Below are 72,089 nucleotides of genomic sequence, written 5' to 3'. Positions count from 1 at the left end.
GCTATCGATAACAGCAACATAATATGGGTAATAATATAAGTTATATTTTGAATAGCAAAAGTAATGGGCATAGTAGTTATAGCTCTATCGATAACAGCAACATAAAATGTGTAATAACCTAAGTTATATTGAAAATAATAAGATTAATAGAAATATTATAGTACTATCGATAACAGCGACATAATATGTGCAATAACCTCAGTTATATTGAAAATAACAGGAGTAATAGAAATATTAATTATAGTGCTATCTATAACAGCAACATAATATGGGTAATAATATGAGTTATATTTTGAATAACAAGAGTAATGGGCATAGTAATTATAGTTCTATCGATAACAGCAACATAAAATGTGTAATAACCTAAGTTATATTGAAAATGATAAGAGTAATAGAAATATTAATTATAGTGCTATCGATAACAGCAACATAATATGGGTAATAATATAAGTTATATTTTGAATAACGAGAGTAATAGAAACATTAATTATAGTGCTATCGATAACACCAACATAAAATGTGTAATAACGTAATTTATATTGAAGGTAATAAGAGTAATAGAAATATTAATTATAGTGCTATCTATAACAGCAACATAATATGGGTAATAATATAAGTCATATTCTGAATACCAAGAGTAATGGGCATAGTAATTATAGTTCTATCGATAACAGCAACATAAAATGTGTAATAACCTAAGTTATATTGAAAATGATAAGAGTAATAGAAATATTAATTATAATGCTATCGATAACAGCAACATAATATGAGTAATAATATAAGTTCTATTTTGAATAACAAGAGTAATAGGCATAGTAATTATAGTTCTATTTCTATCATAGTTGTATTCAAATTAATAGAAATATTAATTATACTGCTATCGATAACAGCAACATAATATGGGTAATAATATAAGTTATATTTTGAATAACGAGAGTATTAGAAACATTAATTATAGTGCTATCGAAAACAGCAACATAATATGGGTAATAATTTAAGTTATATTTTGAATAACAAGAGTAATAGAAACATCAATTATAGTGCTATCGATAACACCAACATAATATGGGTAATAATATAAGTTATGTTTTGAATAGCAAGAGTAATGGGCATAGTAATTATAGTTCTATCGATAACAGCAACATAAAATGTGTAATAACCTAAGTTATATTGAAAATGATAAGAGTAATAGAAATATTAATTATAGTGCTATCGATAACAGCAACATAATATGGGTAATAATATAAGTTATATTTTGAATAACGAGAGTAATAGAAACATTAATTATAGTGCTATCGATAACACCAACATAAAATGTGTAATAACGTAATTTATATTGAAAATAAGAGTAATAGAAATATTAATTATAGTACTATCGATAACAGCGACATAATATGGGAAATAATATAAGTTATATTTTGAATAACAAGATTAATAGAAGTATTAATTATATTGCTATCAATAATACAAACATAATATGGGTAATATTATAAGTTATATTTTGAATAACAAGAGTAATAGAAACATTAATTACAGTGCTATCGATAACAGCAACATAATATGTGCAATAACCTCAGTTATATAGAAAATAACAAGAGTAATAGAAACATTAATTATAGTGCTATGGATAACACCAACATAATATGGGAAATAATATAAGTTATGTTTTGAATAACAAGAGTAATGGGCATAGTAATTATAGTTCTATCGATAAAAGCAACATAAAATGTGCAATAACCTAAGTTATATTGAAGATAATAAGAGTAATAGAAATATTAATTATAGTGCTATCGATAACAGCAACATAATATGGGTAATAATATAAGTTATGTTTTGTATAACAAGAGTAATGGTCATAGTAATTATAGTTCTATCGATAACAGCAACATGAAATGTGTAATAACCTAAGTTATATGGAAAATGATAAGAGTAATAGAAATATTAATTATAATGCTATCGATAACAGCAACATAATATGAGTAATAATATAAGTTCTATTTTGAATAACAAGAGTAATAGGCATAGTAATTATAGTTCTATTTCTATTATAGTTCTATTCTAATTAATAGAATTACTCATTATACAGCTATCGATAACAGCAACATAATATGGGTAATAATATAAGTTATATTTTGAATAACAAGAGTAATAGAAACATTAATAATAGTGCTATCGATAACAGCAACATAATATGGGTAATAATATAAGTTATATTTTGAATAACAAGATTAATAGAAACATCAATTATAGTGCTATCGATAACAGCAACATAATATGGGTAATAATATAAGTTATAGTTTGAATAGCAAAAGTAATGGTCATAGTAATTATAGTTCTATCGATAACAGCAACATAAAATGTGTAATAACCTAAGTTATATTGAAAATAATAAGAGTAATAGAAATATTATAGTACTATCGATAACAGCGACATAATTTGGGTAATAATATAAGTTATATTTTGAATAACAAGATTAATAGAAGTATTAATTATATTGCTATCAATAATACAAACATAATATGGGTAATAATATAAGTTATATTTTGAATAGCAAGATTAATAGAAACATCAATTATAGTGCTATCGATAACAGCAACATAATATGGGTAATAATATAAGTTATATTTTGAATAGCAAAAGTAATGGGCATAGTAGTTATAGCTCTATCGATAACAGCAACATAAAATGTGTAATAACCTAAGTTATATTGAAAATGATAAGAGTAATAGAAATATTAATTATAATGCTATCGATAATAGCAACATAATATGAGTAATAATATAAGTTCTATTTTGAATAACAAGAGTAATAGGCATAGTAATTATAGTTCTATTTCTATTATAGTTGTATTCAAATTAATAGAAATATTAATTATACTGCTATCGATAACAGCAACATAATATGGGTAATAATATAAGTTATATTTTGAATAACGAGAGTATTAGAAACATTAATTATAGTGCTATCGAAAACAGCAACATAATATGGGTAATAATTTAAGTTATATTTTGAATAACAAGATTAATAGAAACATCAATTATAGTGCTATCGATAACACCAACATAATATGGGTAATAATATAAGTTATGTTTTGAATAACAAGAGTAATGGGCGTAGTAATTATAGTTCTATCGATAACAGCAACATAAAATGTGTAATAACTTAAGTTATATTGAAAATAATAAGAGTAATAGAATTATTAATTATAGTACTATCGATAACAGCGACATAATATGGGTAATAATATAAGTTATATTTTGAAAAACGAGATTAATAGAAGTATTAATTATATTGCTATCAATAACACAAACATAATATGGGTAATATTATAAGTTATATTTTGAATAACAAGAGTAATAGAAACATTAATTATAGTGCTATCGATAACAGCAACATAATATGGGTAATAATATAAGTTATATTTTGAATAACAAGAGTAATAGAAACATTAATTATAGTGCTATCGATAACAGCAACATAATATGGGTAATAATATAAGTTATATTTTGAATAACAAGATTAATAGAAACATCAATTATAGTGCTATCGATAACAGCAACATAATATGGGTAATAATATAAGTTATAGTTTGAATAGCAAAAGTAATGGGCATAGTAGTTATAGCTCTATCGATAACAGCAACATAAAATGTGTAATAACCTAAGTTATATTGAAAATAATAAGAGTAATAGAAATATTATAGTACTATCGATAACAGCGACATAATATGGGTAATAATATAATTTATATTTTGAATAACAAGATTAATAGAAGTATTAATTATAGTGCTATCAATAGCACCAACATAATATGGGTAATATTATAAGTTATATTTTGAATAACAAGAGTAATAGAAACATTAATTATAGTGCTATCGATAACAGCAACATAATATGTGCAATAACCTCAGTTATATTGAAAATAACAAGAGTAATAGAAACATCAATTATAGTGCTATCGATAACACCAACATAATATGGGTAATAATATAAGTTATGTTTTGAACAACAAGAGTAATGGGCATAGTAATTATAGTTCTATCGATAAAAGCAACATAAAATGTGCAATAACCTAAGTTATATTGAAGATAATAAGAGTAATAGAAATATTAATTATAGTGCTATCTATAACAGCAACATAATATGGGTAATAATATAAGTCATATTCTGAATACCAAGAGTAATGGGCATAGTAATTATAGTTCTATCGATAACAGCAACATAAAATGTGTAATAACCTAAGTTATATTGAAAATGATAAGAGTAATAGAAATATTAATTATAATGCTATCGATAACAGCAACATAATATGAGTAATAATATAAGTTCTATTTTGAATAACAAGAGTAATAGGCATAGTAATTATAGTTCTATTTCTATTATAGTTGTATTCAAATTAATAGAAATATTAATTATACTGCTATCTATAACAGCAACATAATATGGGTAATAATATAAGTTATATTTTGAATAACGAGAGTATTAGAAACATTAATTATAGTGCAATCGAAAACAGCAACATAATATGGGTAATAATTTAAGTTATATTTTGAATAACAAGAGTAATAGAAACATCAATTATAGTGCTATCGATAACACCAACATAATATGGGTAATAATATAAGTTATGTTTTGAATAGCAAGAGTAATGGGCATAGTAATTATAGTTCTATCGATAACAGCAACATAAAATGTGTAATAACCTAAGTTATATTGAAAATGATAAGAGTAATAGAAATATTAATTATAGTGCTATCGATAACAGCAACATAATATGGGTAATAATATAAGTTATATTTTGAATAACGAGAGTAATAGAAACATTAATTATAGTGCTATCGATAACACCAACATAAAATGTGTAATAACGTAATTTTTATTGAAAATAAGAGTAATAGAAATATTAATTATAGTACTATCGATAACAGCGACATAATATGGGAAATAATATAAGTTATATTTTGAATAACAAGATTAATAGAAGTATTAATTATATTGCTATCAATAATACAAACATAATATGGGTAATATTATAAGTTATATTTTGAATAACAAGAGTAATAGAAACATTAATTACAGTGCTATCGATAACGGCAACATAATATGTGCAATAACCTCAGTTATATAGAAAATAACAAGAGTAATAGAAACATTAATTATAGTGCTATGGATAACACCAACATAATATGGGAAATAATATAAGTTATGTTTTGCATAACAAGAGTAATGGGCATAGTAATTATAGTTCTATCGATAACACCAACATAATATGGGTAATAATATTAGTTATATTTTGAAGAACAAGAGTAATGGGCATAGTAATTATAGTTCTATCGATAACAGCAACATAAAATGTGCAATAACCTAAGTTATATTGAAGGTAATAAGAGTAATAGAAATATTAATTATAGTGCTATCGATAACAGCAACATAATATGGGTAATAATATAAGTTATGTTTTGTATAACAAGAGTAATGGTCATAGTAATTATAGTTCTATCGATAACAGCAACATAAAATGTGTAATAACCTAAGTTATATTGAAAATAATAAGAGTAATAGAAATATTATAGTACTATCGATAACAGCAACATAATTTGGGTAATAATATAAGTTATATTTTGAATAACAAGATTAATAGAAGTATTAATTATAATGCTATCAATAGCACCAACATGACATGGGTAATATTATAAGTTATATTTTGAATAACAAGAGTAATAGAAACATTAATTATAGTGCTATCGATAACAGCAACATAATATGTGCAATAACCTCAGTTATATTGAAAATAACAGGAGTAATAGAAACATCAACTATAGTGCTATCGATAACACCAACATAATATGCGTAATAATATAAGTTATGTCTTGAATAACAAGAGTAATGGGCATAGTAATTATAGTTCTATCGATAACAGCAACATAAAATGTGTAATAACCTAATTTATATTGAAGATAATAAGAGTAATAGAAATATTAATTATAGTGCTATCTATAACAGCGACATAATATGGGAAATAATATAAGTTATATTTTGAATAACAAGATTAATAGAAGTATTAATTATATTGCTATCAATAATACAAACATAATATGGGTAATAATATAAGTTATATTTTGAATAGCAAGATTAATAGAAACATCAATTATAGTGCTATCGATAACAGCAACATAATATGGGTAATAATATAAGTTATATTTTGAATAGCAAAAGTAATGGGCATAGTAGTTATAGCTCTATCGATAACAGCAACATAAAATGTGTAATAACCTAAGTTATATTGAAAATGATAAGAGTAATAGAAATATTAATTATAATGCTATCGATAATAGCAACATAATATGAGTAATAATATAAGTTCTATTTTGAATATCAAGAGTAATAGGCATAGTAATTATAGTTCTATTTCTATTATAGTTGTATTCAAATTAATAGAAATATTAATTACACTGCTATCGATAACAGCAACATAATATGGGTAATAATATAAGTCATATTTTGAATAACGAGAGTATTAGAAACATTAATTATAGTGCTATCGAAAACAGCAACATAATATGGGTAATAATTTAAGTTATATTTTGAATAACAAGATTAATAGAAACATCAATTATAGTGCTATCGATAACACCAACATAATATGGGTAATAATATAAGTTATGTTTTGAATAACAAGAGTAATGGGCGTAGTAATTATAGTTCTATCGATAACAGCAACATAAAATGTGTAATAACTTAAGTTATATTGAAAATAATAAGAGTAATAGAATTATTAATTATAGTACTATCGATAACAGCGACATAATATGGGTAATAATATAAGTTATATTTTGAAAAACGAGATTAATAGAAGTATTAATTATATTGCTATCAATAACACAAACATAATATGGGTAATATTATAAGTTATATTTTGAATAGCAAAAGTAATGGGCATCGTAGTTATAGCTCTATCGATAACAGCAACATAAAATGTGTAATAACCTAAGTTATATTGAAAATAATAAGAGTAATAGAAATATTATAGTACTATCGATAACAGCGACATAATATGGGTAATAATATAAGTTATATTTTGAATAACAAGAGTAATAGAAACATTAATTATAGTGCTATCGATAACAGCAACATAATATGGGTAATAATATAAGTCATATTTTGAATAACAAGATTAATTGAAACATCAATTATAGTGCTATCGATAACAGCAACATAATATGGGTAATAATATAAGTTATATTTTGAATAGCAAAAGTAATGGGCATAGTAGTTATAGCTCTATCGATAACAGCAACATAAAATGTGTAATAACCTAAGTTATATTGAAAATAATAAGATTAATAGAAATATTATAGTACTATCGATAACAGCGACATAATATGTGCAATAACCTCAGTTATATTGAAAATAACAGGAGTAATAGAAATATTAATTATAGTGCTATCTATAACAGCAACATAATATGGGTAATAATATGAGTTATATTTTGAATAACAAGAGTAATGGGCATAGTAATTATAGTTCTATCGATAACAGCAACATAAAATGTGTAATAACCTAAGTTATATTGAAAATGATAAGAGTAATAGAAATATTAATTATAGTGCTATCGATAACAGCAACATAATATGGGTAATAATATAAGTTATATTTTGAATAACGAGAGTAATAGAAACATTAATTATAGTGCTATCGATAACACCAACATAAAATGTGTAATAACGTAATTTATATTGAAGGTAATAAGAGTAATAGAAATATTAATTATAGTGCTATCTATAACAGCAACATAATATGGGTAATAATATAAGTCATATTCTGAATACCAAGAGTAATGGGCATAGTAATTATAGTTCTATCGATAACAGCAACATAAAATGTGTAATAACCTAAGTTATATTGAAAATGATAAGAGTAATAGAAATATTAATTATAATGCTATCGATAACAGCAACATAATATGAGTAATAATATAAGTTCTATTTTGAATAACAAGAGTAATAGGCATAGTAATTATAGTTCTATTTCTATCATAGTTGTATTCAAATTAATAGAAATATTAATTATACTGCTATCGATAACAGCAACATAATATGGGTAATAATATAAGTTATATTTTGAATAACGAGAGTATTAGAAACATTAATTATAGTGCTATCGAAAACAGCAACATAATATGGGTAATAATTTAAGTTATATTTTGAATAACAAGAGTAATAGAAACATCAATTATAGTGCTATCGATAACACCAACATAATATGGGTAATAATATAAGTTATGTTTTGAATAGCAAGAGTAATGGGCATAGTAATTATAGTTCTATCGATAACAGCAACATAAAATGTGTAATAACCTAAGTTATATTGAAAATGATAAGAGTAATAGAAATATTAATTATAGTGCTATCGATAACAGCAACATAATATGGGTAATAATATAAGTTATATTTTGAATAACGAGAGTAATAGAAACATTAATTATAGTGCTATCGATAACACCAACATAAAATGTGTAATAACGTAATTTATATTGAAAATAAGAGTAATAGAAATATTAATTATAGTACTATCGATAACAGCGACATAATATGGGAAATAATATAAGTTATATTTTGAATAACAAGATTAATAGAAGTATTAATTATATTGCTATCAATAATACAAACATAATATGGGTAATATTATAAGTTATATTTTGAATAACAAGAGTAATAGAAACATTAATTACAGTGCTATCGATAACAGCAACATAATATGTGCAATAACCTCAGTTATATAGAAAATAACAAGAGTAATAGAAACATTAATTATAGTGCTATGGATAACACCAACATAATATGGGAAATAATATAAGTTATGTTTTGCATAACAAGAGTAATGGGCATAGTAATTATAGTTCTATCGATAACACCAACATAATATGGGTAATAATATTAGTTATATTTTGAAGAACAAGAGTAATGGGCATAGTAATTATAGTTCTATCGATAACAGCAACATAAAATGTGCAATAACCTAAGTTATATTGAAGGTAATAAGAGTAATAGAAATATTGATTATAGTGCTATCGATAACAGCGACATAATATGGGAAATAATATAAGTTATATTTTGAATAACAAGATTAATAGAAGTATTAATTATATTGCTATCAATAATACAAACATAATATGGGTAATAATATAAGTTATATTTTGAATAGCAAGATTAATAGAAACATCAATTATAGTGCTATCGATAACAGCAACATAATATGGGTAATAATATAAGTTATATTTTGAATAGCAAAAGTAATGGGCATAGTAGTTATAGCTCTATCGATAACAGCAACATAAAATGTGTAATAACCTAAGTTATATTGAAAATGATAAGAGTAATAGAAATATTAATTATAATGCTATCGATAATAGCAACATAATATGAGTAATAATATAAGTTCTATTTTGAATAACAAGAGTAATAGGCATAGTAATTATAGTTCTATTTCTATTATAGTTGTATTCAAATTAATAGAAATATTAATTATACTGCTATCGATAACAGCAACATAATATGGGTAATAATATAAGTTATATTTTGAATAACGAGAGTATTAGAAACATTAATTATAGTGCTATCGAAAACAGCAACATAATATGGGTAATAATTTAAGTTATATTTTGAATAACAAGATTAATAGAAACATCAATTATAGTGCTATCGATAACACCAACATAATATGGGTAATAATATAAGTTATGTTTTGAATAACAAGAGTAATGGGCGTAGTAATTATAGTTCTATCGATAACAGCAACATAAAATGTGTAATAACTTAAGTTATATTGAAAATAATAAGAGTAATAGAATTATTAATTATAGTACTATCGATAACAGCGACATAATATGGGTAATAATATAAGTTATATTTTGAAAAACGAGATTAATAGAAGTATTAATTATATTGCTATCAATAACACAAACATAATATGGGTAATATTATAAGTTATATTTTGAATAACAAGAGTAATAGAAACATTAATTATAGTGCTATCGATAACAGCAACATAATATGGGTAATAATATAAGTTATATTTTGAATAACAAGAGTAATAGAAACATTAATTATAGTGCTATCGATAACAGCAACATAATATGGGTAATAATATAAGTTATATTTTGAATAACAAGAGTAATAGAAACATTAATTATAGTGCTATCGATAACAGCAACATAATATGGGTAATAATATAAGTTATATTTTGAATAACAAGATTAATAGAAACATCAATTATAGTGCTATCGATAACAGCAACATAATGTGGGTAATAATATAAGTTATAGTTTGAATAGCAAAAGTAATGGGCATAGTAGTTATAGCTCTATCGATAACAGCAACATAAAATGTGTAATAACCTAAGTTATATTGAAAATAATAAGAGTAATAGAAATATTATAGTACTATCGATAACAGCGACATAATATGGGTAATAATATAATTTATATTTTGAATAACAAGATTAATAGAAGTATTAATTATAGTGCTATCAATAGCACCAACATAATATGGGTAATATTATAAGTTATATTTTGAATAACAAGAGTAATAGAAACATTAATTATAGTGCTATCGATAACAGCAACATAATATGTGCAATAACCTCAGTTATATTGAAAATAACAAGAGTAATAGAAACATCAATTATAGTGCTATCGATAACACCAACATAATATGGGTAATAATATAAGTTATGTTTTGAACAACAAGAGTAATGGGCATAGTAATTATAGTTCTATCGATAAAAGCAACATAAAATGTGCAATAACCTAAGTTATATTGAAGATAATAAGAGTAATAGAAATATTAATTATAGTGCTATCGATAACAGCAACATAATATGGGAAATAATATAAGTTATATTTTGAATAACAAGATTAATAGAAGTATTAATTATATTGCTATCAATAATACAAACATAATATGGGTAATAATATAAGTTATATTTTGAATAGCAAGATTAATAGAAACATCAATTATAGTGCTATCGATAACAGCAACATAATATGGGTAATAATATAAGTTATATTTTGAATAGCAAAAGTAATGGGCATCGTAGTTATAGCTCTATCGATAACAGCAACATAAAATGTGTAATAACCTAAGTTATATTGAAAATAATAAGAGTAATAGAAATATTATAGTACTATCGATAACAGCGACATAATATGGGTAATAATATAAGTTATATTTTGAATAACAAGAGTAATAGAAACATTAATTATAGTGCTATCGATAACAGCAACATAATATGGGTAATAATATAAGTTATATTTTGAATAACAAGATTAATAGAAACATCAATTATAGTGCTATCGATAACAGCAACATAATATGGGTAATAATATAAGTTATATTTTGAATAGCAAAAGTAATGGGCATAGTAGTTATAGCTCTATCGATAACAGCAACATAAAATGTGTAATAACCTAAGTTATATTGAAAATAATAAGATTAATAGAAATATTATAGTACTATCGATAACAGCGACATAATATGTGCAATAACCTCAGTTATATTGAAAATAACAGGAGTAATAGAAATATTAATTATAGTGCTATCTATAACAGCAACATAATATGGGTAATAATATGAGTTATATTTTGAATAACAAGAGTAATGGGCATAGTAATTATAGTTCTATCGATAACAGCAACATAAAATGTGTAATAACCTAAGTTATATTGAAAATGATAAGAGTAATAGAAATATTAATTATAGTGCTATCGATAACAGCAACATAATATGGGTAATAATATAAGTTATATTTTGAATAACGAGAGTAATAGAAACATTAATTATAGTGCTATCGATAACACCAACATAAAATGTGTAATAACGTAATTTATATTGAAAATAAGAGTAATAGAAATATTAATTATAGTACTATCGATAACAGCGACATAATATGGGAAATAATATAAGTTATATTTTGAATAACAAGATTAATAGAAGTATTAATTATATTGCTATCAATAATACAAACATAATATGGGTAATATTATAAGTTATATTTTGAATAACAAGAGTAATAGAAACATTAATTACAGTGCTATCGATAACAGCAACATAATATGTGCAATAACCTCAGTTATATAGAAAATAACAAGAGTAATAGAAACATTTATTATAGTGCTATGGATAACACCAACATAATATGGGAAATAATATAAGTTATGTTTTGAATAACAAGAGTAATGGGCATAGTAATTATAGTTCTATCGATAACACCAACATAATATGGGTAATAATATTAGTTATATTTTGAAGAACAAGAGTAATGGGCATAGTAATTATAGTTCTATCGATAACAGCAACATAAAATGTGCAATAACCTAAGTTATATTGAAGGTAATAAGAGTAATAGAAATATTGATTATAGTGCTATCGATAACAGCAACATAATATGGGTAATAATATAAGTTATGTTTTGTATAACAAGAGTAATGGTCATAGTAATTATAGTTCTATCGATAACAGCAACATAAAATGTGTAATAACCTAAGTTATATTGAAAATAATAAGAGTAATAGAATTATTAATTATAGTACTATCGATAACAGCGACATAATATGGGTAATAATATAAGTTATATTTTGAAAAACGAGATTAATAGAAGTATTAATTATATTGCTATCAATAACACAAACATAATATGGGTAATATTATAAGTTATATTTTGAATAACAAGAGTAATAGAAACATTAATTATAGTGCTATCGATAACAGCAACATAATATGGGTAATAATATAAGTTATATTTTGAATAACGAGAGTAATAGAAACATTAATTATAGTGCTATCGATAACACCAACATAAAATGTGTAATAACGTAATTTATATTGAAAATAAGAGTAATAGAAATATTAATTATAGTACTATCGATAACAGCGACATAATATGGGAAATAATATAAGTTATATTTTGAATAACAAGATTAATAGAAGTATTAATTATATTGCTATCAATAATACAAACATAATATGGGTAATATTATAAGTTATATTTTGAATAACAAGAGTAATAGAAACATTAATTACAGTGCTATCGATAACAGCAACATAATATGTGCAATAACCTCAGTTATATAGAAAATAACAAGAGTAATAGAAACATTAATTATAGTGCTATGGATAACACCAACATAATATGGGAAATAATATAAGTTATGTTTTGCATAACAAGAGTAATGGGCATAGTAATTATAGTTCTATCGATAACACCAACATAATATGGGTAATAATATTAGTTATATTTTGAAGAACAAGAGTAATGGGCATAGTAATTATAGTTCTATCGATAACAGCAACATAAAATGTGCAATAACCTAAGTTATATTGAAGGTAATAAGAGTAATAGAAATATTGATTATAGTGCTATCGATAACAGCGACATAATATGGGAAATAATATAAGTTATATTTTGAATAACAAGATTAATAGAAGAATTAATTATATTGCTATCAATAATACAAACATAATATGGGTAATAATATAAGTTATATTTTGAATAGCAAGATTAATAGAAACATCAATTATAGTGCTATCGATAACAGCAACATAATATGGGTAATAATATAAGTTATATTTTGAATAGCAAAAGTAATGGGCATAGTAGTTATAGCTCTATCGATAACAGCAACATAAAATGTGTAATAACCTAAGTTATATTGAAAATGATAAGAGTAATAGAAATATTAATTATAATGCTATCGATAATAGCAACATAATATGAGTAATAATATAAGTTCTATTTTGAATAACAAGAGTAATAGGCATAGTAATTATAGTTCTATTTCTATTATAGTTGTATTCAAATTAATAGAAATATTAATTATACTGCTATCGATAACAGCAACATAATATGGGTAATAATATAAGTTATATTTTGAATAACGAGAGTATTAGAAACATTAATTATAGTGCTATCGAAAACAGCAACATAATATGGGTAATAATTTAAGTTATATTTTGAATAACAAGATTAATAGAAACATCAATTATAGTGCTATCGATAACACCAACATAATATGGGTAATAATATAAGTTATGTTTTGAATAACAAGAGTAATGGGCGTAGTAATTATAGTTCTATCGATAACAGCAACATAAAATGTGTAATAACTTAAGTTATATTGAAAATAATAAGAGTAATAGAATTATTAATTATAGTACTATCGATAACAGCGACATAATATGGGTAATAATATAAGTTATATTTTGAAAAACGAGATTAATAGAAGTATTAATTATATTGCTATCAATAACACAAACATAATATGGGTAATATTATAAGTTATATTTTGAATAACAAGAGTAATAGAAACATTAATTATAGTGCTATCGATAACAGCAACATAATATGGGTAATAATATAAGTTATATTTTGAATAACAAGAGTAATAGAAACATTAATTATAGTGCTATCGATAACAGCAACATAATATGGGTAATAATATAAGTTATATTTTGAATAACAAGAGTAATAGAAACATTAATTATAGTGCTATCGATAACAGCAACATAATATGGGTAATAATATAAGTTATATTTTGAATAACAAGATTAATAGAAACATCAATTATAGTGCTATCGATAACAGCAACATAATGTGGGTAATAATATAAGTTATAGTTTGAATAGCAAAAGTAATGGGCATAGTAGTTATAGCTCTATCGATAACAGCAACATAAAATGTGTAATAACCTAAGTTATATTGAAAATAATAAGAGTAATAGAAATATTATAGTACTATCGATAACAGCGACATAATATGGGTAATAATATAATTTATATTTTGAATAACAAGATTAATAGAAGTATTAATTATAGTGCTATCAATAGCACCAACATAATATGGGTAATATTATAAGTTATATTTTGAATAACAAGAGTAATAGAAACATTAATTATAGTGCTATCGATAACAGCAACATAATATGTGCAATAACCTCAGTTATATTGAAAATAACAAGAGTAATAGAAACATCAATTATAGTGCTATCGATAACACCAACATAATATGGGTAATAATATAAGTTATGTTTTGAACAACAAGAGTAATGGGCATAGTAATTATAGTTCTATCGATAAAAGCAACATAAAATGTGCAATAACCTAAGTTATATTGAAGATAATAAGAGTAATAGAAATATTAATTATAGTGCTATCGATAACAGCAACATAATATGGGAAATAATATAAGTTATATTTTGAATAACAAGATTAATAGAAGTATTAATTATATTGCTATCAATAATACAAACATAATATGGGTAATAATATAAGTTATATTTTGAATAGCAAGATTAATAGAAACATCAATTATAGTGCTATCGATAACAGCAACATAATATGGGTAATAATATAAGTTATATTTTGAATAGCAAAAGTAATGGGCATCGTAGTTATAGCTCTATCGATAACAGCAACATAAAATGTGTAATAACCTAAGTTATATTGAAAATAATAAGAGTAATAGAAATATTATAGTACTATCGATAACAGCGACATAATATGGGTAATAATATAAGTTATATTTTGAATAACAAGAGTAATAGAAACATTAATTATAGTGCTATCGATAACAGCAACATAATATGGGTAATAATATAAGTTATATTTTGAATAACAAGATTAATAGAAACATCAATTATAGTGCTATCGATAACAGCAACATAATATGGGTAATAATATAAGTTATATTTTGAATAGCAAAAGTAATGGGCATAGTAGTTATAGCTCTATCGATAACAGCAACATAAAATGTGTAATAACCTAAGTTATATTGAAAATAATAAGATTAATAGAAATATTATAGTACTATCGATAACAGCGACATAATATGTGCAATAACCTCAGTTATATTGAAAATAACAGGAGTAATAGAAATATTAATTATAGTGCTATCTATAACAGCAACATAATATGGGTAATAATATGAGTTATATTTTGAATAACAAGAGTAATGGGCATAGTAATTATAGTTCTATCGATAACAGCAACATAAAATGTGTAATAACCTAAGTTATATTGAAAATGATAAGAGTAATAGAAATATTAATTATAGTGCTATCGATAACAGCAACATAATATGGGTAATAATATAAGTTATATTTTGAATAACGAGAGTAATAGAAACATTAATTATAGTGCTATCGATAACACCAACATAAAATGTGTAATAACGTAATTTATATTGAAAATAAGAGTAATAGAAATATTAATTATAGTACTATCGATAACAGCGACATAATATGGGAAATAATATAAGTTATATTTTGAATAACAAGATTAATAGAAGTATTAATTATATTGCTATCAATAATACAAACATAATATGGGTAATATTATAAGTTATATTTTGAATAACAAGAGTAATAGAAACATTAATTACAGTGCTATCGATAACAGCAACATAATATGTGCAATAACCTCAGTTATATAGAAAATAACAAGAGTAATAGAAACATTAATTATAGTGCTATGGATAACACCAACATAATATGGGAAATAATATAAGTTATGTTTTGAATAACAAGAGTAATGGGCATAGTAATTATAGTTCTATCGATAACACCAACATAATATGGGTAATAATATTAGTTATATTTTGAAGAACAAGAGTAATGGGCATAGTAATTATAGTTCTATCGATAACAGCAACATAAAATGTGCAATAACCTAAGTTATATTGAAGGTAATAAGAGTAATAGAAATATTGATTATAGTGCTATCGATAACAGCAACATAATATGGGTAATAATATAAGTTATGTTTTGTATAACAAGAGTAATGGTCATAGTAATTATAGTTCTATCGATAACAGCAACATAAAATGTGTAATAACCTAAGTTATATTGAAAATAATAAGAGTAATAGAAATATTATAGTACTATCGATAACAGCGACATAATTTGGGTAATAATATAAGTTATATTTTGAATAACAAGATTAATAGAAGTATTAATTATAATGCTATCAATAGCACCAACATAACATGGGTAATATTATAAGTTATATTTTGAATAACAAGAGTAATAGAAACATTAATTATAGTGCTATCGATAACAGCAACATAATATGTGCAATAACCTCAGTTATATTGAAAATAACAGGAGTAATAGAAACATCAACTATAGTGCTATCGATAACACCAACATAATATGCGTAATAATATAAGTTATGTTTTGAATAACAAGAGTAATGGGCATAGTAATTATAGTTCTATCGATAACAGCAACATAAAATGTGTAATAACCTAAGTTATATTGAAGATAATAAGAGTAATAGAAATATTAATTATAATGCTATCGATAACAGCAACATAATATGAGTAATAATATAAGTTCTATTTTGAATAACAAGAGTAATAGGCATAGTAATTATAGTTCTATTTCTATTATAGTTGTATTCAAATTAATAGAAATATTAATTATACTGCTATCTATGACAGCAACATAATATGGGTAATAATATAAGTTATATTTTGAATAACAAGAGTAATAGAAACATTAATTATAGTGGTATCGATGACAGCAACATAATATGTGCAATAACCTCAGTTATATAGAAAATAACAAGAGTAATAGAAACATTAATTATAGTGCTATGGATAACACCAACATAATATGGGAAATAATATAAGTTATGTTTTGAATAACAAGAGTAACGGGCATAGTAATTATAGTTCTATCGATAACAGCAACATAAAATGTGCAATAACCTACGTTATATTGAAGATAATAAGAGTAATAGAAATATTAATTATAGTGCTATCGATAACAGCAACATAATATGGGTAATAATATAAGTTATGTTTTGTATAACAAGAGTAATGGTCATAGTAATTATAGTTCTATCGATAACATCAACATAAAATGTGTAATAACCTAAGTTATATTGAAAATGATAAGTGTAATAGAAATATTAATTATACTGCTATCGATAACAGTAACATAATATGGGTAATAATATAATTTATATTTTGAACAACAAGATTAATAGAAACATCAATTATAGTGCTATCAATAACAGCAACATAATATGGGTAATAATATAAGTTATATTTTGAATAGCAAAAGTAATGGGCATAGTAGTTATAGCTCTATCGATAACAGCAACATAATATGTGCAATAACCTCAGTTGTATAGAAAATAACAAGAGTAATAGAAACATTAATTATAGTGCTATGGATAATACCAACATAATATGGGAAATAATATAAGTTATGTTTTGAATAACAAGAGTAATGGGCATAGTAATTATAGTTCTATCGATAACACCAACATAATATGGGTAATAATATTAGTTATATTTTGAATAACAAGAGTAATGGGCATAGTAATTATAGTTCTATCGATAACAGCAACATAAAATGTGCAATAACCTAAGTTATATTGAAGATAATAAGAGTAATAGAAATATTAATTATAGTGCTATCGATAACAGCAACATAATATGGGTAATAATATAAGTTATGTTTTGTATAACAAGAGTAATGGTCATAGTAATTATAGTTCTATCGATAACAGCAACATAAAATGTGTAATAACCTAAGTTATATTGAAAATGATAAGAGTAATAGAAATATTAATTATAATGCTATCGATAACAGCAACATAATATGAGTAATAATATAAGTTGTATTTTGAATAACAAGAGTAATAGGCATAGTAATTATAGTTCTATTTCTATTATAGTTCTATTCTAATTTATAGAATTATTAATTATACAGCTATCGATAACAGCAACATAATATGGGTAATAATATAAGTTATATTTTGAATAACAAGAGTAATAGAAACATTAATTATAGTGCTATCGATAACAGCAACATAATATGGGTAATAATATAAGTTATATTATGAATAACAAGATTAATGGAAACATCAATTATAGTGCTATCGATAACAGCAACATAATATGGGTAATAATACAAGTTATAGTTTGAATAGCAAAAGTAATGGGCATAGTAATTATAGTTCTATCGATAACAGCAACATAAAATGTGTAATAACCTAATTTATATTGAAGATAATGAGAGTAATAGAAATATTAATTATAGTGCTATCTATAACAGCAACATAATATGGGTAATAATATGAGTTATATTTTGAATAACAAGAGTAATGGGCCTAGTAATTATAGTTCTATCGATAACAGCAACATAAAATGTGTAATAACCTAAGTTATATTGAAAATGATAAGAGTAATAGAAATATTAATTATAGTGCTATCGATAACAGCAACATAATATGGGTAATAATATAAGTTATATTTTGAATAACGAGAGTAATAGAAACATTAATTATAGTGCTATCGATAACACCAACATAAAATGTGTAATAACGTAATTTATATTGAAGGTAATAAGAGTAATAGAAATATTAATTATAGTGCTATCTATAACAGCAACATAATATGGGTAATAATATAAGACATATTCTGAATACCAAGAGTAATGGGCATAGTAATTATAGTTCTATCGATAACAGCAACATAAAATGTGTAATAACCTAAGTTATATTGAAAATGATAAGAGTAATAGAAATATTAATTATAATGCTATCGATAACAGCAACATAATATGAGTAATAATATAAGTTCTATTTTGAATAACAAGAGTAATAGGCATAGTAATTATAGTTCTATTTCTATTATAGTTGTATTCAAATTAATAGAAATATTAATTATACTGCTATCGATAACAGCAACATAATATGGGTAATAATATAAGTTATATTTTGAATAACGAGAGTATTAGAAACATTAATTATAGTGCTATCGAAAACAGCAACATAATATGGGTAATAATTTAAGTTATTTTTTGAATAACAAGAGTAATAGAAACATCAATTATAGTGCTATCGATAACACCAACATAATATGGGTAATAATATAAGTTATGTTTTGAATAGCAAGAGTAATGGGCATAGTAATTATAGTTCTATCGATAACAGCAACATAAAATGTGTAATAACTTAAGTTATATTGAAATTAATAAGAGTAATAGAAATATTAATTATAGTACTATCGATAACAGCGACATAATATGGGTATTAATATAAGTTATATTTTGAATAACAAGATTAATGGAAGTATTAATTATATTGCTATCAATAACACAAACATAATATGGGTAATATTATAAGTTATATTTTGAATAACGAGAGTAATAGAAACATTAATTATAGTGCTATCGATAACACCAACATAAAATGTGTAATAACGCAATTTATATTGAAGGTAATAAGAGTAATAGAAATATTAATTATAGTGCTATCTATAACAGCAACATAATATGGGTAATAATATAAGTCACATTCTGAATACCAAGAGTAATGGGCATAGTAATTATAGTTCTATCGATAACAGCAACATAACATGTGTAATAACCTAAGTTATATTGAAAATGATAAGAGTAATAGAAATATTAATTATAATGCTATCGATAACAGCAACATAATATGAGTAATAATATAAGTTCTATTTTGAATAACAAGAGTAATAGGCAAAGTAATTATAGTTCTATTTCTATTATAGTTGTATTTAAATTAATAGAAATATTAATTATACTGCTATCGATGACAGCAACATAATATGGGTAATAACCTAAGTTATATTGAAAATGATAAGTGTAATAGAAATATTAATTATACTGCTATCGATAACAGTAACATAATATGGGTAATAATAAAATTTATATTTTGAACAACAAGATTAATAGAAACATCAATTATAGTGCTATCAATAACAGCAACATAATATGGGTAATAATATAAGTTATATTTTGAATAGCAAAAGTAATGGGCATAGTAGTTATAGCTCTATCGATAACAGCAACATAATATGTGCAATAACCTCAGTTGTATAGAAAATAACAGGAGTAATAGAAACATTAATTATAGTGCTATGGATAATACCAACATAATATGGGAAATAATATAAGTTATGTTTTGAATAACAAGAGTAATGGGCATAGTAATTATAGTTCTATCGATAACACCAACATAATATGGGTAATAATATTAGTTATATTTTGAATAACAAGAGTAATGGGCATAGTAATTATAGTTCTATCGATAACAGCAACATAAAATGTGCAATAACCTAAGTTATATTGAAGATAATAAGAGTAATAGAAATATTAATTATAGTGCTATCGATAACAGCAACATAATATGGGTAATAATATAAGTTATGTTTTGTATAACAAGAGTAATGGTCATAGTAATTATAGTTCTATCGATAACAGCAACATAAAATGTGTAATAACCTAAGTTATATTGAAAATGATAAGAGTAATAGAAATATTAATTATAATGCTATCGATAACAGCAACATAATATGGGTAATAATATAAGTTATATTTTGAATAACAAGAGTAATAGAAACATTAATTATAGTGCTATCGATAACAGCAACATAATATGGGTAATAATATAAGTTATATTTTGAATAACAAGATTAATGGAAACATCAATTATAGTGCTATCGATAACAGCAACATAATATGGGTAATAATACAAGTTATAGTTTGAATAGCAAAAGTAATGGGCATAGTAATTATAGTTCTATCGATAACAGCAACATAAAATGTGTAATAACCTAATTTATATTGAAGATAATAAGAGTAATAGAAATATTAATTATAGTGCTATCTATAACAGCAACATAATATGGGTAATAATATGAGTTATATTTTGAATAACAAGAGTAATGGGCCTAGTAATTATAGTTCTATCGATAACAGCAACATAAAATGTGTAATAACCTAAGTTATATTGAAAATGATAAGAGTAATAGAAATATTAATTATAGTGCTATCGATAACAGCAACATAATATGGGTAATAACCTAAGTTATATTGAAAATGATAAGAGTAATAGAAATATTAATTATAATGCTATCGATAACAGCAACATAATATGAGTAATAATATAAGTTCTATTTTGAATAACAAGAGTAATAGGCAAAGTAATTATAGTTCTATTTCTATTATAGTTGTATTTAAATTAATAGAAATATTAATTATACTGCTATCGATGACAGCAACATAATATGGGTAATAATATAAGTTATATTTTGAATAACAAGAGTAATAGAAACATTAATTATAGTGGTATCGATAACAGCAACATAATATGTGCAATAACCTCAGTTATATAGAAAATAACAAGAGTAATAGAAACATTAATTATAGTGCTATGGATAACACCAACATAATATGGGAAATAATATAAGTTATGTTTTGAATAACAAGAGTAATGGGCATAGTAATTATAGTGCTATCGATAACAGCAACATAATATGGGTAATAATATAAGTTATGTTTTGTATAACAAGAGTAATGGTCATAGTAATTATAGTTCTATCGATAACAGCAACATAAAATGTGTAATAACCTAAGTTATATTGAAAATGATAAGAGTAATAGAAACATTAATTATAGTGCTATCGATAACACCAACATAATATGGGTAATAATATAAGTTATGTTTTGAATAACAAGAGTAATGGGCATAGTAATTATAGTTCTATCGATAACAGCAACATAAAATGTGTAATAACCTAATTTATATTGATGATAATAAGAGTAATAGAAATATTAATTATAGTGCTATCTATAATAGCAACATAATATTGGTAATAATATGAGTTATATTTTGAATAACAAGAGTAATAGAAACATTAATTATAGTGCTATCGATAACAGCAACATAATATGTGCAATAACCTCAGTTGTATAGAAAATAACAAGAGTAATAGAAACATTAATTATAGTGCTATGGATAATACCAACATAATATGGGAAATAATATAAGTTATGTTTTGAATAACAAGAGTAATGGGCATAGTAATTATAGTTCTATCGATAACACCAACATAATATGGGTAATAATATTAGTTATATTTTGAATAACAAGAGTAATGGGCATAGTAATTATAGTTCTATCGATAACAGCAACATAAAATGTGCAATAACCTAAGTTATATTGAAGATAATAAGGGTAATAGAAATATTAATTATAGTGCTATCGATAACAGCAACATAATATGGGTAATAATATAAGTTATGTTTTGTATAACAAGAGTAATGGTCATAGTAATTATAGTTCTATCGATAACAGCAACATAAAATGTGTAATAACTTAAGTTATATTGAAATTGATAAGAGTAATAGAAATATTAATTATAGTACTATCGATAACAGCGACATAATATGGGTATTAATATAAGTTATATTTTGAATAACAAGATTAATGGAAGTATTAATTATATTGCTATCAATAACACAAACATAATATGGGTAATATTATAAGTTATATTTTGAATAACGAGAGTAATAGAAACATTAATTATAGTGCTATCGATAACACCAACATAAAATGTGTAATAACGCAATTTATATTGAAGGTAATAAGAGTAATAGAAATATTAATTATAGTGCTATCTATAACAGCAACATAATATGGGTAATAATATAAGTCACATTCTGAATACCAAGAGTAATGGGCATAGTAATTATAGTTCTATCGATAACAGCAACATAACATGTGTAATAACCTAAGTTATATTGAAAATGATAAGAGTAATAGAAATATTAATTATAATGCTATCGATAACAGCAACATAATATGAGTAATAATATAAGTTCTATTTTGAATAACAAGAGTAATAGGCAAAGTAATTATAGTTCTATTTCTATTATAGTTGTATTTAAATTAATAGAAATATTAATTATACTGCTATCGATGACAGCAACATAATATGGGTAATAACCTAAGTTATATTGAAAATGATAAGTGTAATAGAAATATTAATTATACTGCTATCGATAACAGCAACATAATATGGGTAATAATATAAGTTATATTTTGAATAACGAGAGTATTAGAAACATTAATTATAGTGCTATCGAAAACAGCAACATAATATGGGTAATAATTTAAGTTATTTTTTGAATAACAAGAGTAATAGAAACATCAATTATAGTGCTATCGATAACACCAACATAATATGGGTAATAATATAAGTTATGTTTTGAATAGCAAGAGTAATGGGCATAGTAATTATAGTTCTATCGATAACAGCAACATAAAATGTGTAATAACTTAAGTTATATTGAAATTAATAAGAGTAATAGAAATATTAATTATAGTACTATCGATAACAGCGACATAATATGGGTATTAATATAAGTTATATTTTGAATAACAAGATTAATGGAAGTATTAATTATATTGCTATCAATAACACAAACATAATATGGGTAATATTATAAGTTATATTTTGAATAACGAGAGTAATAGAAACATTAATTATAGTGCTATCGATAACACCAACATAAAATGTGTAATAACGCAATTTATATTGAAGGTAATAAGAGTAATAGAAATATTAATTATAGTGCTATCTATAACAGCAACATAATATGGGTAATAATATAAGTCACATTCTGAATACCAAGAGTAATGGGCATAGTAATTATAGTTCTATCGATAACAGCAACATAACATGTGTAATAACCTAAGTTATATTGAAAATGATAAGAGTAATAGAAATATTAATTATAATGCTATCGATAACAGCAACATAATATGAGTAATAATATAAGTTCTATTTTGAATAACAAGAGTAATAGGCAAAGTAATTATAGTTCTATTTCTATTATAGTTGTATTTAAATTAATAGAAATATTAATTATACTGCTATCGATGACAGCAACATAATATGGGTAATAACCTAAGTTATATTGAAAATGATAAGTGTAATAGAAATATTAATTATACTGCTATCGATAACAGTAACATAATATGGGTAATAATAAAATTTATATTTTGAACAACAAGATTAATAGAAACATCAATTATAGTGCTATCAATAACAGCAACATAATATGGGTAATAATATAAGTTATATTTTGAATAGCAAAAGTAATGGGCATAGTAGTTATAGCTCTATCGATAACAGCAACATAATATGTGCAATAACCTCAGTTGTATAGAAAATAACAGGAGTAATAGAAACATTAATTATAGTGCTATGGATAATACCAACATAATATGGGAAATAATATAAGTTATGTTTTGAATAACAAGAGTAATGGGCATAGTAATTATAGTTCTATCGATAACACCAACATAATATGGGTAATAATATTAGTTATATTTTGAATAACAAGAGTAATGGGCATAGTAATTATAGTTCTATCGATAACAGCAACATAAAATGTGCAATAACCTAAGTTATATTGAAGATAATAAGAGTAATAGAAATATTAATTATAGTGCTATCGATAACAGCAACATAATATGGGTAATAATATAAGTTATGTTTTGTATAACAAGAGTAATGGTCATAGTAATTATAGTTCTATCGATAACAGCAACATAAAATGTGTAATAACCTAAGTTATATTGAAAATGATAAGAGTAATAGAAATATTAATTATAATGCTATCGATAACAGCAACATAATATGGGTAATAATATAAGTTATATTTTGAATAACAAGAGTAATAGAAACATTAATTATAGTGCTATCGATAACAGCAACATAATATGGGTAATAATATAAGTTATATTTTGAATAACAAGATTAATGGAAACATCAATTATAGTGCTATCGATAACAGCAACATAATATGGGTAATAATACAAGTTATAGTTTGAATAGCAAAAGTAATGGGCATAGTAATTATAGTTCTATCGATAACAGCAACATAAAATGTGTAATAACCTAATTTATATTGAAGATAATAAGAGTAATAGAAATATTAATTATAGTGCTATCTATAACAGCAACATAATATGGGTAATAATATGAGTTATATTTTGAATAACAAGAGTAATGGGCCTAGTAATTATAGTTCTATCGATAACAGCAACATAAAATGTGTAATAACCTAAGTTATATTGAAAATGATAAGAGTAATAGAAATATTAATTATAGTGCTATCGATAACAGCAACATAATATGGGTAATAACCTAAGTTATATTGAAAATGATAAGAGTAATAGAAATATTAATTATAATGCTATCGATAACAGCAACATAATATGAGTAATAATATAAGTTCTATTTTGAATAACAAGAGTAATAGGCAAAGTAATTATAGTTCTATTTCTATTATAGTTGTATTTAAATTAATAGAAATATTAATTATACTGCTATCGATGACAGCAACATAATATGGGTAATAATATAAGTTATATTTTGAATAACAAGAGTAATAGAAACATTAATTATAGTGGTATCGATAACAGCAACATAATATGTGCAATAACCTCAGTTATATAGAAAATAACAAGAGTAATAGAAACATTAATTATAGTGCTATGGATAACACCAACATAATATGGGAAATAATATAAGTTATGTTTTGAATAACAAGAGTAATGGGCATAGTAATTATAGTGCTATCGATAACAGCAACATAATATGGGTAATAATATAAGTTATGTTTTGTATAACAAGAGTAATGGTCATAGTAATTATAGTTCTATCGATAACAGCAACATAAAATGTGTAATAACCTAAGTTATATTGAAAATGATAAGAGTAATAGAAACATTAATTATAGTGCTATCGATAACACCAACATAATATGGGTAATAATATAAGTTATGTTTTGAATAACAAGAGTAATGGGCATAGTAATTATAGTTCTATCGATAACAGCAACATAAAATGTGTAATAACCTAATTTATATTGATGATAATAAGAGTAATAGAAATATTAATTATAGTGCTATCTATAATAGCAACATAATATTGGTAATAATATGAGTTATATTTTGAATAACAAGAGTAATAGAAACATTAATTATAGTGCTATCGATAACAGCAACATAATATGTGCAATAACCTCAGTTGTATAGAAAATAACAAGAGTAATAGAAACATTAATTATAGTGCTATGGATAATACCAACATAATATGGGAAATAATATAAGTTATGTTTTGAATAACAAGAGTAATGGGCATAGTAATTATAGTTCTATCGATAACACCAACATAATATGGGTAATAATATTAGTTATATTTTGAATAACAAGAGTAATGGGCATAGTAATTATAGTTCTATCGATAACAGCAACATAAAATGTGCAATAACCTAAGTTATATTGAAGATAATAAGGGTAATAGAAATATTAATTATAGTGCTATCGATAACAGCAACATAATATGGGTAATAATATAAGTTATGTTTTGTATAACAAGAGTAATGGTCATAGTAATTATAGTTCTATCGATAACAGCAACATAAAATGTGTAATAACCTAAGTTATATTGAAAATGATAAGAGTAATAGAAATATTAATTATAATGCTATCGATAACAGCAACATAATATGAGTAATAATATAAGTTGTATTTTGAATAACAAGAGTAATAGGCATAGTAATTATAGTTCTATTTCTATTATAGTTCTATTCTAATTTATAGAATTATTAATTATACAGCTATCGATAACAGCAACATAATATGGGTAATAATACAAGTTATAGTTTGAATAGCAAAAGTAATGGGCATAGTAATTATAGTTCTATCGATAACAGCAACATAAAATGTGTAATAACCTAATTTATATTGAAGATAATAAGAGTAATAGAAATATTAATTATAGTGCTATCTATAACAGCAACATAATATGGGTAATAATATGAGTTATATTTTGAATAACAAGAGTAATGGGCATAGTAATTATAGTTCTATCGATAACAGCAACATAAAATGTGTAATAACCTAAGTTATATTGAAAATGATAAGAGTAATAGAAATATTAATTGTAGTGCTATCGATAACAGCAACATAATATGGGTAATAATATAAGTTATATTTTGAATAACGAGAGTAATAGAAACATTAATTATAGTGCTATCGATAACACCAACATAAAATGTGTAATAACGTAATTTATATTGAAGGTAATAAGAGTAATAGAAATATTAATTATAGTGCTATCTATAACAGCAACATAATATGGGTAATAATATAAGTCATATTCTGAATACCAAGAGTAATGGGCATAGTAATTATAGTTCTATCGATAACAGCAACATAAAATGTGTAATAACCTAAGTTATATTGAAAATAATAAGAGTAATAGAAATATTAATTATAGTACTATCGATAACAGCGACATAATATGGGTAATAATATAAGTTATATTTTGAATAACAAGATTAATAGAAGTATTAATTATATTGCTATCAATAACACAAACATAATATGGGTAATATTATAAGTTATATTTTGAATAACAAGAGTAATAGAAACATTAATTATAGTGCTATCGATAACAGCAACATAATATGGGTAATAATATAATTTATATTTTGAATAACAAGAGTAATAGAAACATTAATTATAGTGCTATCGATAACAGCCACATAATATGGGTAATAATATAAGTTATATTTTGAATAACAAGATTAATAGAAACATCAATTATAGTGCTATCGATAACAGCAACATAATATGGGTAATAATATAAGTTATAGTTTGAATAGCAAAAGTAATGGGCATAGTAGTTATAGCTCTATCGATAACAGCAACATAATATGTGCAATAACCTCAGTTATATTGAAAATAATAAGAGTAATAGAAATATTAATTATAGTGCTATCTATAACAGCAACATAATATGGGTAATAATATGAGTTATATTTTGAATAACAAGAATAATGGACATAGTAATTATAGTTCTATCGATAACAGCAACATAAAATGTGTAATAACCTAAGTTATATTGAAAATGATAAGAGTAATAGAAATATTAATTATAGTGCTGTCGATGACAGCAACATAATGTGGGTAATAATATAAGTTATATTTTGAATAACGAGAGTAATAGAAACATTAATTATAGTGCTATGGATAACACCAACATAATATGGGAAATAATATAAGTTATGTTTTGAATAACAAGAGTAATGGGCATAGTAATTATAGTGCTATCGATAACAGCAACATAATATGGGTAATAATATAAGTTATGTTTTGTATAACAAGAGTAATGGTCATAGTAATTATAGTTCTATCGATAACAGCAACATAAAATGTGTAATAACCTAAGTTATATTGAAAATGATAAGAGTAATAGAAACATTAATTATAGTGCTATCGATAACACCAACATAATATGGGTAATAATATAAGTTATGTTTTGAATAACAAGAGTAATGGGCATAGTAATTATAGTTCTATCGATAACAGCAACATAAAATGTGTAATAACCTAATTTATATTGATGATAATAAGAGTAATAGAAATATTAATTATAGTGCTATCTATAATAGCAACATAATATTGGTAATAATATGAGTTATATTTTGAATAACAAGAGTAATAGAAACATTAATTATAGTGCTATCGATAACAGCAACATAATATGTGCAATAACCTCAGTTGTATAGAAAATAACAAGAGTAATAGAAACATTAATTATAGTGCTATGGATAATACCAACATAATATGGGAAATAATATAAGTTATGTTTTGAATAACAAGAGTAATGGGCATAGTAATTATAGTTCTATCGATAACACCAACATAATATGGGTAATAATATTAGTTATATTTTGAATAACAAGAGTAATGGGCATAGTAATTATAGTTCTATCGATAACAGCAACATAAAATGTGCAATAACCTAAGTTATATTGAAGATAATAAGGGTAATAGAAATATTAATTATAGTGCTATCGATAACAGCAACATAATATGGGTAATAATATAAGTTATGTTTTGTATAACAAGAGTAATGGTCATAGTAATTATAGTTCTATCGATAACAGCAACATAAAATGTGTAATAACCTAAGTTATATTGAAAATGATAAGAGTAATAGAAATATTAATTATAATGCTATCGATAACAGCAACATAATATGAGTAATAATATAAGTTGTATTTTGAATAACAAGAGTAATAGGCATAGTAATTATAGTTCTATTTCTATTATAGTTCTATTCTAATTTATAGAATTATTAATTATACAGCTATCGATAACAGCAACATAATATGGGTAATAATACAAGTTATAGTTTGAATAGCAAAAGTAATGGGCATAGTAATTATAGTTCTATCGATAACAGCAACATAAAATGTGTAATAACCTAATTTATATTGAAGATAATAAGAGTAATAGAAATATTAATTATAGTGCTATCTATAACAGCAACATAATATGGGTAATAATATGAGTTATATTTTGAATAACAAGAGTAATGGGCATAGTAATTATAGTTCTATCGATAACAGCAACATAAAATGTGTAATAACCTAAGTTATATTGAAAATGATAAGAGTAATAGAAATATTAATTGTAGTGCTATCGATAACAGCAACATAATATGGGTAATAATATAAGTTATATTTTGAATAACGAGAGTAATAGAAACATTAATTATAGTGCTATCGATAACACCAACATAAAATGTGTAATAACGTAATTTATATTGAAGGTAATAAGAGTAATAGAAATATTAATTATAGTGCTATCTATAACAGCAACATAATATGGGTAATAATATAAGTCATATTCTGAATACCAAGAGTAATGGGCATAGTAATTATAGTTCTATCGATAACAGCAACATAAAATGTGTAATAACCTAAGTTATATTGAAAATAATAAGAGTAATAGAAATATTAATTATAGTACTATCGATAACAGCGACATAATATGGGTAATAATATAAGTTATATTTTGAATAACAAGATTAATAGAAGTATTAATTATATTGCTATCAATAACACAAACATAATATGGGTAATATTATAAGTTATATTTTGAATAACAAGAGTAATAGAAACATTAATTATAGTGCTATCGATAACAGCAACATAATATGGGTAATAATATAATTTATATTTTGAATAACAAGAGTAATAGAAACATTAATTATAGTGCTATCGATAACAGCCACATAATATGGGTAATAATATAAGTTATATTTTGAATAACAAGATTAATAGAAACATCAATTATAGTGCTATCGATAACAGCAACATAATATGGGTAATAATATAAGTTATAGTTTGAATAGCAAAAGTAATGGGCATAGTAGTTATAGCTCTATCGATAACAGCAACATAATATGTGCAATAACCTCAGTTATATTGAAAATAATAAGAGTAATAGAAATATTAATTATAGTGCTATCTATAACAGCAACATAATATGGGTAATAATATGAGTTATATTTTGAATAACAAGAATAATGGACATAGTAATTATAGTTCTATCGATAACAGCAACATAAAATGTGTAATAACCTAAGTTATATTGAAAATGATAAGAGTAATAGAAATATTAATTATAGTGCTGTCGATGACAGCAACATAATGTGGGTAATAATATAAGTTATATTTTGAATAACGAGAGTAATAGAAACATTAATTATAGTGCTATCGATAACACCAACATAAAATGTGTAATAACGTAATTTATATTGAAGGTAATAAGAGTAATAGAAATATTAATTATAGTGCTATCTATAACAGTAACATAATATGGGTAATAATATAAGTCATATTCTGAATACCAAGAGTAATGGGCATAGTAATTATAGTTCTATCGATAACAGCAACATAAAATGTGTAATAACCTAAGTTATATTGAAAATCATAAGAGTAATAGAAATATTAATTATAATGCTATCGATAGCAGCAACATAATATGAGTAATAATATAAGTTCTATTTTGAATAACAAGAGTAATAGGCATAGTAATTATAGTTCTATTTCTATTATAGTTGTATTCAAATTAATAGAAATATTAATTATACTGCTATCGATAGCAGCCACATAATATGGGTAATAATATAAGTTATATTTTGAATAACAAGAGTAATAGAAACATTAATTATAGTGCTATCGATAACAGCAACATAATTTGGGTAATAATATAAGTTATATTTTGAATAACGAGAGTAATAGAAACATTAATTATAGTGCTATCGATAACACCAACATAAAATGTGTAATAACGTAATTTATATTGAAGATAATAAGAGTAATAGAAATATTAATTATAGTGCTATCTATAACAGCAACATAATATGGGTAATAATATAAGTCATATTCTGAATACCAAGAGAAATGGGCATAGTAATAATAGGTCTATCGATAACAGCAACATAAAATGTGTAATAACCTAAGTTATATTGAAAATGATAAGAGTAATAGAAATATTAATTATAATGCTATCGATAACAGCAACATAATATGAGTAATAATATAAGTTCTATTTTGAATAACAAGAGTAATAGGCACAGTAATTATAGTTCTATTTCTATTATAGTTCTATTCTAATTAATAGAAATATTAATTATACTGCTATCGATAGCAGCAACATAATATGGGTAATAATATAAGTTATATTTTGAATAACAAGAGTAATAGGCATAGTAATTATAGTTCTATTTCTATTATAGTTGTATTCAAATTAATAGAAATATTAATTATACTGCTATCGATAGCAGCAACATAATATGGGTAATAATATAAGTTATATTTTGAATAACAAGAGTAATAGAAACATTAATTATAGTGCTATCGATAACAGCAACATAATTTGGGTAATAATATAAGTTATATTTTGAATAGCGAGAGTAATAGAAACATTAATTATAGTGCTATCGAAAACAGCAACATAATATTGGTAATAATATAAGTTATATCTTGAATAACAAGATTAATAGAAACATCAATTATAGTGCTATCGATAACACCAACATAACATGGGTAATAATATAAGTTATGTTTTGAATAACAAGAGCAATGGGCATAGTAATTATAGTTCTATCGATAACAGCAACATAAAATGTGTAATAACCTAATTTATATTGAAGATAATAAGAGTAATAGAAATATTAATTATATTGCTATCTATAACAGCAACATAATATGGGTAATAATATAAGTTATATTTTGAATAACAAGAGTAATAGGCATAGTAATTATAGTTCTAACGATAACAGCAACATAAAATGTGTAATAACCTAAGTTATATTGAAAATCATAAGAGTAATAGAAATATTAATTATAATGCTATCGATAGCAGCAACATAATATGAGTAATAATATAGGTTCTATTTTGAATAAGAAGAGTAATAGGCATAGTAATTATAGTTCTATCGATAACACCAACATAATATGGGTAATAATATTAGTTATATTTTGAATAACAAGAGTAATGGGCATAGTAATTATAGTTCTATCGATAACAGCAACATAAAATGTGCAATAACCTAAGTTATATTGAAGATAATAAGAGTAATAGAAATATTAATTATAGTGCTATCGATAACAGCAACATAATATGGGTAATAATATAAGTTATGTTTTGTAAAACAAGAGTAATGGTCATAGTAATTATAGTTCTATCGATAACAGCAACATAAAATGTGTAATAACCTAATTTATATTGAAGATAATAAGAGTAATAGAAATATTAATTATAGTGCTATCTATAACAGCAACATAATATGGGTAATAATATGAGTTATATTTTGAATAACAAGAGTAATGGGCATAGTAATTATAGTTCTATCGATAACAGCAACATAAAATGTGTAATAACCTAAGTTATATTGAAAATGATAAGAGTAATAGAAATATTAATTATAGTGCTATCGATAACAGCAACATAATATGGGTAATAGTATAAGTTATATTTTGAATAACGAGAGTAATAGAAACATTAATTATAGTGCTATCGATAACACCAACATAAAATGTGTAATAACGTAATTTATATTGAAGGTAATAAGAGTAATAGAAATATTAATTATAGTGCTATCTATAACAGCAACATAATATGGGTAATAATATAAGTCATATTCTGAATACCAAGAGTAATGGGCATAGTAATTATAGTTCTATCGATAACAGCAACATAAAATGTGTAATAACCTAAGTTATATTGAAAATGATAAGATTAATAGAAATATTAATTATAATGCTATCGATAGCAGCAACATAATATGAGTAATAATATAAGTTCTATTTCGAATAACAAGAGTAATAGGCATAGTAATTATAGTTCTATTTCTATTATAGTTGTATTCAAATTAATTTAAATATTAATTATACTGCTATCGATAACAGCAACATAATATGGGTAATAATATAAGTTATATTTTGAATAACAAGAGTAATAGAAACATTAATTATAGTGCTATCGATAACAGCAACATAATATGGGTAATAATATAAGTTATATTTTGAATAACGAGAGTAATAGAAACATTAATTATAGTGCTATCGAAAACAGCAACATAATATGGGTAATAATATAAGTTATATTTTGAATAACAAGATTAATAGAAACATCAATTATAATGCTATCGATAGCGCCAACATAATATGTGTAATAATATAAGTTATGTTTTGAATAACAAGAGTAATGGGCATAGTAATTATAGTTCTATCGATAACAGCAACATAAAATGTGTAATAACCTAATTTATATTGAAGATAATAAAAGTAATATAAATATTAATTATAGTGCTATCTATAACAGCAACATAATATGAGTAATAATATAAGTTATATTTTGAATAACAAGAGTAATGGGCATAGTAATTATAGTTCTATCGATAACACCAACATAATATGGGTAATAATATTAGTTATATTTTGAATAACAAGAGTAATGGGCATAGTAATTATAGTTCTATCGATAACAGCAACATAAAATGTGTAATAACCTAAGTTATATTGGAAATGATAAGAGTAATAGAAATATTAATTATAATGCTATCGATAACAGCAACATAATATGAGTAATAATATAAGTTCTATTTTGAATAACAAGAGTAATAGGCATAGTAATTATAGTTCTATTTCGATTATAGTTCTATTCTAATTAATAGAATTATTAATTATACAGCTATCGATAACAGCAACATAATATGGGTAATAATATAAGTTATAGTTTGAATAGCAAAAGTAATGGGCATAGTAGTTATAGCTCTATCGATAACAGCAACATAAAATGTGTAATAACCTAAGTTATATTGAAAATAATAAGAGTAATAGAAATATTATAGTACTATCGATAACAGCGACATAATATGGGTAATGATATAAGTTATATTTTGAATAACAAGATTAATAGAAGTATTAATTATAGTGCTATCAATAGCACCAACATAATATGGGTAATATTATAAGTTATATTTTGAATTACAAGAGTAATAGAAACATTAATTATAGTGCTATCGATAACAGCAGCATAATATGTGCAATAACCTCAGTTATATTGAAAATAACAAGAGTAATAGAAACATCAATTATAGTGCTATCGAAAACAGCAACATAATATTGGTAATAATATAAGTTATATCTTGAATAACAAGATTAATAGAAACATCAATTATAGTGCTATCGATAACACCAACATAACATGCGTAATAATATAAGTTATGTTTTGAATAACAAGAGTAATGGGCATAGTAATTATAGTTCTATCGATAACAGCAACATAAAATGTGTAATAACCTAATTTATATTGAAGATAATAAGAGTAATAGAAATATTAATTACAGTGCTATCTATAACAGCAGCATAATATGAGTAATAATATAAGTTATATTTTGAATAACAAGAGTAATGGGCATAGTAATTATAGTTCTATCGATAACAGCAACATAAAATGTGTAATAACCTAATTTATATTGAAGATAATAAGAGTAATAGAAATATTAATTATAGTGCTATCTATAACAGCAACATAATATGGGTAATAATATAAGTTATATTTTGAATAACAAGAGTAATAGGCATAGTAATTATAGTTCTATCGATAACAGCAGCATAAAATGTGTAATTACCTAAGTTATATTGAAAATGATAAGAGTAGCAGAAATATTAATTATAGTGCTATCGATAACAGCAACATAATATGGGTAAGAATATAAGTTATATTTTGAATAACGAGAGTAACAGAAACATTAATTATAGTGCTATCGATGACACCAACATAAAATGTGTAATAACGTAATTTATATTGAAGGTAATAAGAGTAATAGAAATATTAATTATAGTGCTATCTATAACAGCAACATAATATGGGTAATAATATAAGTTATATTTTGAATAGCAAAAGTAATGGGCATAGTAGTTATAGCTCTATCGATAACAGCAACATAAAATGTGTAATAACCTAAGTTATATTGAAAATAATAAAAGTAATAGAAATATTAATTATAGTACTATCGATAACAGCGACATAATATGGGTAATAATATAAGTTATATTTTGAATAACAAGATTAATAGAAGTATTAATTATAGTGCTATCGATAACACCAACATAAAATGTGTAATAACGTAATTTATATTGAAGATAATAAGAGTAATAGAAATATTAATTATAGTGCTATCTATAACAGCAACATAATATGGGTAATAATATAAGTCATATTCTGAATACCAAGAGTAATGGGCATAGTAATAATAGTTCTTTCGATAACAGCAACATAAAATGTGTAATAACCTAAGTTATATTGAAAATGATAAGAGTAATAGAAATATTAATTATAATGCTATCGATAACAGCAACATAATATGAGTAATAATATAAGTTCTATTTTGAATAACAGGAGTAATAGGCATAGTAATTATAGTTCTATTTCTATTATAGTTGTATTCAAATTAATAGAAATATTAATTATACTGCTATCGATAACAGCAACATAAAATGTGTAATAACCTAATTTATATTGAAGATAATAAAAGTAATAGAAATATTAATTATAGTACTATCGATAACAGCGACATAATATGGGTAATAATATAAGTTATATTTTGAATAACAAGATTAATAGAAGTATTAATTATAGTGCTATCAATAACACCAACATAATATGGGTAATATTATAAGTTATATTTTGAATAATAAGAGTAATATAAACATTAATTATAGTGCTATCGATAACAGCAACATAATATGTGCAATAACCTCAGTTATATTGAAAATAACAAGAGTAATAGAAACATTAATTATAGTGCTATCGATAACACCAACATAATATGGGTAATAATATAAGTTATGTTTTGAATAACAAGAGTAATGGGCATAGTAATTATAGTTCTATCGATAACAGCAACATAAAATGTGCAATAACCTAAGTTATATTGAAAATAATAAGAGTAATAGAAATGCTAATTATAATGCTATCTATAACAGCTGACAGAGTTTAACGCTTGTTAATATTTAATATATATAATGTTTATTAAATGTAAGGATGTCACTATAATTAATAGATATAAAATTGAAGACGAGCTGGTGCACTTTGCGCGTGCATCGTCGGTAGCCGAACTCGGCAGGAAGCGCGGATTAAGCGTAATGCCATGATTTTTAAGAAAGCCAAAATCCGATAATGGGGACCTCTGGTGGCGAACTGGGAAGCTATAGACAAGGATAGATAGATCCTTGTCTCTCCAACGTATCTTTCTTTTCACGAGGCGTGGCAAAATTCGTTTTCTGGCACGCGCGGCGAAACGATGGTGCCGTAGCAAGGTCGGCGGGCGCCCGCGGCATCGTTTTTAAAAAAATTTTTATATGCGGATGTATGCACATGTAATTTTTTGTTGCAATTTTAGAGAAATAAAGGAATATATTGTTAATAATCGTTTATAGTTGTTAGTTTGTTTTTTCAGCAAATTAGTCATTTTTTCACGTACAACTGATTCTAAATGTGGCTGCGATGGACGTTCGGCGCAGGATATGTGAATAATTTGTTTATTATTTAGTCTGAAATCATATATGCTAAACTGGTTCGAAGAAGATACCGTATCGCATGAAATATAAGATGTATATACATTTGCACGTTCCTCGGAAGAAATAACGCAGATATAAGAGAAAAATCGATTGCTACTACGAGACGAAATAGTTAGTTGTATTAAAAATAGAAGAGACAAAAATGTATAAATAAAGCATATGCGTAATAAAAAGACTTTTTTAATAAAATGCACTGTTTGTAATAATTACCATAACTCTACATATTTTGTAAGATAGATATAGATTTAATGATAAAAGAATGTTACATACAAAAATAATTTATGTGATTGCTTTAATACTATTCCTGCAAGAGAAAAATATTCAAAGGTCAGGTATAAGAAATAAAATCCGTATAGACGTTGAACTGTGTTTATTTCGCCAAATGACACTTCTAGTCAAGAATGAGTCGGCTGACAATGTTTTACCACATGGCCTGGCCTTTTCAAAAGCAGCGCTTCAACCTTCGGGTTAACGAAAAACTTTAATAAGGAGAAAGTACATTGTCAAAGCGCACGTGTTGAAATGCACATTTTTTTCTTTAGAATTTTCTAACAGTCTGTCTTTTATGCTTGAGTACCTACGTTTATATTTTACAAGGAAATACGAAGTCACAAAAAAAGACGATCACAATACATTTTGTTGTATGTAATATACATTTATAAAGTCACGCTTTATTTCGGTATCAAGTATGCGCTATATTTTATCGAAACGAGTTATACAATATATTACCATAGAATATTATAGATTTTCAAACATTCATTCAAAATTGTACTAATTATGTTGTACATTTTAATAGAGAAAGAATTTGGAATTTAACATAATACAAACTGATGTTACAATTATCGATAATTTTTACATTGGTCCTTTCAACGTTTTAAATGTAATCCACCCACCGCGTTTTCCTTGCCTACCGATTCGCATTCTTCTGTCTCATTCTCTCGCTCTTTCCTCATTCACTTTCGCTGTTGCTTCTTTTCAATGCAGCTGTTACAATGGCCCTCTTAAATGTGCTGATTGTAGCCGTATATTTCTTTAAATATCTGTAAAAATAAAATCTACTACGCAGATTGCATAGATGCATTAGTACAATATTATTTTAACCCTTTGCACTCCTTAATTTCTATTACCTACCAATTCCTTCATTTACAAAATAGATAAGAAAAAATGTCCTCAATAAAATATGTTATAACAGTGTGGTGTATGTAACAAATACATTTTTCATTTATTATAAATAGTAAATAAATGAAAATGTATACACTCAACCAATCTATTTATCTGAATTATATATATGATTCAAGAAAAATGTGATGTCGAGCCACACTCGACATAGGAGTGCAAAGGGTTAAACAGCGTTTTAAATTTACAGAATTGAAAACATTGTACGTTTTATTACTACAGAAATTAAGGTTTAACATCTACTACTAAAAATATAGCACGCAGTATAAAAAATGCTGTAAGAAAATATAACATGAATTTTAAAAATTTGTACTGTATATTGCTATACGTACGTACTTCTTCAATTTTTTTAGATGCCTGAAAACATTGTGATATCTTTGAATTATTTGTTTATCGTGTATGTATTCCACTTCCTCCGGTGTTAGACGACATATTGTAATAATAATTTGTTAAATATCTTACCGATAGTGCTGAAATATGTTTACATTTTCCTTTTCTTAACATATCCACCGCGTGGTTTAATTTTTGCATTTCCGTGTCGTGGCATCCTAGCTATATAATCATGTTTACAAATGTTTACGTTAGTCTTGAGAAGGCAACAGACCTCACTTCAGCGATGCAGTCATTGCAAACTGTCAGAGAAAAGACCCACAAACTCTACGCACGCAACGCAAAAAAACACATATATTTCTTTCAGAAAGTTGAATAAATAAATTGATAATTTAGTAATATTATAATACATTACCTTCATATTAATACTGAAACTTATGAACGATTTTGGTTAACAATAAAAACATATAATATGTATAAAAAATTACAAAAGCTAGAAAATGTAAGAAAATAACAAGAAAATGTAAGCGCCCACATACTTTTGAGCGATAGTGTACGTACTTATGTACTGTACATTGTTGTACGTACTTTTGTACTGTACATTGCTATATACGTACTTATGTACTGTATAATATTGTTGTACGTACTTTTGTACTGTATAGTATTGTTATATACGTACTTATGTACTGTACATTGTTGTACGTACTTTTGTACTGTATATTGCTATATACATACTTATGTACTGTATAATATTGTTATACGTACTTTTGTACTGTATAATATTGTTATATACGTACTTATGTACTGTACATTGTTGTACGTACTTTTGTACTGTATATTGCTATATACGTACTTATGTACTGTATAATATTGTTATACGTACTTTTGTACTGTATATTTTTATATCTGCTTATTACTGTAAAAATATGATTAAATCAATGTTACAAAAATATTGCAGTAATAAGCAGAATGTGCCCACCACCTCTTCCCAAGCGACTCGAAAATTGATCGAACTAGCGCAATATAATTGAAATGCAAGTTATCGCGCTTATTCGTTCAATTTCGTTTTTTTAGTCGCTTGCTGTACATTCAGACAAAATTGCGGCTCCCGAATTGGCATGTTTCTTGCCGCTCTGCTATCAATTAGTTCGGGAACCAAGCACTCCTCATAGAATTGTTTCAGCGCTGATAACATTTTCATTTGCCAAAACGTGTCATCACGCTCAACAATTGTGTGCTTGATTCCGAAAGGCGTCCATATCGCAAAGATACAATATTTTCGTTGCGTAATGTGCAATTGCCCTTGAATTTGATAATAATACCCGTGCTTTTCATTCATGCGGGTGTCATCGTTTTTATTAAAAATTCGATACATTTCTCCAACTTTATTTATTATTGCATCGGTTGGAGACATTTGTCGCGCTGCATAAGGACATTTAATTTCGACAATTGTATCCTCTCCAACAATGCCATCAGGCGACGCACCAAAATATGGGAGTTCAGAATCAATGAATAATCCGCACTCATTGATTTTGATTCCCAGAATCTCCTCCAATTCTTGTCGTGCTGAAATCTCTTTTTCTTTACCCCACTTAATTGCAAGACTCGTTAATTTAGGAGCGTAAAGAATATTTTTTATGAGATTTTTGCACGACGTGGTATCTCTTCTGCAACAAACTTTCGAAAAATTTGATGCAGTCAACAGCATTCGACGTGTATAATGCCACTGCGGGTTTGCATGCTGACCCCGCGTTACATATTCTAACACGTCTCTATTACGCTGTTGATTGAATAGCGTTTCGTAAAAATTGGCTTTCAACTGTTCGTACATGTTATCATCAATATCCGGCCGTTCGGCGTTTGGCCCATAATCTTTATCGGCTCTAAACGCATTGGCCGCATATTTTGATCTACGAATAGGTATACCGAATTCCAACGCTGCCTTAACACGTTGCGCATATTGTGCGCGCTGTCTCATTTTCCTTTTTTCAAGGTCTATTGTTCGAATTGGAGGCACTTTACCAATCGCGCAGCAAGCAGTACTCAGCGCTTTCGAAGTGTTATAATGGAGTACTGATGCTTTTACACGCGCTTGGTAAGAACCTCTTTTAGCAAAATTAATACGTTTGCCACCGATCATTTTAGCAATAACAGCATTGCAACTTTCTACAGAATTGCTGGTATAATTATATAATACGCTTTCTGCGTTATCCACAATGCGTTTCATCGCATATTCTATTTTTGCATATAATCCTGCCATTTGTAATTGGGGAACCAGATTTTCCTCGCCTTCTTTTATTTCTTCATTGGAAAAGTATGGAAGGGAGGAACAATCTTTATGTTCCCCAAAAATGTGGCTAGGAATATTAATTAAATCTTTAATCAAACCAGCAATTTTATTTTCCCAAGTTGCATCGCTGTTGCGGCGAAACGTTGCAGCTTTTGTAATATTCGTACGAAATGCTTTACTACTTTGGGCAACAATTTTTCTTAATTTTAAGAGACTTCAACCACCACTCTTACTAATTTCCTCTATTTTTTTACAAAGGTTGCGGAGAAGATGATTGATGCATTCAATCTTCTCCACAACAACATTTTTGTACGGTGGGAAATCTCTTAATTTTTTAAGAACATTACTGTCGCCATCGCCAATATATTTGTAATATATTAATCCGTACATTTCTAAGCTGCAACGAAAGCCTTCGAGGATGATGTCACTTTCCATACTGGTGGAACTCTGATTAGTTCCCCAGTTTTTATAACATTTGTGCTCGCGGACTGGAACATTTAATTGACTAGCGCGTGCGCAAATACAGCAATATTTGTTTCGCACGCTGACAAATAAAACTTTTCGCGTATAATAACCCATGAAAATAGCCGCCCCGGATGAAGAATCGTAACCGCCACTGCGGTACGATCTTTTCATCCAGGAACCGTCTGTTATCACAGGTATATATGCAATACCGTCAGTGACATCACCCCTTGCAATTGCTAATTGTCTTTCCACTTTAGCAGCCTCCTGCATTTCTTTCTCTGCAGCGGCGGCTAAAGCTTCGGACATTTCGTCGTGGCATTTGGCAAACGTATTTTTGTTCATGCATTTTATATCTACTGCAGCTAATGATTCTTCTAGTTGCGTATATCCAGTCCCCGTCAATATGGTACCCATTACGGCACCTTGATTGACATCCAATATTTCGTCAGATGTCGGTTCACTCCAAAAATCACCTTTGAAGTGACACATTCGACATTCAACGAAATATTTTGTTTTGAGACCGGAACGCATCGTTTTTGTTATGACGAGATCAGTGAACTGGCATGAATTCTGCCAATGGGCTGATAATCTTTGCAACTCCGAAAAAACATGCCCAAAGTTTACGATACTTCGTCCACTAATCTCGGCAGAACACAAACGATCTACATCAATATTACTATCTACATGCAAAACGACATTTTCGATTTCTTCGTCGATGTCGTTTTGCATTTTGCAAGCATCTACATATTCTTGATTAGATGTATCAGGTGCTGATTCCAATGTCAATGTATCGTTATTTCGAACGTCAATTTCGTCCGGACAAATGTTTTCGAATGAATTTTCAATTTCGTTTATTTGTACTGCATTATTATTATTATTATTATTATTATTATTATTATTATTATTATTATTATTATTATTATTATTATTATTTATTGAATTCATATTATTCATACATTTGTCGTCGGAGAATTCGGACGACACATTGGAATCATTATTTAATGATATAATTTGTGATTCTGATATACTTACTTGGGATTCCGATGCGTTGCCCATTCGATGCACCGATCGAATTCTGTTCCGTAACGATGTCCTTCAAGTTGATCGTGGTCTCTTCTTATTCTTATATTTTGCTCTGTCCATTTTCACCGTGCACTAATTTTCGTGTATATAAAAAAAATATACTGATTGAATTGAAAAACCTTCTCCTTTTTCGAAGTCGGTTAATAAAAATGTTTAAAAATATTTGAAATAAAGTAAAAAAAAAATAAAAAAAAAATAAATAAATAAATAAAATAAACGTATCGTGCTGAATAACGAAACGCTCCTAAGTAAAAAATTTGTTGCAGGCTGCGCTCGAGATACTCTCGATAACCTCGCCTGTAACAAACTAACGTTGCTACGATGATCGAAAGCAAAGAGCGAAAATAAACAATACACTCCCGACGAAACAATCCTAACGCAAGGGTACAATTCTGTATCCGAATATTCTTTCGATTGTGAAATTTTAGTAATACATTTTTCACATTTTCTTGAATGAAATGTCATTCGGAACATATTTATTTGTAATTTCAAACATTATGCTTACATCGTCAACATTACTGCAATAAATTATTACAAGTGCATAACTGTAATAAGTAAATTATTACATAAATTATTACAAGTACTAAGTACATGACTCGAATTTCATCGTGTTGGGTGTCATTTTAATCAGGAAAATATTAATGTCTCATTTAAATAGTAAAAAATAAAAATGTTTTATACCGTAAATACTCGATATCTACAAATCCCTCGGGTGTGAAGTATTGCATACATCGTATAGATCCTAAATTGATTGATGTTTTGCCGAATGTAGAAAAGGACAGCGAGAGAAAAAACGCAAAGAAACAATAACATTTCGGTTGGACAATCCTTATGAAAAAATGAATTTTTTTTACTTTTGATTCTTCTGAAATAAAACTTTCACCAATATATTTGTTATATTTTTCAAATTAAAATGAGACCAAACGCGGCGTAATTCGGCACATATTTCTTTGTAATTTCAAATGTTGAGCGTACATCGATGACTTTACTGCAATAAGATATTGCCAGTAAATATAACTCAAATTACACCGTGTTTAGTCTCATTTTAGTCAGAACAATGTTACGAATATGTTGATGAAAGTTATATTTACAAAAAGTCAATAATAGAAAAGTTTTACACTTTCATGCGTAGTGTCCCGAATGTTTATTGTATGTCGATGGGTCTTTCCCTTTCCCTTTAGGATCCCTCCCTTCATTCCTAGTGGTGGGGATGACTTCTCTTGTCGCTCATTTTCCGGGTGGAGGCACGAAAGAAAAATCATTTCTTGTTCAAACGTCGACAAGTACACAACAAGTAAGTACATCTCCGATATTTTTATTTATTCTTCCATTTATTTCATTTAATCTTTATTGCGGTATTTTCCATTGCGTATTAATTAAATAATCTGTTCCTCTTTTTTCAGAAAACAACAGAATACTATTAAAAATAGTAATAATAAAAATGGAACCATTTCGAGCAAACGGTAAGAATAGGATTCTTTTGCATATATTTGTAGGAGGCCAAAAGCTACGCAACACTTATGTTGCGTAGAATGGATGAAAAATATTGTACATTTATATTGAATTTTTTCGGGATAGAAGAAATATACAGACCCCGCCGGAATGGTGGCCCCAAGGGGCGTGGTGGCCCGCGCGCCCGTGGTGGGTGCCGCCGCCGCCACCACCGCTGCCACTATCGCCGCCACCACCGCTGCCACCATCGCCGCCACCACCTCCGCCACCACAGCAGCCGCCACCGCAGCCACCACCGCCGCCACCGCAGCAGCCACCACGTCCGGCGGGTCCGCTGGCGCTGCCCCCGGCGGGTCCGTTGGCGCTGCCCCCGGCGGGGCCGCCACCGCGTCCAGCAAGGCCGCCAGCGCTGCTTCCCGCGTGGCCGCCGGCGCCGCTCCCCACGTGGCCACAACAAGCGCTGCCACCCCCGCCCCCGTGCCCAGCAGCACCTACTCGTGTAAGTTGAATAACAATTCCTCGTCGCGTTTTTCTCATTAAAGTGCCACCAAACATGATATAATGCAGATCATAATTATTTGTATAGCAAGTCAAGTTGGAATGAATTCGTATCTCTGCACTAAATGTACAGTTTGCCCTAAGTGTGAAAATCCGAAAATTGTATGGTTTACTACACAAGTATGTAATTATTGTTGTAAATATATTGTGCATGGTGTCATTTTAATCAGGAAATCTAGACAAATGCAACAGTAAAAGTTTCATGAAAAAATAGTAAGAAATAAGAAAGTTACAATCTTTTCCTTTGCTTGCATTAGTATGTGTCCCACCGATATCCGATCATCGTCGTTTCGGCGACTGATCGTGTTTCATTTTTGACAGATTTCGAGGGGGATCCCCCCAGTAGTGGGGATAGAATTGTAACATTTACGGTAGAGATCTTTTTAACATTTACGGAGAGAATACTGTAGTACCTATTATATAAATGTAAAACTCCAGACCCGAAAATATTTTTACACCTCACTATTTTTATCTCATTGCAGATGAGCCGCCGCCAACGGAAGAGGATGGCGGCCGCGTTACGGCAGGCGGCCGCGTTACGGCAGGCGGCACAACTTATACCGCCAGCAGACGGGGCAACGCAGCCAGGACGGGGCCGGGGCCGGGGCCGGGGCCGGGGAATCCCCGACTTTAATTCAAAATATATTTTAATAAATCAGTTTCATTAATCACGTCTACGTTATTTGCATGTGTAACCTTATCTTAGAATTAAGTACAGTCAACCCTCCTATAACGCGGTGAGTGCGTACCGCGTTATATGGAAACTGCGTTCTAAGAGTACCGCGTTATGGGAGGGTTGACTGTAAATAAATAAGTAGAAATTAACCGTTTCACTGCGGCGCAATTTTGGAGTAATTCATCAACAGGGACGACGTGGTAGACGCATGTCGGTCGCTGCGCCGTGCAGACCATAACAGTATCCGGAAATTTAATACTATTCGTAGAACTTAAAAAACAATCATTGCAAATTGTTGAAAATAGCAAAAATAAATACAGAAATATGTCGGTAATTTGCCAATATGTCAGTAATCAAGTATGTATATTTATATACTGTCTATATGATACCGCTCGTTTCATTTAGATCCTTAAATGTTAAAATAATATCTATATAATTATTCTTTACTGGCCTCTCTGCAATTACGATATCGTACACGTATATTAAAAGATCTTGTGTTTCATTTAAAGTTCCTTCTTTGTGGTTTCTTGTTTTAAAATAAATTCATTTAGTGTTCAAATTGTATTAATTGTGTTGTCTTATATTTAATAGTTTTCAATATTATATTATAAATGTGTACTCCCGTTTCCATCAAAAATGAATTAAATATACCTATTATTGATTTATTTTAAGTAGCCTTTTATAAAAATGTAGCAAAGCTAGATCACATTCTTTGCATTCATACCTACTTTCTCGACGAATTTTATGTTTACTGCATACTGCACATTTTCGAGCAGGATTTTTTTTTAGAAGACGGATTAAAATATGTGCTGGGAAAATGCCTTTCATTAACACGTAATGGGCGTATATTTAGGTCTTTTGTATGTATCGATGAATATCTGGGGATGTATATTTACGTCTTTCGTGTATATCAATAGACTTGCCAGGACGTATATTTACGTCTTTCGTAGTGAAAGGGTTAAATAGGACAATATAGGCTAAAAACCGGAATTTAAGTAATTTTAAGTACATTCGGGATCAATAAAAATGATATATTAGGTATAGTAATAAAATTTATTTATTAATTAATTTTTACGTCGTAGTCCGTTATGTGTCGGAATGTAAGACACTCCTCCAAGTAAAGAACTGGGTGAGAGGTTAGGAGTCCTGCCTCGTAATCTGTACACTTTTGTCGCAGGTTCGAGCCCCCTCAAAGTGGTTTTTTATACCATGTCACGTTTTTCATTTTTTTTTTTTTGTAATCGTGAAATTATAAATAAATGTAGCATGTGGCGTCATCTTACAGTGCAAGCAATGCATTTTGTTAGAATAAAAAATAATTGAAAAATGCGCTTCCTTCTCCTTGTTCGTAAAATGAAAACGCGCGCGGTGTAAATTGGTGTATGAGAAAGTTATCCCGGCATTATTAATTAATCTTAAAGTTAATATGTGTATTCTTTGTGTTTAACGTTAAATAATTAATTTGTAATTGGAAGTGTGTTATTAGTTTTTGATTTTTTCCAATCCTGATTATTTAACAGTAATAATATTAAAATAAATTCAGTGTTTTTAAATAATTGTTATTTACAAGATATAAAACATCTGCAATTAATAGCATACATGTACAATAATATTTAATACATGTAATAGAGATCCTAATCACGTACAATATTAATTACGTATTATGAAAATAAAAATCGAAATAGTGAGGCAGGTTATGACTGTTCATGTGTTGTGTACAAATGCAATTCCCCTTCCAATGAGACGTTTCTTCGCAGTAAAGAATGAGTGTGTCATCAGGATGAATTGTATCGTTGACGACAGTTCTGTATCGGCTATTGCTACGAAAGAATAAAATAAAGAAGTATAATATTTTAAACGTGCTCATTTCGCAATAATCGATAGAAAAGTGAATGAAGAGCAAGGTGTAACCAAGTGTCATATATGATTTTCAAACTTTGTCGTAGATTGGCGCTCCATAAAGATTGCTCTTTACTTTTTACTATTATTTTTATGGTATCACTTTGTTAACTTATTAGTGTGTTAATTTCATTATTTGTTCGTTATAATTTCCTATTCGTTTAAAAAGAAATAATTATATATCGTAGAAAAGATCGGGAAAATTGTTAAAAAAACATAAAACATAACTAATTTATTATATATTATTTCTGGAATTAATATTTTGTGTTTGCACATGATACATTTGAAAAGAAAATATCATGATACGATTGCTATTAGTTTTGATGCAAACTATTTTTTAATGGTGGGCCCTTTCAGCGGTACCCTCTGGGGTGCCATATGTATGTACGTATAGCCAGTCCTGAACCCAGTCAGTACCAAGCCGCGCGATATCCCAGCGGCCATGTTGTTATTCAAACGGCTCGGATGTATCGCATTCTCCCATCCCAAACGCCTCTGCGAAAAAGTAATATTTCGACATGATTTCTTTTGCATACTATTGTCGGAAGGTTAATGTAGGTCGATCTCGGAGCCGATTTTGCAATTTTGTCCAAAATAATTTTATGCACTGAAAACTGACATTTCTTATAGAAGAAAATTTTTCACGTCCCATTTTTCCAAAATCGGCCCCGAGAGCGACCTAGATTAAACCTCTGAGAGTAGTATGCAAAAGAAATCATGTCGAAATATTACTTCTTCGTAGAGTCGTTTGGGATGGGAGAATGCGTGTTTTCTCGTAACATCCTATTTACCGTCCTTGTCTCTCCTAACCAAAACCCCACCCAGTAAGTAGACAGAGAACATTCGACTAACTTCACACCGCTCAATCTAGTGAATTTCATTACGCTTAAGACAAAAGACGTTCGCATTTTACAATTCTACCAACTTATGCATTAGGTAGCCTGGATAGATTATACTACCAACACTCCCTCTATCTATATAGGCTACAATCGCGTACACATATCCGAATTTACATACGTTCATACACACACTCATCACACGCGTAAACACTCATCTTATATTTAACATAGATAAACAATTCTCATGTTTACTTTTCGGTAACGATTTAGTCAAAATATCGGCAATCATATACTGTGTACTTATATAATCAATTTTCACAATACCTTTTTCCACCAATTCTCGCGTGTAATGATAACTTATATCTATGTGTTTACTTCTTTTATGAAACATCGCATTTTTAGTTAACTCAATAGCAGTTTGATTATCACAAAATATTTTCACTGGAGTTTCTACATAGTCCTTACAGTCCATGTGAGTCATTAAACGTATCATAAACATCACTTCTCTACACATTTCGGACACCGCAACATATTCTGCTTCCATAGTAGATAATGACACAGAAGTTTGTTTCTTTGATTTCCAGCTCACAGGTCCTCCAGCTAATATTATTAAATTTCCGGTACATGACCTACGGTCATCAATATCACCGGCCCAATCGGAGTCAGAGTACGCTAGTAGTTTCTCAGCGGTTTTCTTAAATTCTATCTTATAATTAGAAGTAGCACTTAAATACCTAAGAACACGTTTTGCACAATCCCAGTGAGCTTTACCAGGATTTGAAGTAAATCGACTCAATGTAGCTGCAGCATATGCTATGTCTGGCCTCGTCGCATTTGCCAAATAAATAAGTCCACCAATCAATTCGCGATATGGTCTTTTCTCCATTTCCTGTTTTTCCTTTTCTGTTGAGGGTTCCATATCTTTTGATATTTTTATATTAGCTTCTATAGGCGTTGAAACAGTTTTCGCGTTCTGCATATTAAATCTATTTATTAATTCCTTCGTATAATTTTCTTGTGAAAGGCTCATGCTTCCCGTTTCTCCGTTTCTTTCTATTTTAATACCTAAAATATCACTTATTGGTCCAAGATCAGTCATTTCAAATTCTAATTTTAATTTATACTTAATTTCGTTTAATTTATCCTTATTCTTTGACGCTAAGATAATATCATCAACGTAACTGATCATAATTACTTTATTGTCATTTGCTCCGAATATATAAACGCATGGATCCGCTTCTGTTCGTTTGGCACCTTGGCTCGTCACATATTTATCTAATTTTTTGTACCACTCTCTTCCTGATTGTTTCAGTCCGTACAAAGGCTTTAATAACTTGCAAACTTTATGTTCCTCACCATATCTTATAAATGCTTGGGGTTGCTCCATATAGATCTCATCTGCTAAGTCGCCTTGGACATAAGCAGATACTACATCCATTTGATGTACGTACATATTTTCATTCACAGCTACAGCTAAAAGAGTGCGTATTATTTCATATCTCGCTACGGGGGCGAAGACTTCCTCGTAGTCAACTCCTTTACGCTGTGTATGCCCGCGCGCAACTAATCGTGCCTTGTATTTATTGATGGAGCCGTCTCTATTATATTTTGTTTTAAACACCCAACGGTTGCTGAGGACCCTCTTGTTTGTTGGCCTTTCGACTAAGATCCATGTCTTATTTTTCATCAGCGTTTTATATTCCACGTTCATGGCCTCCAGTCACAACTCCGAATCTTCTCGACTCATTGCTTCATCTACGTTGATTGGATCTTCTTCCGTTTCGCTTAATATTTGTGCCGATTGATATATTTTAGTTGGTCTCCCTCTTTTACCTGTTCTAATTATTTTGGGTCTGCCACGCCCACATTTTGCGTTTGTACCTTCCGGTTGAGGTAGGTCATCTTCTTCCAACTGGAGAGTATCGTCTTCTTCCGCGCTTATTTCTTCATACTGTTCTTCGGCCTCTTCTATATTTAATGGCACAATTGATTCGTGTCTTATTGTCTTTTCATTTGACTCTACTTGTTCAATAAATTTCACGTCACGCGCGCGAATTACCGTTCTCGTATTCTTTTTCCATAAACGATACGCTTTCGATATACTAACATAACCGACCAACACGTATTCGTCCCCTTTTGCTTCGAATTTGCTGCGTTTGGCCCTCTTGTTTAATACGTACGCTTTGCTTCCTATGATTCTTACAAATCCAATATAGGGTTTTCTATTCGTCCAAATTTCAAATGGAGTTTTGTTATTCAATGCTTTCGTAGGGCATCTATTTCGAAGGTACGTCGCAGTGTTTATTGCTTCGGCCCATAATGACTGCGGGAGATCAGCTTGTACCATCATGAATCTGGCCATTTCTACGAGCGTGCGGTTCGCACGTTCGGCCACCCCGTTTTGTTGTGGAGTATATTCTACGCTCAGCTGACGCTTGATGCCTTCTTCCTCTAGATATTTTGTAAATGCATTAGAAAGATACTCCTTAGCATTGTCAGTTCGCAACTGTTTAATTGAGCAACCAGTCTGTTTTTCTACCTGGCGCTTATATTTTTTAAATGCCTCAAAAACATCTGATTTATTACGCAACATTACCGTTTCTGTGTACCTCGTATAATCGTCAATGAAAGTAACAAAATATCTCGCTCCACCCAGCGACTCCGTTTTCATTGGCCCACATATGTCGGAATGTATTAAACCTAGTTTTTCTGTACTCCGATTGGTTGATGATTTATACGGTTGCTGGCATATTTTTGCTTTATTACAAATTTCGCAATCTAAAGTTTCATTGTTAATATTTAAACTCATACCGTCGACCATTTCATGCGATTTTAATTTTTTTATATCATTTACGTTGAGATGTCCGAGACGTTGATGCCATCTTAACAAACGATCATCTTCGACATTAGTACGCATCGCACGATTATGCTTTTGATTTACGATATATAATTGTCCGCGTTTAGTTGCCGTTAATGCTGTTGTTCCGTCCGCGCGTTTTACAGCTGCACCGTTTCGACCGAATTTTACTACGTAACCTTTATCTGTAATCGCAGAAACCGATAATAAATTGCTTTTAAGATCGGGTACATGCATTACATTATTTAATTCTACTTGATTAGAACGTTTCGGATTCGTTTGGACACAAAGGTTTATTTTTCCGGTATCGTGAGATTTTACGCATTGATCCGCGGCGGTGTATACATTAGTTGTCGCATCCCAGTATGACACGAATTTTTCCGCGGTGTTACACATGTGTCTAGTCGCGCCGCTGTCAAGACACCATTCATCGGATCGAGAGTTTATTGTACTATATGTAACTACAGTCATCGCGTCCGCGTTATTATTTCGCTTTGTCCCTAATCTACAATTACGGCTTAAATGTCCAGGCTTACCGCATTTGAAGCAATTTCCCGATGCCTTTTTATACTGCTTGTCATCATACCTCTGTTTATTGTATCTCGGCTGTATATTTTTATTACTACCGCCACTGTTTTTGGTCACTAGCGCTTCGTTCTTCTTTTCCGGGTTGTCGTTGTGCGAGTCTCGGTCCTGCTGCCTCGCTTCCTCTTCCTTCAATTTCGTTTTGAAGTAGTCGAGTGTCGGTATCTCATCACGCGATTCAATCGCCACGCAAAAATTTTCATAATCGGATGGTAACGACGCCAGCAGCATTATCGACAATAAATCGTCCGGTAGCTTTATGCCCGCTGCTTCCAATTGTTCGGCTTTGTTCTCGAACATATTCACGTATTGCGTCATGGTGATGTTCGGTTGTTTTACCATGCGTAACAATTCTTTGTACAATGTGGCCTTCCTTACCGGTCCTTTTGATTCGAAAGCTGATTTTAATTTATCCCAGGCTTCTTTAGCACTTTCAGCTTTTCTCACATGATTTAATTGACTCTGGGATGTACACATGTTAATTAGGGCTAACGCTTTTCCGTCCTTTTTTAGCCAGTCGGCTTGGTTCGCTTCAGTTTTCACTTCACTGCCATCAACATAGCACAATAAATCGTTAAAAACTAATGAACTCTTCATGTGTATTTTCCACAGTTCATAATTGTCTTCCGTTAATCGTTCAATATGCGCAATACTGCTCATTGAAGCCATTTTTTACACACGTGCACTTTTAACTAATTTCACTATAACACCTTACGCTTTAATTTAAAAACTCTGGGCCCATAACCTGACAGAGTTTAACGCTTGCTAATATTTAATATATATAATGTTTATTAAATGTAAGGATGTCACTATAATTAATAGATATAAAATTGAAGACGCGCTGGTGCACGTTGCGCGTGCATCGTCGGTAGCCGAACACGACAGGAAGCGCGGATTAAGACAAAAGACGTTCGCATTTTACAATTCTTCCAACTTATGCATTAGGTAGCCTGGATAGATTATACTACCAACAACAGCAACATAATATGGGTAATAATATAAGTTACATTTTGAATAACAAGAGTAATGGGCATAGTAATTATAGCTCTATCGATAACAGCAACATAAAATGTGTAATAACCTAAGTTATATTGAAAATAATAAGAGTAATAGAAATATTAATTATACTGCTTTCGATAACAGCAACATAATATGGGTAATAATATAAGTTCTATTTTGAATAATAAGAGTAAGAGGCATAGTAATTATAGTTCTATGGATAACAGCAACATAAAATGTGCAATAACCTAAGTTATATTGAAAATAATAAGAGTAATAGAAATATTAATTATAGTGCTATCGATAACAGCAACATAATATGAGTAATAGTATAAGTTATATTTTGAATGACAAGAGTAATAGAAGTGTAACGTCCCTAGAACCTAAGTTTAGTTAGTTACAAGCGCTAAAAGGTAAAGAGCGGCTTTTACCTCTAAACGACTCGATTCTACTAATTAAGATTGTGGGATTCGTGTGGTGTGCGGTTAAGGGGTGAAATCCACAGGTCAATATCTTTCAACAATTAGATTTATTCAATAAAACGATAAGAAATAGAACTAACAAATAACAAGAACAACAAATAAAGAACAATATATAGATTATAATTGATTAATTAGAATAGAGAACTAAGTAGATCTTGAAATAATAATAGTAATAGAATTTGGTAAATTAAACAATATGTAATTGATAATCGTGAATTTAACGATATGAAACTCGCAATTTAATACTTTATATTGGACCGTATCTGAATCGGGTCTCTGATAAAGCAAACTTCGCATTCGTAATATTAACTAAATTTGATATTCGATTTTTGTGCTCGACGCTATAACCTAAGAGCAATTCGGTATCTTGATTTGTATAAACGAAATTTGATAGATTTTATAATGTTAGCGCTTTGTAATCTACCGCCGCGAGGAACTCGACCTAAGTGAAATTCTCTAAACGCACCTAAATACGCTTTCGCAAAAATTAGACAGATTTATTCTACTATCTAACGCGGTGTAGTCGACTACGTAAATTACGCTAAGTGAGAACAGTATTCCTTTAATAACTCGAATTATCGAAATTTATCTGAATCTAAATGAATTACTTTTCAGAACAGTTACTCTTTTATTACCTGACTCGACAACTAATGGTCCATGACCCTTTTAGCCAAAACGAATACTGACCAGCAAAACCAGATCGCTTAATTGGGGAGCCTGCGTTAGCTAGCTGCTAAACAACCCAACGATCCAGAGTCAGATGACAAGTATAAGCCTGACAGAGTAGCAAATCAATTGATTCTAACGTAAAGTCGTGATTGCTGAACTGCCACCCAAAAGACACGGGTTTCAGAAACCAAGCCGCTCAAATGGGGAGCTTGCGTTAGCTAGCTACGAAACGACCCAGAGCGAGCTCCGAGAATCTGAAGGCTCGTTAGCAATCCGGCGAAAAATCAAATATGAGTAGCTGAGAGCAATCGTTTCGATATCTTAGCCTTTCTTGGTGCTAAGTATAGCTCTCTCCTGACGGAGTTTCAGACACGAGATCGTTTGAACGGGGAGCCTGCGTTAGCTAGCTGCTGAAACAACCCACGACCAAGTGTCCAAATGGCATATACCCGCTTGACCAATCAAGTATCAAGATTCGTTGCGGCTCTTGACAGCGAAAACTGTTCCTAATTATTCTTATACAAATATACGCGACGTGTATCGTGCTCGACTTCGAAGACTGTTCTGATTTTAGACGGGTTTCGCTCGCCCTTTTATACTTGCAGGTTCGCTGAATTCCTGGAATTTCTGTGACGTCAGAATATCTAAATTTTCATATAACTTCGTTATTATATATTAATTATGAAATTGAACGGTTTAATTATGTTTTAAATGTCGCTCTTCAATTAATGGCTATTGTTTCGATACTAAAATGGTACTCTAATGGCGTTTTAACGAAAAATAAATTTTCTGTCCTTTTCTATCAGAGGCGAGTCTATTTCGATTTACAGCTTTCTAGTTTAAGAAAATAATCGTGGTTCCGGCCATAAGTAGTTTAGTAATGACTGATTTTACGTACATAAATTGATTTAATTAATTAATTAATTTAATGGTCAAAAATGCCGAAAATAGAAATAGTAGCTCCATCCTTTTCTAGGATTAGCGCTGATCTCAAGGATTTCGGACGTGTATCGCGGCACGTAGGCACATCATAGCGTCACGGAAATTTCCATACTAAATTACACATTTATTAGAATTAAAATAAAATAATACATATGTAAGACGTGTGGAAATTTCCTGCGACGAATCCGACAGGACTACAGGCAGGGCATGGACAGCGTCAATTGTCACCTCCACCCACGTCTGTAGGACTAAGACGTACGCTGCAGGGCTAGCGGAACAGGACGGGCCCTCAGAGTCATTAGAACGCTCCAAACGGTCACACGCATCAATAAATTGCATTTTCCATTGGAAATATACTGCATACAGTTTATTCAAACCTCAGTGTAATAATTCCTTAGCGCATCCCTTTCGATACGTTATTTTCGTGTTTCTAGCATATCAGAAGTGGGATTACCACGTGTTCGGTGTTGCGTGAGTGGGTAACACGTGTGACAGAAATATACTTGGCGAACAAAGTGCGAGACTGTGAAAGCCGTACGTGCTGTTATATATATATATATATATATGTAAGCCTTTCTTGGGTGGACTTTATGCCAGGATAAATAAACACAACAATCCGTGGTTGCAGTTAAAAACTATAATATAATTAATAATTAAACAATAATAATGAACAATAATACTCTATCTACATAATACGTATACCGCACCTAAAACCGTACAAATTGTCGGTGTTTACATTCGTTCTTAGTCTTTCGTTACACTGACTCGGTTTTGTTGTTGTCTTGGGCACTGCGTAGTCGCCCCCACTCCACCTGTCACGTGGCATTGGCGGGCACACTAAGTTTGGGGTAACGTCAAACTTACATCCCCCCCTTCAAGTTGAGTGGACGGCTTAGGAAATGGGTGATAAGGGATCAATTTACTGGTGTGAAAAAGGTTTGATTCATTCTTTCTGAAACCTCTATCAACTATATATATCACATTAGATACTTTATTTTTTATTTTATATGGACCTGTTCTAATTGGGTCTAATTTGTTTCTGTTCAATTTATTACCATTTACTATATATACTAGGTCTCCAACTTTGTAATCTATATAATTTGTATTCTTATCATAATAATTTTTATTTTGTCTGTGAGCTTTCATTGAATTTTGGAATGCTATTAATCTATCTTCTTTCAAGTTACGTTCATTACTAGGGTTTAGTTCGCTTAGTAGAGTTGATTTGTCTTTTCCAGTGAGCAAATAATTGGGTGTGAAACCTGTTGAACTATGAATTGTATTGTTATATTCTTTGACACATTCTTGTGCTATAATGGGCCATGGGCGATTTTTGTTCTCAAATATTTTACATCTTATCCTGTTGATTAGTGTTTGATTCGTTCTCTCATTTAAACCGTTAGAAAAAGCACAATCCACTGCTGTGAAGATTAAGTTTATCTTTTGGGACCTCAAATATTGTTTAAATTCTTTCGAATTTATACCTGCATATTGGTCTGTGAATAAAGTTTTTATGTTATTATCCTTTTTTATTGTTTTTATTAGTTTAATAAAATCTTTCGCGCCTTGTGTTTTAGACGTTGATATAAACGCACACCTTGTAAAATGATCGATCAACAAATGCAAATACTTCTTTGTGCTTTTATTTCCTGCGAAACCGCCTATCGTATCTAGTGCAACGATCTCGAACGGCTCTGAGGCTGGGCCTAGTTGTGATAGTGGGGCTTTAAAGTTTCCTATTCTGGTCTTATTTTTAATGCAAGTTTCGCATGAACGACATATCATTTTAATATGCTTATGCATATTTTTAAAATAAAATTTTTGTGTGATTGTCAATTCTAATTGTTTTGTTCCTATATGCCCTTGTTTATTGTGTACATCTTTAATTAGAGAGATACCAAACTCTTCAGTTAACCAAATTTTCCTTTTATTATTTAATGTCTTATAAATTATGTCATTTTCAATATCATAATTGTTATCTAATTTTAATTGTTTTTGATTGTTTATTATTTCGTCTATTTGTAAAAAATGTACTATTTTTATTACTGATGTTTCGTCGTCTTTGTTTTCTTCTAGAACCGGGCTTCGGGATAAACAATCAGCTTCTAAATTATTTTTACCCGGGTTATAAACTATGTCAAAATCAAATTGAGAAATATAGTTTAGTATTTGATTCAATTCTGGATCATTGCATTTTTTTACATTAAAGTTTTCGAGCGGCTTATGGTCCGTAAATATAGTGAATTTTTGTCCCATTAAATAATACTGCCAATATAGAATAGCTTCTTTTATGGCCAGACATTCTATATAAATTGCCCTTTTCTTCTTCTGTGATTCTGACAATTTTCGCGAGAAAAAAAAACTGGTTTTATAACCCCGTCATTTTGGGGTTGTTTTAATACTGCCCCCACCCCCTGTAAACTTGCATCCGTATAGATATAAATTGAATTCGTAGGATCAAAGATGGCCAAAATCGGCTCTGAGCACAAGTAATTTTTTATTTTTTCAAAACTTTCATGACACAGTTTGGACCATTTAAACTCTACATTTTTTCTTAAGAGGTTATAGAACGGTTCTAATATTATTTTCGACTGGGGAATGTATTCCAAATAAAAATTCAATTTTCCCAAAAATTGTCTCACATGTTTTCTTGTTCGTGGTATTGGAAAATTTTTTATAGCGATTACATAATCATTTATGGGTTTTATATAATTATCGCCTATTTCATGACCCAAATATGTTATTTTTCGTTGTGCAAATTTGCACTTTGATAGATTCAATTTGAAGCCATATTTTTGCAACGCATTTAAAACTGATTCAATATTTTTCAAATGTTCTTCATAATTTTTGGAATAGATTAAAATATCGTCAATGTAATTTATCGTAAAAGCCGCTAAATTACTTTTCCTTATGACGCTGGACAAAATTCTTTCAAATATTGCCGGCGAGGATTTTAAACCGAATGGTAAACAACACCATTGCCAGTGCCCTTGATGCGTTACGAATGCCGTTTTATATTTGTCTTTGTTACGCACCGGAATCGACCAAAACGCCGAATTCACGTCTAACTTTGTGAAATATTTACAATTTCTTGCACGTAACGTTATATCTTCGATTCGCGGAAAAGGTTGACTCTCCGGGACTACTATTCTATTCAGCTCTCTATAATCAATACATAAGCGAGATTTTTTTGCTTCTTCTTTTTTGTATACTAATGTAATCGGGGCCGCATAAGGACTGCATGACTCTTCAATTAATCCTGCTTTTACTAATTCTTTAATTTGATTCTCTATTTCTATTTTATCTTGTATCGAACATTTATATGGTTTTTTCGATATGTATTTGTTTTCCGTTAGCTTTATTGCCGCTTCATAATTTTTAACTCTACCCACATCAAATTTTCCTTTTGCAAACACTTTCGTGTAATTTTTTAATATGTTTTGTATCTTGCGATCAGCAGTGTATATCTTATCGGACATTTCCTGTTCTTTTTCTACCTTGTTTATTTCTGTATTATTGATTTGTCTTATTTTTAAATTCTCGTCTTGACATAATTTAAATTCTTTTATAAAATCTAAACCAAGTAGTGCATCATCTTTAAATGAATTGCTTTTTACTATAAAAAATGGAAATTTTTTTTCATGTTAAAAACCTTTACCGGTAAAGTAATCATACCTTCGGATTTTGAAATTCCCGAAATAGTTTTTATATTTTTATCCCCACTTATCTTTTTATCTAGATTTTGTTTTGCCCAAAAATCATAATTTATTAGTGAAATGTTGGCTCCTGAATCATAGAGACCAACAATTGGTTTGTCATTCACAAGAATTTTTAATTTTATAAGTGGGGTCACTATACGTTTTTTGCCTCCTCGGTAAAAGATACTGCATCTTCGATCTCTATGTTATTAGCTATTTTGATTTTATCATTTTTGTCTGTTTTTCGGTTTGCTGTTTTTGTACGACATACCTCCTCTGGATGGAATCTATTTTTAAAACCTACACTTTCACAATATGCACAAGGCTTCCGCGAGCGTTGGTTTGTTTGTCTATCTTCATTATATTTTTGTTTGTCATCTTTTTTCTCATTGAAATTTCTATTATTTATTGGTTCCATTTGACTCAGTAATGACATTAAGTTGTCTATGTTTGTAAAATTTTTCCTCTCTAATCGCGATTTAACAAAGTGCGGAAGAGCAATTACAATTAAGTTTATTTGTGAATTTATCGTTAGATCTGGGTCTATGTCTATCAACATATTTCTCTTCTTCAAGGCAAAGTCCAAAAAGGGTCCATTTAGATATCTAAATGTGTAGGCATACGCAATTTCAGACCACGATTATTGATTGAATGTATCCATAAATGACTTATTCCAATGTTCCCATTCACACGCTAGCGAGTTTGTCTTTAAAAATATTGAAAACCAATTTGAAGCGGGACCTTCTAAAAATAATCTTAAGACCTCTGGATATTTATTTTCTTTTATTTCGAGTCGTTTGCATTCTGCCACGAAAATCTTCATCCACGACTCCGCGTTAAAGTTTTTTCCATTAAACTTCTCCAATATTATATTTTTCGAAATAGAATGGATTGGTTTTTCCTGGGGTGGGTTTTCAGGAGCAGGATGGTTTGATGGGATAGGGGAATCAGTCTGAATCGCTTCCAAATAATACCCATCAAAAACAACATTACCTTCATGATCCACATAACTGTCTTTCAATTTGCCTTCCGCCAAGGTGATGACGACGTTCCGAAATTTGTTGCGCAATTTCAAGCTTTTGACGACTCCCTTCGTTACTTGATTTTCAAAAAGATTTGGGTGTTCAGCCTTTGTTTGTGCCCCTTCAGGGAATTTGAAAATTTCCGGTTGTCCCACCAATTGAATTGTCTTGACCTTAACCTCCGTAGTTTTGCTGTCCACTGCCTCGGAGACAAAGTGGAATCTTGCTTTTATGTCCCCCATATTTGTACGGTTTTGTAAGCCTTTCTTGGGTGTACTTTATGCCAGGATAAATAAACACAACAATCCGTGGTTGCAGTTAAAAACTATAATATAATTAATAATTAAACAATAATAATGAACAATAATACTCTATCTACATAATACGTATACCGCACCTAAAACCGTACAAATTGTCGGTGTTTACATTCGTTCTTAGTCTTTCGTTACACTGACTCGGTTTTGTTGTTTTCTTGGGCACTGCGTAGTCGCCCTCACTCCACCTGTCACGTGGCATCGGCGGGCACACTAAGTTTGGGGTAACGTCAAACTTACATATATATATATATATTTCCAGATAGTGTGTGTAGTGAGCATGAGTGAGCTGAGGGAGCATAGAAGCCGTACGCGGTATGATTCGTGTGTAACGCAACGTGAATCGCGCGATTCGGGACGTGCACGCTCGGGTGAAAACTCGGGACGAGTGCGGGGAGATTCGCGTGAATCTTCGCAAGATTCGCGTGAGTCTGCGCGAGATTCGCGGGAACGTTCGAAAAAACGGTCGCGAAAAGGAAAGGAGACGAAGAATCATGGCAGAGCGGATCGCCGTCGTTCAGAGAGGCGATCGCGGGATAGATCCTCCCGAAGGGAGAGGCGGGGACGTTCGCGAGAATCGTCGCGAGTTAGGTCGCGATCAGCATCAGTGTCGCGGAGGTCTTCCACGAGGGAGAGTGCGACGGTGGAAGCACTGCTTCAGACCGTCCAAAAATTATAAGAAGAACTGTGTAATGCGCGGTATAGGCCGGCCGCGCAGGAGCATTTAGTGCCTTTATTTGATCCGGCGGACGATAAAGCAGACATAGAAGTATGGGTGCGTGACGTGGACAGGATTGCAAGGCGCGGGGGTTGGCGCGATGAAGATATAACGTGTTATATTGCACGCCAATTGCGGGGGCACGCGCGGCAGTTTTTCGATGAAGAGCAACGGCGTGATCCCACTTGGGAGATGCTGAAAACAGCGCTCGTCGCTCGCTTTAAAAAATCCCTGCCCTTCAACCGGCTGTTCCGAGATGCTGCTAATTACACAGCTCAGCCAGGGCAGAAGCTGGGGAACTATTGTTTCAACAAATTGGCCAAGCTGAGGGCGTTAAAGGTGGACATTCCGGATGAATTTTTAAAGGATGCAGTAATTGGCAGCATCGGAGACGAGACGATCGAAAGGACAATACGATCGAATAAATATATGAGTGCCGACGAATTGTATGCGGCCATGCGGGAGATGGGCACGATGCCGAAGTCGGACGGAGTGTCAGTAGCAAAGCTGTCGCGAATTTCTGATCGGGCGCCGATATCTGTAGCAGGGCCGTCGGGGGTGCGGGCCGCAAACAGGAAGAAGCAGCCAGGTGATCAGTCAAAACACACGACTAAGTTCGTGTGTTACAACTGCGGAGAAGAGGGGCACGCTGCGAGGACCTGCTCGAAGCCGCGGCGGAGGTGTGCGAGATGTCAAAAAGATGGACACCTGGAGCGGTTCTGCTACGGAGCGAAGGTAGCGGTTAATGTAGTACAGGTGAGTCCCGATAATAATAGTTGGGTGATGCACGCCCGAATTAATGGAAAAAGGGTCCAGTGTCTGTTGGACACCGGCAGTGCGAGGAGTCTTATTTCCAGGGCGGTTGCATTTCGGTTGGGTATCAAGATGGTCGAGGGACCTTTGATACAATTGCGGGGTTATGGGAGTTTAGGATCCTGTAATCGTTTGAGGGCGGAAGTGACGATACAAGTCATGGAAGCGATCGCCGATGTCACTGCTATTATTGTCGAGACAGAGGCAATGATTTATCAAGTAATTGTGGGGCAAGATTTCATTGGTCAGGACCATGTAATTTTGGTCAAAGTGCGGGACCGGATCATTGTCAAGGAATTATCGAGCGTTGGGGTTGCGCCACAATTGATAATAGATGCGTGTGCGACGGAAGCGGTGATTGATTTGAGTGCGTTAGACTGCGGCGAGATGTCGGAAGAAGACCGAATCGGTTGTATAAAAGTCATTGAGGAATATAGGGATCGGGTGACGACATCGATGCGGTCGTTGGGTAAAACAAGTTTAGTTAAAATGGATATAAAATGCACGACAGATGTACCGGTCGTTTATCGTCCATATCGAATGGCTGAAGTAGAGCGTGTAGCAGCGCGGGAAATCGTAGAGGAGTTGTTAGAAAACGGAATAATTCAGGAGTCTACTTCACCATACGCGAGTCCTATTACGCTTGTAAAGAAGAAAACGGGCGAGTATCGACTCTGCGTGGATTATCGGCGGTTGAACGCGGTTGCCATTAGGGATCAGTATCCTGTCCCGTTAATTGAAGACCAGATGGATCGATTGGGAGGGTACCGGTATTTTACGGCGATTGATATGGCTTCGGGGTATTACCAGGTAGCGATGGGCGAAGAAGCTATACCGAAGACAGCTTTTGTTACTCCCGATGGGCATTATGAATTTCTACGAATGCCGTTTGGGTTGACGAATGCGCCAGCTGTTTTTCAGAGACTCATAAATACCGTGTTAGGGCCGTTACGAAATTCAATTGCTTACCCGTATATTGATGATATAATTATCTCGTCGAAGACTGTGGAAGAGGGCCTGGAATGTCTTCGTTTGGTATTAGGTCGACTGCGTGAAGCGAATCTTACGATTAAACTTAGTAAGTGTTCGTTTTTGCAAACGAAAATAACATATTTGGGACGGGAAATTAGTGCGGATGGTGTAAGGCCTGGAGAATATAAAATCACTGCCGTTCTCAAGATGCCAGACCCTAAAACCGTTAATGAGGTACGTCAGTTCTTGGGTTTAGCCGGGTACTTCCGAAAATTTATTAGGGGTTACGCAGGTCTGGTTGCTCCACTAACCGTGCTTACGAAGAAGAATACACCGTGGACTTGGGGTGAACAGCAGAAGGCGGTTGTCCGTACTATAAAGGAAACCTTGACGACGAGACCGATTTTAGCTATCTTCGACAGCGCAAAACGGACGGAATAGCATACAGATGCGAGTTCGTTAGGACTAGGGGCAATATTGTTTCAGTATGCAACTGATGGGAAGCGGCAGGTAGTTGCATACTTTAGCAAGCAAACGACAGTTGATCAGCAAAAATACCATTCATACGAGTTGGAAACTATGGCTGTTGTACTTGCGTTGCGGTATTTTCGGGTGTATTTGCTTGGTATACATTTTACAGTCATCACTGACTGTAATGCATTGCGGACCACGTTTACTAAGAAGGATTTGATCCCGAGAATTGGACGGTGGTGGCTGGAAGTCCAAGATTATAAGTTTGATATTGAGTATCGGCCAGGTTCAGCGATGCAACACGTTGACGCATTGAGTAGGAACCCAGTGCAAACGGTTGATGTACATCCTGTGGATATCACCGAGGCTGATTGGACTACGGCAGCTCAGATGCAGGACGAACAACTTGGACGGATTCGGGAAATTCTAATAGACAATATTCGTGAGGGCGAAACGAAGCAGTATTTTGCGGATTATGTAACAAAGAAAGGGAAACTTTGCAGGCGGTTGAAGGACGGACGAACACCATGGGTGGTACCACGTGCGGCGCGTTTTCAAATTTGTAGACTGTGTCATGATGATGCGGGGCATTTAGGGCTTGAAAAGACGCTTCGGCGTATTCGTGAAAATTATTGGTTTGCGGGCATGAATGCTTTCGTGGAAAAGTATGTGAATGCATGTTTGAATTGCGCGTACTATAAGCGGACTGGGGCCCGGAGACAGGGAGAGTTACATTCTATAGAGAAAACGCCGGTACCTTTTCATACTTTGCACGTGGATCATGTTGGGCCGTTTGAGAGAAGCAGGAAGGGAAATCGGTATTTGCTGGTTATCGTGGACGGATTTACGAAGTTTACGGTGATAGAACCAGTGAAGGACACGAAGGCAAAACGGGCAGCAAAGATACTCTTGGACATGGTGCATCTTTTTGGAGTGCCTCAACGTATAATTAGCGATAGAGGGACAGCTTTTACGGCTCGAGCGTTTCAGGTTTTCTGCAGGGAGTATGGCATTCGACATGTGTTGAATGCTGTAGCTACGCCTCGAGCAAATGGTCAGTGCGAGAGGTATAACCGAACAGTAGTTGCTTCGTTGGCTGCTACAATGGCAGGGAAAAGTCTTGAGCAATGGGACCAAGAAGTAAAAATAATTCAGTGCGTTCTGAATACGACGCATAATAAAGGCATCGGAATGACGCCAATGGAGGCGTTAATTGGATGCAAGGTGCGTTATCCGGCAGAGGGATGGATTTTGAAAGAGGTGCAGGACGGAATTGAGCGTATGGATTTGAATGCGCTTCGGGGAAAAATATCGGAACACATTACGGAAGATCAACGTAAGCAGAAAGAGCGTTATGATCGGCAACGGCGAGCGGCAAGGAAGTTCCAAAAAGGAGATGTTGTGCTGATTGAAATTACCGCTGATCAGCCGACGGGAGGCAGTCGGAAGCTTCATGCGCGTTTTAAGGGGCCGTTTCGGGTTGTTACGGTATTGTATAATGATCGCTATGAAATGGAAGATCTGAGAGAAGGGGGTCGCCGAGCGAAAACGGTTGTGGCTGTCGATCGAATGAAACCGTGGGTAGCGGCTGTTGAATAATAGAATTATAGAATAGTTAGTTTTGTTGGTCAACCCCAGCGTGCGTGTGTAGTCAGGTAGGAAAAGAGGATTATTTACTGAAAGATTTGGAGGGTTCCAGGGCACTACAGCAGGTAGGCGGCTAAAGGTTGGCCGAGGCCTGTTATGAAAGAGGTGTACTTGGAATAATTAGCATTGAGCCTATATGTTGTTGTGGTTGTGATGGAGGTCACAACATGGCAAAGAACTGGCTGTTGTGTTATGATGGAGGTCATAACATGACAAGAAGCTGGTTGTCACAGTTGTGATGGAGGTCACAACTGGGTGGAACTTGGTCGTCGTGGTTGTGGTGGAGGTCACAACCCGATGGACAATTGGGTGTTGTGTCTGTGATGGAGGTCACGGCATAACATGATACATGCGGTCATCACTGAGAGGACAGCGGGCCGGAACAACTTCAGTGGATATCGCTGCGTCGAAGATAATGGACTAAGGAAAATAGACAAGAGGTTGAATCCGGATTGAGAGATGAGCGGAGTTCTTACTTGGTGGGAAGACTCGATCCATAGGCGTAGCGGGTCGTGAAGTCATAGACATCACATTCAGGCCGGAAGGCTGCGTCTTTCTGCTGTCCAACTATGATATGACTAAATGGACATGAGTGTCATAAATTTTATTTAATTATTGTTAAGAAGGGTTTTGCTACTTGAGAATTAAGTTGTTTGAAAGATTTGTATGTCAATGGTGTGTGTTTCTGTTTATGTTCTAGAAATCGAAATAGATTATTTGCTCAGGGATGAGCAAGTGTGTCAGGCTGGCCGAATGTAAGACGTGTGGAAATTTCCTGCGACGAAACCGACAGGACTACAGGCAGGGCATGGACAGCGTCAATTGTCACCCCCACCCACGTCTGTAGGACTAGACGTACGCTGCAGGGCTAGCGGAACAGGACGGGCCCTCAGAGTCATTAGAACGTTCCAAACGGTCACACGCATCAATAAATTGCATTTTCCATTGGAAATATACTGCATACAGTTTATTCAAACCTCAGTGTAATAATTCCTTAGCGCATCCCTTTCGATACGTTATTTTCGTGTTTCTAACACATAATTTGTTTTTAATCATTCTAACTTAACATCCAATTATTGGTATGAAAAATATATTCTAAATTAGAATTATAAGATAATTATAAATGAAATATATTTATATATATGTATCTACTCTGATTACCGACTGCTGAATTTGATAAATCGATGATCGATACGCGACATACTGTCGATAATTTGGCAACTACTGTCGGTAATTGGGTATTCTAATAGGTGGGCAGAAGATTGTCGTGATGTTGGTGGTAGGAAAAAAAAAACGTTTCCCCAGAGACGTTACAGAAGCATTAATTATAGTGCTATCGATAACACCAACATAATATGAGTAATAGTATAAGTTATATTTTGAATGACAAGAGTAATAGAAGCATTAATTATAGTGCTATCGATAACACCAATATAATATGGGTAATAATATAAGTTCTATTTTGAATAACAAGAGTAATGGGCATAGTAATTATAGTTCTATCGATAACAGCAACATAAAATGTGCAATAACCTAAGTTATATTGAAAATAATAAGAGTAATAGAAATATTAATTATAGTGCTATCGATAACAGCGACATAATATGGGTAATAATATAAGTTATATTTTGAATAACAAGGGTAATGGAAACATTAATTATAGTGCTATCCATAACACCAACTTAATATGGGTAATAATATAAGGTATGTTTTGAATAACAAGAGTGGACACCAAATGGCGCACTCGATGTGTCGCAAGTCGGACCTCCACCTCCTCGTCGTGGTGTCTGGGGAGTGAGATATCTTTTAATGATATCTCACTTGCTAACGGAGGTAACGGCGAAACCTCAAGAGCTATAAGTTGCCTGAAAACACTTGTAGCATGGGAAGTAGCGATCCGAAGGTATCTGAGCTCCTAGTACACCGTAAGCCTGTGGTCATGTCTCGCAGGAACGGGGGTCTTACCTTAGCTGGTTGGACCGCGAGGATGAAAACCTCTATATAAAAATCCCTAACCCCAAACTTTGGCTGCAGTGATGAGGGTGCGTGCTTCCTATAGCTGGACTATACGCGAGCACGTGGCTGATGGGAGCATCAGTCGCTAGCATGCCCACCTCTGGGGATTTGCCGCCCCCCAGTTGTACTAAGGGCCTTCCTGAGCATGGCGGCTCTACTCAGGATGCATCTGGACCGACCATTCTCGTGGGAATAAGTATGAGTGATAATAAACCAAACTCTTCTATTATAAAGAACTTTATTACTAATTTAAACTCAAACACACCTACAAGTAAACCTAGGATTGTGAGACAGGAGGCCTTAAATCAAAGCGAATATGACAGGATTTTGAAGTCATTAGGTAGGAAGGCATCAAGAATTCCTATGGAGGACTCGTCAACTCCAACTAAAGCGGTGAAAGGATATGAAGATGACTGGCCGACTCCAGGGAGAGGTGACTCGTGGAATGATAGCCAGGAACAACTGAATATTACGGAGAGAACTACCAGGAAATTGATGGAGAACATGTTTGATATAATTGGGTCCGAGAGAACAATTAATACAAACAAAGGAGAGAAAGGAGAAACAAGTAGTAGTGGAAAACGCCTAGGGATGGAAAACACAGGTAAGTCAGAATTATTTTCCCAAACACCCATTGTTTCTCAGGTTGAGGAAATCGAGGGAAGGAGAGTAAGTTGCATACCGGAGGAAATGAAAGAAGATACTTACCGTACTAAGAGTATGGGCTGCCCTGAGGTTGCTGCTAGGAAGATGGAGGGAACAACTGGAGTATCCCTCAAGGAATTTGATACTGTGGAAATGACCATCATTGCTAAGGCTGTTGCGGATGTCGGTGACATTGCTGAAAAGATTGGGGCTTTGGTGAACTCCAGTGGTAACCTGAAAAGAGAAATTAAACTAAAAGTTATTAACCTGATTAGGGAAAATATGTTGGCCATTGTCAAGGCGGAGGAAGAGGAGGATGCTTTAGGTACTTTACGGCTATTAAAGAATTGGTTATATGATATGAAAGGGGTGGCTGAACTACTAAAAGGGGAGCCTAGGTTTAGTAGTGTCAGGTTAAGGAGTATTATTGATTTAATTATAAAAGGATCTTCTCTAATTAAACAAGCCGAGAGTGGGGGGATTTATAAGGAGAACATTACTAACGATTGCATTCCGCAGGTAAAGAAAATTTTGAATTTGGAAGGAAATGAAAGGGAACAACAGCTACAGCTGGACAAGAAGAGGAAGAGGACCGAGAGAGGAGACACTAGGACCACGGACAGTGATAGTTCGCCTAACGAGACAAGTAAACATATACAAAAAAGAATAACAAGACAGGTGGACGAAGGAACTCAGGACCTTTTTTCTTTCTGGGGTAGGAAAGGTTTGCAGGGGGATGAGGTTCCAGGCTCTGAAGGTAGGTTGACGAGTGAGATCAGGGGGGTTAGTAAGGATAAGGGAAGTATTAGAGGAAGGGAGATACTGGAAGGAGGATTTATAAAAGTAAAGTGCAAGGACGGGATGGAGTATCAGCAAACCTTGAGAGATATTAAGAATAGGATTAGAGTTGGGAATATTGCTGTAGAATGGATTAGACAAACAAGAGAGGGAAGAGACGTCTTGTTCTATGTAAGATCGAGGGAACATCTGATGGGGTTAAAGGATAGGATTATGGAGGTGGGATATGAAGCTGAGGCGATAATTGGTAGAAGGAAAAAGTTAATGATTACTGGTATTGACATAGACCTTGAGGAGGGGGATCTAAAGGAAATTCTTAGGGGACAGAATAATTTAGAAGATTTTAGAATAATATTTTTTAAAAGCTCTCTAAGGGGTAACAAAAATGCATGCATCGAATTTCCTGCTGGTGTTGCTGAAGATCTTTTAATGGTAGGCAAGATTAAATTGGGGTGGACGATGGGTAAGATTTCTGAGTATACGGATAACAGGCGATGTTTTAAATGCGGGGCTAGATCCCATCTAGCCTGGTCTTGTAAATTTGATAAGGGTGTATGTTACACATGTGGGGGAAGAGGGCACTTGAGCAGAGACTGCCCAAAGGGTGGAAGGGAAGAGCTTCGACCCTCTAATAATATTATTAATAGACCTGTTTTAAGGAATGCTTTGGTCTTTAGGAATGACAGCCCTAAACCGCAGGAGGTTAGGGGATTGGGGAATGGGCACTTGGATAGCGAGGAAAAGGGAAGAGGAAGGATGGAAATATCAGAGCAAGAGAAGTGGACAATTACTATGAAGTACAAGGATAGGAAAAGGGAGGTTAGATCTGTGGGCACGCAGACGGAACATGAAATACAGGGGGAATTAAATACAGTGTGGAACTGGAGTGAGGTGGTTAAGGAGGGTGGTAGGAGGGTTAATAATAATGGGCAATATGAGGATAGGTTTAGAGGAACCTAGGGTGACAGGAGTTTTGACGATACTAGAGATATTGGATGGGGAATAACGGATAGGGGCAGAGGGGTTAACGTGAGGAAAAAACCAAAAGAAGTGGAAACGAATATAAGAAGACATAGAGGTAGGGCAGTATATATAAAATATGCAGAAAGTGAAGGAGTTAAGGATATTAGTAAATTTAAAAAAGATATTGGAACACCGGACAAAGTTAATGTCAGAGCCATGAGATTAGCTAGGAGTGGGGGGATCGTGGTAGAAATCGAACAGGAGGAGCTAATAGAGGAATGGATTGATCTCATTAGAGACAAGATGGGGGACAGGGCAAAGGTGATCAAATTGGAATCGAAGGAGGGTATCAGAATTAGAAGGGTAGATCCTTCTCTGGACAGGGGGGAAATTAAAGAGGCCCTGGCAGGAAATTTAATCCTTAGTCAGGGGGCGGGAACCCAAGAAATAGAGGTTGTAAGAATTGTAAGGGAAGCAGAGGGTTTTCAGACGGTGTTAGTAAAGCTCCCTTGTGAGTGGGCTGAAAAACTAATAGCTAGGAAGAGTGTGAAGATAGGCTGGTCCTTATGCAATGTTTATAGATATTCTAAAATTTTAGTGAGATGCTGGTCCTGCGGAGGGATTGGACATGACTCAACGGAATGCAGGCGGAGGACCAGTGAGGAGGAGGACAAGAGGACAATGAGAAGTGGAAGGGAAATGAATGGACCTTATGTACGAGGACAGAATGACAAGGACAGACATACTGAAAAGGACAATGAGGAAGGAGAAGGATCTAAGGGTGGAAATGATGAAAGGAAGGAGGTGGCGCAAGGGGAGGGTAAGTCTGACAGTTACGTGCATGAGCGGGACAGGGTTAGGAAGGTCTTACTAGTGCTGGATGAACTGACGAAAGCTGGGGATGACTGTATTGAACGGATTGACAAAGACGAACAGTCGGATCATAGAATAAGTAGACTTTAGAAACTAGGTACAGCGAACGCCTTTTTGACTGACAACTTTTACTTTTGACGGTATTATCCTTAAATTAGCTAAGTTATATTAATTAAGTTAATTAGTTTGTTATTTAATACTTCTTTCTATTTAGGTGACTAGTAATATATTTTAAGTGAATAATAACTATATTTGAGTAATTGTTTTTTCCTTTTTATTGCCATGGCTAGACATATTAAATTTATACAGGTTAATCTGAATAGGTCTCCAACCGCATTGGACCTATTGAAGGATAAGATACTGAAAGGAAAGATTCATTTAGCAATTGTTAGTGAACCCCCTAAGAACCTGGGTAATTCCTGTGCCTTTTGGAGTTTGGATGGGGGTGCTGTCTTGATAGGTAACAATATGGATTATTGTTTTAATAAAATTGAGGCGGGTACTTCTTATGTAATAGGCACATACGGGGACCTTGCCATTATCTCGGCATACATCTCCCCAAATGTCTCCTTATCGGAATTTGAAAATCGCTGGCAAGAGATAGCGTTAGCTGTAAAGAGATTGGAAAAGGTTATAGGGAGCAGTAAAATTATTTTGGCAGGCGATTTTAATGCGTTCTCGTTGAGATGGGCCAGCGAAGAAAGAAGAAAGAGGGACAGGGTTGATCCTAGGGGGAAAAGTATTGAGGTATGGATGGACATTAACAATTTTATCTGTGTTAACAAAGTTGGGGACATTACGTTTGAAGGGGGAAGAGGCTCTTCTACTGTTGATATTACACTGATTTCTGGTGTGCTAGCTAGCTCTATAATTGAATGGTGGGTAGATAAGGAGGAAACGCTTTGTGATCACAAATACATTCTATTTAGTGTAGTTGAGGGCGCTAAAATGATTGACAATACTGGGAGATCAGGAACCGATGTCTCCGGCTGGCTCATTACTGACCTGAAAAAGAGAAAGAATGTTATTTTAGAGGAGTTCTCCAAGGAGCTAATGAATATGAAGCAACGACTATTAGAAAGGGCTTTCTGGGAAAGTATTGAAGACGATATTAGCAAGGTTTTCATTAAGATTTGTAATAAAGCTTTTAGGAGGAAGCAGGGAAAGGGTAGAAAGGAAAAAACCCATGCATACTGGTGGGACAAGGAAGTTAGCGTGGTATGGAAAAGGTGCAATAGGGCTACGCGCTATCTTAGTAAACGGAAAAGGAAAAGGGAAGTGGATCCTATTAGCTATCAAAACGCGCTGGAATTATATAGGAGACGAAAAGAGGAACTTAGGAAAACAATCAAGACTAAGAAACTGATTTGCTGGAGGAATCTTATCAAGGATTTGGATAGGGATATCTGGGGTCTGGCATACAGGATTATATTTAAGAAATTCAGGAGGACGAATCCACCTATTCCACGATTAGATGGTATTAATATAATAAATGATCTTTTCCCTGTAGGAAATGAAATCCCGGAAATAGGAGAAGATACATTGGAACTAATTAGAGGAGAGACTGTGGAGGAACTTAATATAACTAAAGAGGAACTAATTAAGCATGCAAAAAATATAAAGGTAGGAAAGGCTTCGGGTCCGGATGGGATCCCTGGGAAAGTTTTGAGGATTGTGGCTCTTGGAAGGGGTGAGGAAATGGCTGACTTCCTCTCCGTTCCCCTTAAGGAATTGAAATTCCCTTCTGCTTGGAAGGAGGCCAGGATAGTATTGATACCGAAAGGTACGGACATGGATGACAAAAAATACAGACCTATCTCGCTTATTAGCGAGGTAGGCAAGCTTTCTGAGCGGATAATTACCGGGAGGATTGAATCCTGGATTGAAAAGAACAATAAGTTATCTAAAAATCAATATGGATTTAGAAAGGGAAAATCCACAATTCATGCGTTAATAGATCTTAGGGATTATGTTAAAGAAAGATTTGAAAGGAAAGAA

The 72,089-nt window shown here is 30.9% G+C and overlaps 3 protein-coding genes and 1 long non-coding RNA gene across 4 annotated transcripts; 2 read left to right on the top strand and 2 right to left on the bottom strand.

The window, feature by feature from the left end:
• Positions 1–41,846: 41,846 nt before the first annotated feature.
• LOC143266296 (uncharacterized) lies at positions 41,847–43,156 on the bottom strand. The gene has a single exon (XM_076541834.1). The coding sequence runs from the start codon at positions 43,154–43,156 to the stop codon at positions 41,852–41,854; it is 1,305 nt and encodes a 434-aa protein (XP_076397949.1). The 3' UTR covers positions 41,847–41,851.
• A 1,167-nt stretch (positions 43,157–44,323) lies between these two features.
• On the top strand, positions 44,324–45,915 carry LOC143266295 (uncharacterized). Its single transcript, XM_076541833.1, has 5 exons — positions 44,324–44,332; positions 44,428–44,477; positions 44,587–44,646; positions 44,762–45,134; positions 45,676–45,915. Exons 1-5 carry the CDS (start codon positions 44,324–44,326, stop codon positions 45,859–45,861), a joined length of 678 nt encoding a protein of 225 aa, XP_076397948.1. The 3' UTR covers positions 45,862–45,915.
• Positions 45,916–47,992: 2,077 nt separating this feature from the next.
• LOC143266297 (uncharacterized) lies at positions 47,993–48,523 on the bottom strand. Its single transcript, XR_013041336.1, has 2 exons — positions 48,388–48,523; positions 47,993–48,263 (listed from the first exon to the last, which is right to left on the bottom strand). It is a non-coding gene; the product is annotated as an uncharacterized LOC143266297 (long non-coding RNA).
• A 12,146-nt stretch (positions 48,524–60,669) lies between these two features.
• On the top strand, positions 60,670–65,735 carry LOC143266294 (uncharacterized). The gene is made up of 3 exons (XM_076541832.1): positions 60,670–60,818; positions 60,881–61,649; positions 65,497–65,735. Exons 1-3 carry the CDS (start codon positions 60,670–60,672, stop codon positions 65,506–65,508), a joined length of 930 nt encoding a protein of 309 aa, XP_076397947.1. The 3' UTR covers positions 65,509–65,735.
• The last annotated feature ends 6,354 nt before the right edge of the window (positions 65,736–72,089 follow it).

The sequence above is a fragment of the Megachile rotundata genome, unplaced genomic scaffold (assembly GCF_050947335.1).
Source record: "Megachile rotundata isolate GNS110a unplaced genomic scaffold, iyMegRotu1 scaffold0146, whole genome shotgun sequence".
NCBI classification, from domain to species: Eukaryota; Metazoa; Arthropoda; class Insecta; order Hymenoptera; family Megachilidae; genus Megachile; species Megachile rotundata.
Note: the sequence above shows the minus strand (reverse complement) of the source record. Positions and strands in the feature narration are given on the sequence as shown.

Bases quoted from the DNA above. Each gene is read 5' to 3' on its own strand.
- LOC143266295 (XM_076541833.1), top strand. The intron at 44,647-44,761 runs GTAAGAATAGGA...TTTTCGGGATAG, and splicing joins GGAACCATTTCGAGCAAACG to AAGAAATATACAGACCCCGC. The intron at 45,135-45,675 runs GTAAGTTGAATA...ATCTCATTGCAG, and splicing joins GCCCAGCAGCACCTACTCGT to ATGAGCCGCCGCCAACGGAA.
- LOC143266296 (XM_076541834.1), bottom strand. From the start codon at position 43,156: ATGGGCAACGCATCGGAATCCCAAGTAAGTATATCAGAATCACAAATT.
- LOC143266294 (XM_076541832.1), top strand. From the start codon at position 60,670: ATGGCAGAGCGGATCGCCGTCGTTCAGAGAGGCGATCGCGGGATAGAT. The intron at 60,819-60,880 runs GTGGAAGCACTG...TGCGCGGTATAG, and splicing joins CCACGAGGGAGAGTGCGACG to GCCGGCCGCGCAGGAGCATT.